Raw genomic sequence first — 58,442 nt, 5'->3', positions numbered from 1 at the left:
GGGTCGGGGGCAGTGACATGGCTCACTGAGTAAAGGAACTCACTGCCAAGCCTGTCATCAGGGACCCACATAAATGTGGAGAGAACTATTGGAAGTTGTCTTCTGATAAGGGCTTATGTGAGTGCACACTCGCATAAGCAGACTTTTAGATGAGGTTCAAGACAGCTCAGCAATCAGAGCATGCGTTGCTCTTAGGCAGAGGACTTGTGTTCAGTCTCCAGTGTCCACATACATGGCAGTGTACAGCTAACTGTATGTAATTCCAGTTGCAGGTGATCTAATGCCTTCTTCTGACCTTGGTGGGATATATATATATATATATATATATATATATATATACACACAAAACACTCATATATATAAAAATTTTAAAATAAACCTTTAAAGCCTAAAAAAAAAAAAAAAAAAGGGAGGGCTGGAGAGATGTCTCAGGGGTTAAAAGCACTGACTGCTCTTCCAGAGGCCCTGAGTTCAATACCCAGCAACCACATTGTGGCTCACAGCCATCTATAATGGGATCCGATGCCCTCTTCTGATGTGTCTGAGGACAGCTACAGTGTACTCACATACATAAATTAAAAAACAAACAAACAAAAAAACTAGCCTGGCAGTGGTGGCGCACACCTTTAATCCCAGTACTTGGGAAGGAGAGGCAGGCAGATTTCTGAGTTCAAGACCAGTCTTGTTTACAGAGTAAGTTCCAGGACAGTCAGGGCTACACAGAGAAACCCTGTCTCAGAAAAACAAACCACCACCAACAACAACAAAAACCATACAACACACACACGATGCATTTTGCTCTTCCAGAGGACCTTAGTTCTGTTCTCAGCAACCACGTCGGGAGACTCACAACTTCCCTCCAGCTCCACAGCTTCTGGTCTCTGTATCTATAGGCACTGCACCCATGTGCACACGCTAATATACAGACACACAGAGACACACATAAAGTTCTTTTTTAAAAAAAAGTATTCATTTCCTAAGACTTATGTATTTGGAGTCTTCACTCTAGCAGGGTCTATGTGGCCTCAAATTCATAGTGATCGTGATTTATTATCTCCCAAAGTCCATGAGAGACTAGAGGTGCCTACTACGCGCTTTTAGAAGTGTTTTAAGTTGGTGAAATCTTCTAGATCTCAGAATTCGCTTAGAGTACACCCCAGCTTGAGTCTGCCACCTCACGCCCCTCTTTATTTGAAGGAGAATTTTTTTCCTTATAATCCAGGTCTCTGCATCTGATATTTTCCTTTCTCTCTTTTAACTTTAGCTAGGAAGTCCTCCCTCCAGTCTACCTCCAACCTTCTAGTCATTTAATTCTTCCTTCTCTTATCTAATCTCTTCCCTTTTTAGTGGATCAGACTTTAGTTTAGACCAGCGGCTCTATAGAGTTTGGGAAAGAAAACGGATCGTTTGAAGATGGATCACCCTAGGTCAGGTAGAATACAGGGACCGGGCACACGTCGGAACTTCAGCTCCCACCATGCATCGAGGCCCAAGACCACGCCCCCACCACGCAGTGCATTGTGGAGCATGAGTCAGGGCCCAGACACACAACCTTTGGGCAGGCGAGACGCGAAGAGAAGAGGTCAGTGGTCAAGACTTCGGCGGCGGCTTTGGAGATGCAGTCGGCTCGGATGACCCCGAGTGTGGGGCGACAGCTGCTGCGGCTGGGGGCCCGAAGGTCCGTATATAGCAAGGGGACACTGGGTCTGGGAACCAGGGCAGAACTGAACCCCGACTCCTTACAGCTCGCGATCTACTACTGTGCTTCAGGGACAACCCCGGCCTATCTCTGCCCAGCGACTTTATGCCAGGGAGGCCACTCAGGTAAGTGACAGTGGATGAGGGAGACGGACGTAGAAATGCGAGTTGCCAGTTCCCACTAGCCTGCGACCGACAGGGGTCTCTCTCTTCGACCCAGTCACCTGGTGGCAGTTCTGTCACTGAAAGTAGGGGAAAGGGCACGCCAGGGTGCCCTAGTGAGAAAGTAATGGAACATGCACCAAACGCACTTCCTAGAGCTAGCGCTTCCTGCACACCTTTTAAGACCCATCTCCAGCCTAACTGCTCTGCCCTTCCCTCCAGGCAGTTCTGGACAAGCCAGAAACCCTCTCCTCTGATGCTTCCACCAGAGAAAAACCAGCCAGGGCAGTAAGTGACTGGAAACTGGACTGACACTTAAAAACCAGGAGTAGAATCACCCCAGGCACCCACCTAAGATCCTTTCCTTCCTTGCCTAGGAATCGAAGTCCTTTGCTGTGGGGATGTTCAAAGGCCAGCTTACCATTGATCAGGTGTTCCCATACCCATCTGGTAAGTAAAGGCTTAGTCAGTCACTGACAGTGTGGGCAGGGGAGCCCTCTCTGCCTGACTAGCCTGCTCTTCTCTCCCATTATACAGTGCTCAGTGAAGAACAGGCACAATTTCTCAAAGAGCTGGTGGGACCAGTGGCCCGGTTCTTTGAGGTAAGGGATGACCAGAGCTCAGCCCCTCCTGGGCTAAGTAAGATGCTAAGGAGCTTAAAGGAGCCTCTGAATATGAGATTCTTCCTATTCCTTGCTCAGGAAGTGAATGACCCTGCCAAGAACGACGCCTTGGAGAAGGTGGAGGACGACACTTTGCAGGGACTCAAGGAACTGGGGGCATTTGGCCTGCAAGTACCCAGCGAGCTGGGTGGTTTGGGCCTCTCTAATACCCAGGTGAGAGGATCCCCCTGGTTAACATTCCACAGTGCTCCAGTTTTGGTAGACTCACCACTAGGGCCAAGCAAGTAGCCAGAGTAGTGTCTACCTGCCTGCCCTTTTTCTCACACATTTTCCCCTGAAACATGATCTGTGTGCAGCCCACTAGGACCGTGGACCTAACTGTGGTTCCCAGGTCTTTGGGGACTGTGTGAGGCAACACAGCAGGCAACCTTCCCATCAAGACCAAGGGCAGCTGGGCACAGTGGCACTCATCTTTAATCCCAGCATGGAGGATGGAGGCAGAGGCGGGCGGATCTCGAGTTCAAGGCCAGCATGGTCTACAGAGGGAGTTTCAGGACAGTCAGGGAAACCCACAAAGTTTCAGGCTAGCTGGAGCTACAAAATGAAACTGCCTCAAAAGGGGGGGGGGGGATTATCTAAGCCCTTTGATGTTCCTGCTCCTGTCTCCTTAGGAAAGACTCCAGGGTTTCATGCTAGAGAAGCAGCCTACCTGGGAGCCCCATGGCCAGCCTCCCTGTGCCCTGTCCAAACCCACTCCACTCCCCATGCTCAGAGTAGAGATGCTCCAAGCCCCAGGCCAGGTCTGCCCTGCTGCCCATTCTTGTTGAGGACAAGTTCAGTGCAGCCAGCTACAATCCCAGATGCCTCCTTTCCCTCCAGTATGCTCGCTTGGCAGAGATTGTGGGCATGCATGACCTTGGTGTTAGCGTTACCCTGGGAGCTCATCAGAGCATCGGTTTCAAAGGCATCTTGCTCTATGGCACAAAGGCCCAGAGAGAAAAATACCTTCCCAGAGTGGCATCTGGTAAGGCAACCTTAAGAGACCCAGGGGTAAGGAGTGTGACACTGCTCACGGTGTTACAAGGAACTGCCTGGGGATGAGGGGGTGCAACTCTGGTGGTCAGGATCCCCAGTGAGCCCGTTCTCTCCCCCACAGGGCAGGCTTTGGCTGCTTTCTGCCTAACAGAGCCCTCGAGTGGATCCGATGTAGCCTCCATCCGAAGCTCAGCCATACCCAGCCCCTGTGGAAAATATTACACTCTCAATGGGAGCAAGATCTGGATCAGGCAATCTTCCGTTTCTCTTCTACCCTTCAGCCCAGTGGCCTGACCCTGCTGCTCTAAACCCTATACTAACCACCTCACTCTTCCACAGTAATGGGGGCCTGGCTGACATTTTCACTGTCTTTGCCAAGACGCCAATTAAAGATGCAGCCACGGGGGCCGTGAAAGAGAAGATCACAGCTTTTGTAGTGGAAAGGAGCTTCGGAGGGGTTACCCAGTGAGTATGGGGCAAAACAGAATCAAGGATGGGGACAGCACTGGGCTCTCAAGAGCAAATAGTCAATACAGGCCACGCTGGGGCTATCTCTGTACAAGAGGCACCCACAGGAGGTGAGCAGTTTTGTTTCCACTGGGGGAACACAGGCTAACAGGCCATAGCTAGATATCCGTAGCCCCTGGGGCACATAGGCAGTGCCCTGTATCCTTTTTATAGTCTGGGGAGTTCTCCCCTGATCATGAGACCCGAAAAGGCCGTTTTCCCCCACAGCAACCTGTTCATACCTCAACTTTCCTGCCCTGCCTTTTCAGTGGGCTCCCTGAAAAGAAGATGGGCATCAAAGCATCTAACACGTCAGAGGTGTACTTTGATGGAGTGAAGGTGCCATCAGAGAATGTGCTAGGAGAGGTGGGAGATGGCTTCAAGGTTGCTGTCAACATCCTCAACAACGGAAGATTCGGGATGGCTGCAACCCTCGCAGGCACCATGAAATCCCTCATTGCCAAGGCGGTGAGTCCCAGCCCAGTCCCTAGCTAGCACATGTCCCTGACTGCCTCAGAGCGCCGACACACACACATGCACACTCGACCATCGGCACAGTTAGGCCTCCAGCCCGTCCAGGTGGAAACTGAAGAACCACAGTGGGGTAACATGCGCCCTCTTGCAGGTTGATCATGCTACTAATCGTACCCAGTTTGGGGACAAAATTCACAACTTTGGGGTGATCCAGGAAAAGCTGGCTCGGATGGCTATTCTGCAGTATGTGACTGAGGTAAGGGCCTCCTGGGCCCCTTCCCTGGAGCCCTATGGCTTTCTTCACAGTTGGGTCAGACTACAACCCCCAGCAGCACCTGGGGCAGTGGGTCTCCAGCTTTACACCAATGCCCTAGGGGATGCGAGGAGGCATAGTCAGTTCTCTTCTGGAGGGTGGTGCTGCTCTGCTAAATGCTGCCCAGATGCACCAAACACGACTTTTAACCCACCCCTTTACAAAGTCGGAAGCCTCGAAGCCCCTGATATACCAGAGGGTCACATATTGGACATATTTGACCTGACCAGGAGGCTAAAGTGAATTCAAGGGTTGGAGGAGTAGATCAGCACTGGTCTTGAAGGTCTGAGCATTAGCCATTCTGTCTGATGCAGCCCTTCCCTGTTGTCTTCCCCATGTCCCGACCATGCTCCCTTAGTCCATGGCTTACATGCTGAGTGCCAACATGGACCAGGGATTCAAAGACTTCCAGATAGAAGCCGCCATCAGCAAAATCTTTTGCTCGGTGAGGACCCAGGTGTGATGGGAGGGCGGAGTCCAGATTAGGACCTCAGCTCAAAAATCCAACTCATCTGGTTCTCTGTCCTCAGGAGGCGGCCTGGAAAGTGGCAGATGAGTGCATCCAAATAATGGGGGGCATGGGCTTCATGAAGGTACAGAGTATTCCTCGGCAGGGGGGGGCATCTGTTCAGAGTGGACAGGCACATCTCAACAGAGGTTTCTGTGTCTTCCTGCGTGCCAGGAACCAGGGGTGGAGCGTGTGCTCCGAGATATTCGAATCTTCCGGATCTTTGAAGGGGCAAATGACATTCTTCGACTGTTTGTGGCTCTGCAAGGCTGTATGGTAAGAGGAAGGAGGATGAGAGAGAGCAGCTGGGGAGGACACTGAGTCCTCACTGTCGCCGTCCCCCTTCTCTCCACAGGACAAAGGAAAGGAACTCACTGGGCTGGGCAATGCCCTGAAGAATCCTTTTGGAAACGTTGGCCTCCTGATGGGAGAAGCAGGCAAACAGCTGAGACGGTACCTCATGGGCCGGGGCCAGGGTCAGAGTCAGGGTCAAACAAGATGGGAGGCCGCAACTGACCAGTCACTCTTCCATCTCCTCTCAGGAGGACAGGAATCGGCAGTGGTTTGAGTCTGTCAGGGATTGTCCACCCAGAGTTAAGTCGCAGTGGTGAACTGGTGAGTGAGCCTTAAAGCAGAGCCTGCGGTGGCTGTGCGCTGCCTTCCTCTCCTGAGCTCTGTCTGTGACTCTTGTCTCTTCAGGCAGTGCAGGCTCTGGATCAATTTGCCACCGTGGTGGAGGCCAAGCTGGTGAAACACAAGAAAGGGATTGTCAGTGAGTGAGCTCTGCAACCCCCTTCCCTCCCTGATTCCCTCCCTCCGACTAACAGCCCCACCCTCATCTACCTGACAGACGAGCAGTTCCTGCTGCAGCGACTGGCGGACGGCGCCATTGACCTCTATGCCATGGTGGTGGTTCTGTCCAGGTAAGGCGGCAGCGAGGGACGCTTGGCAGGCTAGAGCCACAGAGGAGCTGGGCCAACACCAGCACTCAGGATCATTTTAACCTCTGTTTCCTCACAGAGCCTCAAGGTCCCTGAGTGAGGGCTACCCGACGGCACAGCATGAGAAAATGCTCTGTGATAGCTGGTGCATTGAGGTGAGCCTTGGAGCTCCCCAGTACAGGTGGGCCTTGGAGCTCCCCAGTACAGGACGGCCTGACCGTCCCTCCCCTTCCCTCTCCCCAGGCTGCAACTCGGATCCGAGAAAACATGGCCAGTCTGCAGTCCAGCCCTCAGCATCAGGAGCTCTTCCGGAACTTCAGAAGCATCTCCAAGGCCATGGTGGAGAATGGTGGCCTGGTCACCGGTAACCCCCTGGGAATCTGAGACTCCCAATCAGGCCCTGGCAAGGTCATGTGCCTTCTCTGATGCCAAAACCCTTTATGGGGGTGATGGAGTACTTATTGCCTTAACAATAAATTTTCTACCAAGTCACTGTCTGCCGTGAATGTCACTGCTCCCTCCTCTCCACTGCCTGCCTCGCAAAGAAAGGAGCCAGAGGCTTGGGGAGTTGGCCTCTATTTGCTTTATTTGGTGTTTTGTACAAGTGACTAAAATAAATAGAGTAACAAAGGCAGCTACACAGTCCCCAACACACCACCAGCCTCCTTGGACTGCTGTCTGGGGTACCCAGCCCACACCTTCTTCTTCCCAGGGTACCACTGACCACCACCCACCCTCAACATGAGAGCTGACTAGGCACCTGGAGGTGGCGGTCATATTCTGGGGTTAGAAGGGATTCTCCATATAAAAGAGGAACTGTCTATTTAAAAAAATACTCCCCCAAATATAAGAAAGTCTATTTTAACCCCCCAAAAAGCTTATAAAAAATAAAGCTAAAAATAACCAAAGGTCCCCATCTACCCCCGAGGAAGAGGGGGAAGGACCAGGCACTGCTGGTGAGAGTCACAGTGGCAAAAACGTTTTGGTAGGCACCAGCCGCCAGGCTGAGCCCAGGCACTATGAAGGGCACCAGGCTGAAACTTGCCAGGCCAAGGGCACAGACCCAATGTGGCCTCAAGATGGGTCCCTACATAACATCCACAAAAAACTCACTGGGGTTGCCCATGGCCATGTGGAAGCTCTGACGGCTAGCTGTCAGTTCTGGGGGCACGGAGCCCAGGTCTCTGACTGGAGGGGCACCAGGGGGCTGCACTGCTGTGGAGACAGGGGGTGGGGGTGGAGGCATCATAACTACCATCATGGGGTTATAGGGGAGAGCCATGCCAGATGGGGCTCCATAGGGATGGAGCCCGGGAAGAGCTCGGAGATTAGGAGGAGCGCCTGTCGAGCCCCTGGATGGAGGAGGGCCGCCATCACCAGTCCCACCAGGCTCCCCACCCCGCCGAAGGCTGCCTCCCCGGCTGGAGAGTTCTGACTCACTGCCACTGCCGGACTTGGACTCAGGGGCCCGTTCCTCAGGCCTGCCTGTGCGCCCAGCCCCCCCATCGCTTCTTGTCGACCCGCTGCTCCGGCTCCCTGTTGGAGGGCAGAGGTGACGAGGAAAATGAAGCTCAGCCCAGAGTCCTCAGGATCCCAGTCCCTGCTCTTGCCTCTCCTCCCCGAATCCGCTCTACTTGTGCCCACTTTCTCTGGCTGTACTGGTACGTGGGAGTGGGTCACTTACCCTCACTGTGCTGGCTGCTGGCACTGCCTCCACCATAGGTGTACGAAGAAAGCTCGTGGTAGGGTGGAGGCTGGGGGCTGTAGGGGTGTGGCGCTGGATACTGGTAGGAGAAGGTGGGCAGCAGGGGCCAGGGAGTAGCTCCAGGCAGAGGTGCCAGGGTATCCTGGTCTGAAGCCCCACTGGAACCGTCATTGTCATTCAGAGAGAGGTTAACTAGGTCTGGAAAAAAATGGAAGAGAGGTCCCTGCTTTAGGAGGCCAGGATTCCTGAGAACAGAGAAACCTGAGCCATTTCCCCAGAGCTCCCCACGAGACAAAAGCCAGAGACCATGATGGCTTACAACAGGAAACTCTGCTGCTCTGGCAGAGAAACAGCCAGGACTCTCACCAATAGCCCCAAAATGCTTTTGTGAGCCCCGTGCAGCACTCTTTCCCTTGGGGATGCAGCTCAGGTACCTCGCTTACTCAGCAGTACTACTCAGCAGTACCGGGGCACACATCAGCCTGAGCTCCTACAGCCAGACCTGCTGACTTACAACTCTCACAGCCACCACTGAGGTCCCCGAAGACATAATAGCACTGCTCAGAGAAAGTAATCTTGTTGACGGTGTGCCGGATGAGTCCCGCCTTCAACAGCCCACTGGCATACTTGCGGGCCTCCCGGCGCTCAGGAAAACCTTCCACGTGATGGTACAGCCAGTCCACCACATCGGAGCCTGGGATCCAGCACAGCAAACAGGTCAGACTCTCCTCCCAGCTCCTCCCCTCCCCTCCACCTTGTGTTGTGCCCAGCTTTGGCCTCCTCCCCACCTTCCCATGCCACCTTGCTCAGGGCCTGGGAATACCTAGAAAGGCGTTTGGGATGGTGATCTTGAGCCACATGCGGTCCCGGACTTCGAGCCCAGACTCTGGGGCTGCCATGGCCTTGGTGACAGAGGCCATGTCCATGTGGACAGAGAGACCCCGGCCTTCGCAGCCTGATAGGAGAGACCACGGAGAACTTACGAAAGGTCCCTCACACACCCAGGGAGGCGGGAAAGGAGAGAGACTCACCATCAGGCAGAGAGGAGCCAGATGTGATAGTGCTCATAGATGAGGAGCCAGGGTAAGCAGGGAAGGCGCCAGTCAGCGCAGCCGAGTGCGACACCCAGGCGGCTGGGTCGATGGGCTGGATGGGCTCATCTAGGACAAGAGTAACGTGAAACACCAAGATGATTGCTGCTCAAGCCTGGAAAACTAGGCCTGTGTGTTCCAGAATTAGGAGTTCTGTCTACCCCCATCCCTTGGCCCTCCTGAACACATTCCCTACAACTTCCAGCTTTTCTCATCTCTTTTTGGGCTTGTTTGGTTGAGGCAGGGTTTCACCCTGTAGCCCAGGCTGGCCTCATCCATCTAGAGATCCTCCCGCCTTAACCTCCCAAGTGCCCACGCTCCCCAGATCTCCTAACTCCAGACCCCAGCCCCAGCATCACTCACTTCGAGGGAGGGTGAAGTAGGCCTGGGGAGACGGGTCCCAACACTTGGCCACGGTCAGCACGATGGGGCTGTGGGGAAGAGCAGAGCAGCTCAGGGGAGGGACGAGGCCTCAGGAAGCCCGAGGCCTGGTGGGAGGAGACTGAGGACAGAGAGGTGGGAAAGAAAAGAGCTCACGTTGCTGGGCTAGAGAGAGTGAGGGTGAAGGCCTCCACAGTGCGTGTGACTCACAACATGGCTAAGTTCAAAACACTGCTGCGGGGAACAATGGAGAGCAGAGTGAATGTTCCCTTCACTCACAGCAAGCCTCACCCAGGTAACACCAAACCATCTTGTTCCAGGACTCATGCATGAAAAACCATTAAAGGTTTTCTTGACCAAAGAAGCCAAACGGTAATTATCATCAGTGAGGAGAGGGAGTGGCAAGGAGCACACAGTGGGTGGCCTCTTCTCAGGTGCTCACCCACATCTGCTTCATGCTCTAGTGTGGAGTGACATGCCAGGGAGATTTGCAATTTGTGGGTTTTGTTCTCTTTTGAAAGACGTATTTGTTTTTTTTTATGTACGTGAGTACACTGTCAGTCTCTTCAGACACACCAGAAGAGGGCATCAGATCTCATTACAAATGGTTGTGAGCCACCATGTGGCTGCTGGGAATTGAACTCAGGATCTCTGGAAGAGCAAACAGTGTTCTTAACTGCTGAGCCATCTCTACAGCCCTTGTTTTGTTTGGTTTTTGTTTTCTCGCTATGTAGACCCGGATGGACTGAAACTCACTCTGCAGACCAGGCTGCCTCACACTCAGCCCAACTGTGCCTCAAATAACATGTTTAAAGGCATGCACCACCATGCCTGGCCTCACGTCTTTATAAAAATTGCAAAACAAAGGTAAACAGGCTTAAGCCCAAGAGGCCTGGGGCCAGCCGCACTCACCCTGGCTTGTGCACGATGTCTCTCAGCACTCGTACAGCATCGTCGTTGCTCATGTTCTCAAAGTTCATATCATTTACCTGAAGGGAAGGGGTGGTGGGTCATGGGCAGTGTGGGAGGGGCAGAGCATCCGCCCCAGCCAGCAGCCAGGCCGTCAGCGCACCTGCAAAAGCATGTCTCCAGGCTCGATCCGCCCGTCCGCAGCCACCGCGCCCCCTTTCATGATGGAGCCGATGTAGATGCCCCCATCACCACGCTCGTTACTTTGGCCCACAATGGAGATGCCCAGGAAGTTGTACTTCTCTGTGGAGGGGGGCCATATGACTGAGCCCCAGAAACCCCAAGCCCCTCTCTCTCCTTCCCTTCTCCCCGTCAGGACCCTCCATACCCATGTTGAGCGTGACCGTGATGATGTTGAGAGACATTGTGGAATCGGTGACACTGCTGAAGGATGAGGTCTACAGCGGGGAGACATGAAAGGTGTGAACTGCTCCCCGTCAACAGAGAGAGAAGCCACAAGCTTGTGTTTCAACCAGAGCCCACTTCATCCCAAAAGAACCCTCACCCTCTCCATGCGTGGCGGCCGCTGCTTCCTTCGCCTTCGGTGGCGCTTGAGGAGGCGGGAGGCACTGCTCTGCTCAGTGGAGCTGCTGAACCTGATAGCAATTGAGAAGCATAGCATTTGGAGGTGGAAGTGGTCAGGGAGCCACATGAAACAAGAAGACTGGCTGGGGGGGAGGGGGAGGGGAGGAGGGGGGAGGAGGGAGGGAACAGGGAGGGAAGTGTGCAGCCATACCTACTCATGGTGTCATCCTCATCCGAGTCTCCTAGGCTGGTACTCTCCAGCTCACTGGTCATGAGGGTGGAAGAGCTCTCGTAGCCAGCCAGGTGGCGCTCCAGCCTCGAGGGGCCACCAGGCCTGTGGCCACCAGCTGTGTATAAACAAGAGACTCAGGAGCCAGGCCTCCCCTTCTTCATACCCAGCATGCTAAGGCTTGCCTGTCTGCCCAGCTCAGTCTACCCTGCCTCCAGGGTCCATCCCCTCACCGCCATGTTCACTGCTGTCTCTCCTCCTAGGTCGGTCTCGCCTCAGTGATACGACAGATTCGGTCTCTGTCTCAGGCTCTAGATTTTCATGGCTGCTGGATACATTAGGGCTACACAGGTAGAGAGAGTTTCCAACCAAAGTCAGTCGGACAGAGCACCGGAACCTCAGTCCCCCTCTCTCAAGAGGTCTAGACTGAATTCCCTCTTCGCTCCCATCCCCTGGACTCAAGAATATAAAGGACTCACTGGAAGGATGGAGGCCTTGAGTCCCCAATTCCACTGGTCCTTTCTGGTGGCAAAGGGGGTAAGGGTGGAGGCGGAGGAACCAGTTCTGTCCGAGACTCATGGGCTGGGGGAGCCACCTCAGGCTGTGGGGTATCTGACGACACAAGCTAGAAGAGAGCACGTAAGAAAACATGGTTCTGCTGGGGAGCGGTGTACGAGAAGAAACTAAGGAAAAGGACCAGAAAAGAAGGACACAGGGTCCTGGAGACCTGGGTGAAGAGGCCAGAAAAAACAATCCAGTACGGGAGGCTATAGGAAGAGGAGGCCGAGGAGTGCTCACTGTATCCACATTAGAGAAGAGGGAAGCCAGGCCACCCGCGACTGAGCAGGGGGGAGGCTGCAGAGACAGACTGAGGTTGGAAGCAGCTCAGTAATGAGTCCCCTTACCCAGGAGACAACCCTTCCATTGAAGCAAGGTAGGCGGGCATTGTCATCGGAGATCTCTTCCTTCACCACCCTGCGGAGAGAGCAGAGTGATTAGTAAGGTGCCAGGTGTGATGGGGTACACCTTCAACTAACACTTGGGAGGCCGAGGCAAGAGGCACTCAGTGAGCAAGGGTTTCTCTTGCGCGCACACACACACACACCACACACACACACACACCCTAGATGGGCGGTGGTGGTGCATGCCTTTAATGCCAGCACTCTGGAAAGCAGAGGCAGGTGATCTGAGTTTGAGGCCAGCCTAGTTTACAGAGAGAACCAGGACAGCCAGGGCTCCACAGAGAAACCCCATCTGGGGGTGGGGGTGGGACAAACACGGGGATGGGGGAGATTAGTAAAGCTAAACTAGTCACTCCCATTCCAAATCTCATTCCAAGTCTCTCCCCATCTCCATCCTGCCCAAGCATGGTGACTTGCTGCCCTGACTGACACGTCGTCTGCTTTTCCCCTAATGTATATGTACATGTCTGTGTGCATGGCTGTCACATGAGGGTATTTGCAGAGGACAGGAGAATATTATCTCCCCTGGAGCTAGTTACAGGGAGTCAGGAGCCACCAGTGGGTGCTAGTGCTAAGAACAGAACACAGCGGCATCCTCTAAGCCAACTGTCTATAGACTTCTGCCCTTTTTTTTTTCAGCAGCGGTAGCGACGACCAGGCTGGCTTCAAACTCACAGAGAGCTGCCTAACTCTGCCTCTCCATCCTGGTATTAAAGGCATATGTCACCAAACTTGGCTATGCCACTCAGCCAGCATGCATCACCATGCCCAGCTCCTCTGCTTTCACAGTGAAGTAACTTGCTTTTATACACAAATAAATAAATAAAAATTCTAGACTCTCTCATTTACCACTACCCCAACTCATCCTTAGAGGCACAATGCCACTCCAAAGACTTCTTCCCATTTGATCCAAACCTCAAAGTACCACTCCAAAGTCCCTTTGGGACAGTTCCCACAACTGCTCCAAATATCTAATTTAAGAGCCTGGCTGGCCGCCTAACCATCTCTGTCCTACACATCTGTCCCATAAAAGCCTCTGGTCCTCACGGAACCTGCTGCCTTTGAGTTCTCTCTAATTCACAAGCAGAGCCACCCAAATGTGTGGCTTTTCTGGGTAAAAAATCACCCTTACATGCAACAATAACAGTCCACGTGTGGAACGCTCCCATGGAGCGAGGAAGCTGGGCTTCCCAATTCCGGGCCACCTCACCTCACTAAGCAATCTGCTCGGTCTGAAAAATCCCAAAGCCCAGCCTCCCACAGGTTCCTGTAGTGGACTAGACCTGTTCCTTCCTTCTCATACCCACAAGAAATCATTAGTACCTATTAGATTCAACACATGTCCTGGGTGTGTGGCACAAGCCCTCACCTTTGTAAGCAAATCCATGTAGACAAACTATGAGCCATGAGCCATTCTTTCCCACACATAACACCCTCACCCTCAAATCAGAGCTTCTTCGGGGTGGGGATGGGGGCTAAAGAATTGGCTCAGTGGTTCAGAACACTCGTTCTCGCAGAAGACCCAGGTTTAGTTCCCAGAATCCACCTAGTGGCTCACAACTATCCATAGTTCGAGTCCCAAGGGATCTGACTTGTCTCAGCCAAGCTTTCCAGGCACCAAGCAGGCACACTGTGTGCACAGATTTGTCTGTGTGATTAGTTCTAGCCTAACGTACTCTGGGGGCTTGGGGATAGGCCTCACGAATACATTTGCTATCAAGACGGCACACGAGCTACTCAACATTAACCAACTCTTCCCAACAGAACCCCACCGGACATGGCCCAGTCTCCTCCAAAGCAAGCAGTTCTGTATCGTGTAATGTAGTCTATGAACTAGTTAGCTTCCATACTAAATGAAAATTACCAGTCACCAAGAATGTACCATGTGCCATGCACCGAAATTAAGCATTTTACACTATGATTATCACCATGCCACAGATGAAGAAATCAAAGCACAAAAGCTAAATAAATTGCCCAAAATTATAATGCAAAAAGAACAACCTTGATATAAACCCAAGACCAACTCCCTAGGCAGCATCACCTTCTCCACATCGAACAACTGTTAACAAGGGTCCAGCCTGTTCAGGGAGCCGAGGGGGATGTGCTCCCACCACAGGGACTTTCACAGGTAAGAAGTCTCTCCCCAACCCAGGTGGTAGGTCACCTTCCTGTCCCCAGGACCCTGCTATCCCTGCTTGTCAACTCAGGACATCATAGCCTAACACAGTCTGAGCTTGGGGACACAGAAGGCTCAGTCCCAATCTCTACAACAACAAGAAACTGCCTTAAATTATAGTCTCAGTCCAGCACAGGGTCACCCAGCATGTCACAAATCACCCCAGAACTCCATAGCCCCCAGCGTCCCCACACAAGCAGCCCTTTGCACCATACTGATTACAGTACCCCATTCTGCTATGATGTAGCAGTACCACTACCCCATTTGTTCCCACTTGTCCCTGTCTTGTAACTTGTAAAAAGCCCAGGTCTGGGCCAGGCATCCTGACTGCCACACGTTATCTAGTTCCAGCACTATGGATGCAGGTGTAGAGGCAGGGCTGCTACAAGTTCAAGGCAAGCCTGTTCTATATTGTGTTCTAGGTAGCTTCAGTAACAGAAGGAAGTTCTTGGCTCAGCAGCAGACTGACTGGCTCTGGAGAAGACTGGAGTTCAAGTCCCAGCACACACATAGTGGCTGGCAGATGCTAACTCCAGTTCTAGGAGATCCCATGCCATCTACTGGATTCATTGGGCACTGCATGCTTGTGGTACACACTATGCATGCAGAACACCCAAACACATAAAGTAGCTTTTGTTTGTTTTATGACAAGGTTTCTCTGTGCAGCCCTAGCTGTCCTGGCACTGGCTCTGTAGACCAGGCTAGCCTTGAACTCAGAAAACTGCCTGCCTCTGTCTCCCAAGTGCTCAGATTAAAGATGTGCACCACCACTGCCCAACACATAAAATATCTTTAAAAAAAAAAAAAAAGCAAAAAAATCCTCCAACTCTCTTCAGCCCCCAGGGGGTATCGGGGTAGCGGGGAGAGGAGGTTCTGGCCCTAAGAGGAAATAAGAACTCAGAAAAGTTCAGAATGGTACATGCTTTGCCAGGAAAGTCTACTTCAAAACAGCCTAATATATCCCAATAGATCTCGCTGCAATATTACAGACTCTACCATCCCAAAATAATACTATGGAACCTGATTAATAAGCCAGAATAGCCTAATTGTCTCACTATAGCCCGGTCTACATAAAAACACTGCATGCCCAGCATATTGGCTCACACCTGTTTATTTCAGCTCTGGGGGCTAAGGCAGGAACTCCATGGGTTCGAAGCCAGCCTAGGATACAAGGAATAAAGCCCTACCTCCAAACAAAAGAACAAATCAAAACAGGCAAACAAAATTACAGACTATCTCTATCTAACTCGCGTGCAGACGTCTGAGAGCGAGCATCCCAGCTCACCAAAAGATAGATGGCTCTAATCTCCGCACAGCCTAGCATAACCTCAAGCATCACTTCTTTGCCTTTTGGCTAAAATCATGGAGAGAGAATGGCCAAACAAACCAGTGTTCCCCATTCCTCCAACCTAATTTTCTCGCCATCCAGCCCTTTCTTCTATGTGTCCAAATATAACCTTGTCCGTCTTGGGATGGGCTTTCTACCTTAGCACAGTACAATATGCTATGCTCCACTACAGGCCAGAAACAGTCCAAGGTAGACCGGTCTCCCTCAATATCGCCCAATCCACTCTAGCATACCCACCGTCCTTCCCAGTCTAGGCCTCGCGCTTACCCAAAATCCTGATCCATGGACTTGAAAAAGTACTTGGCGCCCGCGGGCCGCTGCAAAACGCTCTTGAAATCGCCGAGCGTGATGCGCTCCGCCGGGACAGGGATCTTCACCAGGTAAGGAGTCTCTTCTTCATCCAGATGGTAAATCACCTTCGTCTCGCCTACACCACCGCCCCCCGCGCTGCTGCCCGCCATGGTCTCGCTCGCGCGCTCCCGGGCTCAGCCGCCCACCCAACAGGACTAAGCGCCCCCGCCGCGCCTGCGCACACCCGCAAACTGACGCGCTAGCGCCAACAGCGCAGGGCCAGTGCGGAAGACGTGCCCAAGGAGGATGGCGGGGACCAGCGGGCTGATCGGGAAGAGCTGTGTGGCGAGACTCAAAACCTAGACCGCACAGTCGAGGGCCACTAGCTCCACGGACGTCGCGAGCAGCACCGAGGTCCCCGCCCACCTCTCCCCATGCCACGTGACCCAAGCCCGCCCACTTTGCGCAGCCGACTGTGCTTCACGTGACTTCCTTGAGTCACGTTACTACAAGCTCCACCTAGACACTCACGTGACCACTGCCTTGAGCAACGGTCTTCAGCCCTAGACGACTCCGCCCCCAAACGTGTACAACCCGCCCCCCCCCCTCCCAAGTACCTTAGCAAGCTTCTACTCTTGGAATGCTGGCAACTGGCCCCCACTTTGCCTTACCCATCTGAGGTTCAAGGCACCTCAATAGCAACTATAAGAGGGGCGGGGATATGGGCTGATGAGTGAGAATTGTAACCTGGGACCCTTAGGGCAGTACTCCTACTAGACTGTACTTGGGATGAGAAAGCCGAAATAGTCTTCAGAGATGTCTGAGGGGCATTAGACAGTGCCCAAGCCAGATTTGGCCCCTAAACTTCCCATCTCCACCTCCCAAATTGTGGAATTACAGCCCTGGACTTACAAGTGGCCTTCAGCCCCAACTCCACCCAAGACTTCCACCAGGTTTCCCAAAGATCCCCTCCCCAAATAGGACAAGGAGGGCTGTAAAACACAAGAGCCCACTCTGCTTTATTTACAACACGCAGGCCGTCTGTCTGAGCAGCCGGCCAACAGTATTAAAAACGAGGCGAGTGCTAATTGACACCTTTTTCTTTCCTTCCTCACTCCACAGGCTTTGGTACTCCACCTCTGAGCAACCTCGCTCAAATGGGGGAGCCCCAAATTAAAAATACATCCGGTGTAAAAGAAAGTAAACGGGAGAGAGAAGAAACATGAGGGGAGTGCTGTATTTACACTACAGTTTTATAGACAACTATCCCATTACATCCCAGTTTGAGCCCTGGACCTGCAAGTGAAAAGGGTACAGGGTTGACTGGACAGAGATTCTGTCTACAGATCCAGCCTCCCCGACCCAACTGTAATGGGGTCAACTTCAAGTCCATGGAGCAGGAAGGACAGAGTAGAAGACACTCATTTCCAAATACGTCTCCCTTGGGAATTGTGGCCCTCAAGTGGGGACAGCCTCCTCACTCCAAGGGAAGGCTGGGGACCCTGAGGCTCAGTTCCCAAGTAATGTCACAAGTTCCAGCCTTAGTGATGTCAGGGTTCTCCAGATTTGGGGAGACCCCCTAACCGCCGGGCCTCTGGCCGAAGTTCCTTGCATTTCTGGCAATAAAAGAAGTCGGGAACGTTGGTCTTCTTAATCTTAGCACAGGAGAGGTGGATCCACGTCCCACAGAGGCTGCACTCAATCATGGGCCGCCCCGCAAAGGGCTTTCTGCAGTAACACGTGATCAGATCCCAGGAGTCGTCACCTGGAAAAGACAAATCTCTTTAGTGTTCTGCTTCAAGGCGTCAACTCCTAAGAGCCCCCAAAGCTATCACCTCTGCTCCCCACCCCGGGCAGCCCAACTTCTCACCTGATTCTACCATGATGTCCTCATCCATGACCCGCATCTCGCCTTCACTGGAGCTAGCATCTCCATCTTGGCTTGTTTCTGTGCTGCCCACATCTTTGCCTTCACTGTCAGTAGGGGGAGCACCTTCAGAGTGCACTGTAACAGGGGGCCTGGGGGCCTCAGGGGGTGTTGGGAGCACAGGGGCTGGGACTCCACCCCCCACTGTCATCTCTTCCTCATCATCTTCCTCTTCTTCCTCTTCCTCCTCCTCTTCAGAGTCTGTATCACTGGGAGGAGCCCTAGGAGGGCCAGGAGGTGGGAGTCTATCTCCCCGATCTGCCTTTTTCAACTTCCGCTTCTTGCTCTTCTTGATTCGAGACCGCTTTTCCCCATCCCCAGGAGCTGGTCGAGGTCTCCGAAGCACCCCAAAGCCAGCCCCACCTCCTGGTCCCAACTTTCTATTCTTTCGGTCCTTCTTTCGAGGCTGGGAGAGGTCCCCCTGGGACAGCGGCACTGGGGCGAGAGCAGCGGGGGGCCGGGAAGTATGCGTCAATGATGTGGGAGAGAGTGGAGATGCCACTTTGGGCCCATCCAGATCAAAAAGAGAGTCCTTGAGCTTCATCTTCTCAAGCAGAGTAGCACTGTCAGGAGCCTGCAGACGAGAAAAAGTGGACCTTGGGGGTCCTGGCTGGGTAGGACCTGATTGAACTGCCCTTCTCTTTGATGACTTTGCTTTCTTAACAAAAGTCTGGATAGTTCGAAGGTCCGACGGGGCCGAGTCCCAGCCATCACTGTCTGCTGCACTCTCACCTCGCAATGGAGAGCTAGAGCCAGAGGCTGGCCAATCGCTTTCCTTAAAAGGAGGAAGAGACTAGGGTCAGCCGGAGTCTAGTGACAGCTCAGCCCTGCCACATGTCCAGCATAAAAACCAGGAACTAGACGTATCCCTACCCCAAATCTGATGTGTACTCTATAACCTACCTTCCTCACAGTCCTCAGGGGACCTTTAGAACACAGAAGCCACAGCTGTTACTTCCAGCACTGTTTTCAGTATCTCGTTTGCTAGGACACTCATCTCCCTACAGCTTACCTGGAAACACTTTTCTGTTAACAGCCACTCAAAACCATTAAAAAGTCTTGAGCAACACTCCAAATTTTTGTTTCTGCCGTTCATTGCCGTTATTCCATCCCTCCAAACCAGCTCTCCCACCATAGCCCTAAGGGCTTCCGGTTTTCTTAGTCTTGCATATTACAGTAGGCTCTTCCTATAAAGTAATTCACTCTGCCTCACCTCAGCTACTTTTCTGTTCCTTACCTCTTTGCTAGGGGGGATGTAACCAGCATAGGCCAAGACAAAACTGCAGAATTTGTTAAAATCCTCAATGGTTCTCCGCCTTTTCTCCGGTGGCTAAATGGAAAGACAAAACACGATCGTATGGAAGCCAGGCACGAATGTTAAAGGAGCCCTTCCCCAAAACACAGCCCCCTAAATTGTCACTCAGTGTTCTGGTATGGGACAGCTCACCTGAGTCTCTGGTTTAAGAGTCGGAGGCGGATCTGTGAAATCAATAAAAGCTGAGTCAAGGCACTAGAAAAGAGTCCGTGTAAAATCCTACCTCTAAACCTCGGAGTTCCCGACCTAATCCCATCCACCGTGAGGTCGCCTAGCCCAGCCAGCCACAGCCCCCAGCTGTGCCGGACCCGCCCCTGCTCCCCCTTCCGCCCCAAGGGGCGGAGCCTGGGCGCGGCGCCCTCCCCGGCCTCGCTATAGCGCTCCCCTTCCCCCACCCCGAGGCCCGGCGCCCCGCCCCCTCCCAGCCTCTCCAGTCAACTCGGCTCTCTTGGCGCCCCACCCCGCCATACCGCTCCCGGGGCGAGACCAGGCCACCGCCCGCCCCCGTCCTTCACACGCGCCCGGAGCCCAGAGTTCCCAGCCGGCCGCGCTCCACTGCCCTGGGCCCTCCGAGACCGCACAAGCCGCCTGCCCGCCCCCAGGGTCCAGGATGACCACGCTGAACTGCTCCCCGCCCTCCGGGCCCCTTCGACTCGAACACGAGGCCGGGCGCGCCCCTCACCCCCACCCCAAACACACACAGGCTCACACTCCCCAACGCTACTTCGCGTCCGGGACGGGCGAAGAGCTGCAGCCCGGAGCCAGACCCCCACCCCACCCCGCGGCCGCGCTCCCCACAATTTCGCTGTCCCTCCGCCCCCATCCGGGGCTTTAGCCCCTCCCTCCCCGTCTCGAGCTCTTCGGGCTCCCCGCCGGGCCCCCGGGCCCAGTTCCGAGCTTCTCCGGCCGCCCCCCTCCCGCCCCCGGACTCAGCGAGTCCCTTAGGCTACGGACCCATAAACTCTAGCCCCCGGTCACCCTCCAGCCGCTCCACAGAAGGCCCCCTGACGACGCCGCTACCCCCAATACACACTCCACAACTCGGAAGCTCTTGCCCCGGCCGACCAACCCCCCACCCGCGCAAGTTGCCGGTCTTAACCCCCACACACACACACCTCGCCCCGCCGCCCCTACAAGTACCGGGCTCGCCTCGCTTCCCAGTTCTCCGGCCCCACAGCTGCCCCTCGGTATCGGGCTCTCTACCGGAGACAATACCCAGACCCTCTCCCCACTCCACAACTACCTGCCCACCCCTCTAACAATCACCAAGCTAGCTCTGGCGGCAACTACGAGGTGCTCAAGCGCCACCGCCACCAACTCCCCCACCTCGGCCAACTACCGGGCCCCTCACTCAATCCTCTTCGTGCTCCCTCAACTCTACGGAGGGCAAGCAGCTTCCCCCAGCCTCTCTGTCTCAGAGCTCCAAGCAGTCCGAGGCCTTTTCAGCCCTTAGTTCCCGAAGCTGGGTCTCGGGCGCTCAGACCCCGCACCGCCACTCTCCACGCTGTACCTGATGTCTAACTATCCCGACCCAGTCTCCCGCTCCTCTTTCTCCAAGCTATCTCAACTCATCGCCCTTCCACCTCAAGAGCCAGGGCCCCGACCCCCTTTCCCGCACTCCTCCGTTGGGTGCCGGGGCTCGACCTCCAACTTTGCCCATTGAATCCTCACCCCGCTCCCTGTCCTCTGTGCCTATGGAGTGCTTACCTTCGGGACTGGGCTCCGCCATGGCTTCCAGCATCGCCCCCTCCCCTCCACCCGGTCCGGCGACCCCCTCCTCGAAGCCGGGATTCCCGGTGCTGCCTTGAGTGCTCCGTGTTTCTACCGCCTCGCTCCACCGAAGTGTCCGCTTGGCGCGGTTGAGACTCCACTCCGCTACCGCCACCTCCCTCCACCACTGCCTCCCGCACTCCCGGACCGGGCCCCCTCCCCCCGCACCGCCGGCCGCCTGCTCCCTCCTCCTCCTCCTCCTCTCTCCTCCCTCCCTTCTGCCCCTCCCCGCCGGCACTATCGCGCAGTGCACCAAGGGATTTGTAGTCTGTGCAGGGGCAGCGGAAAGGGGTATGCAAGATCCTCCGGAACTTCAGTTCCCAGGAAGCCACGGATTGGCGCAGGCGCAATAAACAACTTCCCCCCACCACCAGGGGAGTGGCGGGGAGATACGCAACGGGGAGCGGGAAGAAGAGCGGAAGAGTGCACATTGACTCCCGGGAAGTGTAGGCTGGGCGGGACCAAGAAAGTAGACGAAGAAGGGATTATAACTCTCGGCCACCATACTGCCTCACTTTGTACCTTCTTTTTACCCCCTCAGGGTACCGCCCCACTTCCGGCCAAAAGAAGAAATGGATGCTGGGAGATGAAGTTCTCCTAGTAATAATGGCACCTTCTAGTATTTGCCCTCTCTCAAATTCTACTTTACAGACTCCCATACCCTGGCACAACCTCTGCCAGTGGCAGCAGTAATAGACAGTCCTTTTACCACCTCCCAAACATGAACATATCTTCTTTAATGTAAAGTAACATCTGGATATTCTTACTTAAAAATGGTACTTTCAAACTTTCTCCATACCTCCCCACACTAGCAACCACCACCTCTCTGTTTACATCACACCCCAATACACACATAAATAAAATGGAACTTTCATGAGATAATGTTCACATTATTCCACTCACTAAAAAACAGGAAATTACCAACATCAACAACGCGTTTCTATTTCACTGATCTATACCTCAATCCTTCCCCTTTCCCACTACTGAAGTTCACGATACTTGAAACAAAAAACCAGGAGGTGGAATGACACAGGGCAAATTCAATTCAGCTCGGTGGTTTCCTTTTTATTGATGTGCCTCCTACCTCCCCCATCCAATGTCAATCCCTTCCACCTACCCCCCAAAAAGAAGATAGTGAAAGGAAGGGATTATTGGGGTTCTGAGCCCGATGGGCAGTTAGAAAGGGAATAGAAACCAAAACAATCATCGGATGTGACAGAGATCGACAATCAAGAAGTCTAAATCAGAGTGGGAATGGAGGGTAAACAAGGGGAGAAAGAGATGTATGGAGGCTGTATCTACCATTACCCCTCCTGCTGAGAGGGACTGGAGAGACAGCCTCAAACATTAAGTGCAGGTCCTGAAGAAAGGAGGTGGTGTTTGAGCCTGAAGGAGGAACTGGATGTCAAGGAAGGAGCGCCACCTCTCTTCGTAGAATGGAACCCCCCACCTCAGGTACAGCAGCTTCACAGACCATAGACGCTTTCATCACTGTAGGCAATGTATAGAAAGAAGTCTTCTTCATGGTGTTCCTGAAGTAAATGCAAAAGGGGGGGGGGAGGTTAAGGGAACTCGTTACTCAACCATTCACCACCAATACCTCAATTCCTCAAGAACCACTTTAAGCATTGCCTGGTAATTTCAGATGCAGGAAAGGGCCGAAAGGTAAAGGCTACCAAGGCAACTTAAGAACCGGACTCAAAATAGATTTGAAGATACAGATCATCTGTAAGCAACAGTAGGCACTAAACGTGGTCCCTAGTACAGAAGGAATAAAAGAAAAGCAATCATTCCTATTTTATCTCTCTCCTATAGGAAAGGCTGACTTGGACTGGGTGGTAGTGGTGCACACCTTCAATCCCAATGCTCTGGAGGCAGAGGCAGGCAGAACTCTGTGAGTTAGAAACCAGCCTGGTCTACAGAGTGAGCTCCAGAACAGCCAGGGCTACACAGAAAGACTATGTCTCAAAAAACAAAACAAAACAAAACAAAACAAAACAAACAAAAACAAAAACAAAAACAAGCTGGGCTTGGAAGCGCAAGCCTTTAATCCCAGCACTTGGGAGGCAGAGGCAGGTGGATTTCTGAGTTCGAGGCCAGCCTGGTCTACAAAGTGAGTTCCAGGACAGCCAGGGCTTTACAGAGAAACCCTGTCTCTGAAAAAAAAAAAAAAAAAAAGAAAGAAAGAAAGAAAGAAAGAAAGAAAGAAAGAAAGAAAGAAAGAAAGAAAGAAAGAAAAAGGCTGACCTCACTGCCCGGTGTGGTGGCACACGCCTTTAATCCCAGCACTCGGGAGGCAGAGGCAGACGGATTTCTGAGTTCAAGGCCAGCCTGGTCTACAAAGTGAGTTCTAGGACAGCCAGGGCTATACAAAGAAACCCTGTCTCAAAAAAACAAAAAACAAACAAAAAAAAAAGAGGCTGACCTCAAACTCACTATACTATGTAGTCAACAACTTCCAACTTGATACTGCTGCCTCGGCCTCTACCTTCCTCTGCTTCCACAGTGCTGGGACTGAAGCTGTGCATGATCATGCCCCACGTTCAGTGGTTTTGAGGGTTTTTAATTTGGGGATTTTTATTTTTGATTGTTTTATTTTTATTTTTATTTATTTATTTATTATTTTTTTTTTTGAGACAGGGTCTCACTACTAAGTATCTCTGACTAATCAGGATAGACTCAAACTCAAAAGAGACCCACCAGCCTCTGACTCCTGGATGATCGGATTAAAACTGTGTGCAGAAACAGCTGTGCTTTGGATTTAAAGGATCAAAGGTATGTGTCACCATTCAGGATGAGGACTTATAACAACTCTAACACCAGCACTCAAGAGGCATAAGCAGGAAGCTCTCTGAGTCTGAGGTCAGCCTGGTCTGTGTGTCAAGTTTAGGGCAGTGGTGGCGCACACCTTTTGTTAAGCCCAGCCCTAGGGAGGCAGAAACAAGTGGGTCTCTGGGAGTTTAGAGGCCAACCTGGTCTACAGAGGGGATTCCAGGACAGCCAGGATTATACAGAGAAGCCCTGTCTCCTAAAGAAAACGAACAGAAAGTAACAACAACAACCACCACTCCTCAAACGCAATCTATTCTTTGACATCTGGGACTCTTGGAGAGACTCACTTAGGTAGTAAGTCCCAGTCAGAACAACTCCACCAGTTCATACTCCTCCCTATTCTCAGCGCTAGTAAGATCCCACGGCAGGGCTGTACTGACATTTTAAAGTTAGCCAGCAGCGACCGCTGGCCTTTACTTTCCTCTCCAAACACTACCGTTCCTTCCAAGGTACTGTACCTGGTACAGCTGACCCATCGTGGCACTGGTGGGTGGAATGACATTGTTGACAAAGAAAAACAAGGCATCTTCAGCACGGAGATGAATTCGCTTCCGGATCAAGAAGTAGAATTGACCAACTGCCAAAAACAGGAGATGCAAGCAAGTCACAGAGGTCGTAGGCGCCTCCAGAGAACAGCTGCCAGGTGAAGCCTCCTCCCACAGAGTTGGCAGGCCCACCCACAGAAAGAAACGTGCACCACAGGTCAAGCCCTCACCTGTAAGATCAGAAGGCACCAGGTATTTCTTTTTGTCCAGGTCTCCTATCCGAGCTTTGGGGGCTTTTTCCACTATCACCTGATAAAAGGTAAGAATGAGAAAAATGAATATATATATATATATATATACATACATACACATATATATGCTGCTATATCGATGAAGAACTCAACATACAATATTCCCTTTTACTGAAACCTACTGGAATCTCATTTCTCTAGTTATCCTTATATACGTGGTGCACACAGCATTAGGTCCAAAGCTCCTGGCCTCACTCTTACCTAAATATTGAGAACTGATCCTAGAACGGCGCATCACAATAACTATTTTCACCAGAGAATACAGGATGACTTGTTTGGGTCAAAAATCTACATTAAATCTAGCTAGTTGGGAGGATGGCCATGGAAACTCTGGGTTGTCAAGCTCACTAAGGCCTCTATTCTGAGAAATACCCTGATCTCTCTCTCCCGTCCACATCTTAGTCCCCAGCTCTACTTCAGGTGAGAGACCTCTGGTACCAGAGACAACAGAGTTCTAACCCCACGACAGACAGAGCCTGACTTCAGCTTTCCCAGACTCAAGCATAGCCTGTGGCGACAGCGTCAGCGACGCTAGCCTGGGCCCTGGCTACTGTCCTTACCGGGACCCGGTCTGGGTATTTCTTTCGGATTTTCTCGCCCTCAGAGCGGCGCTTCTCGAACGGATGCTCCTCTTTGTACACGAACTTCATTCTCCCGAGAACCGGGCTGGACCGAGCTGGGCTGAGGGAACCCAGGGGGGGGGCCGGGACAGGGGGCGGCGGCGGAGGCGGCTTCGACGAACAGACTTGGCGGAGCGATCCACGAATTTGCGCCACTTCCCTATTCATCAACCCCGCCCCCGACCATCGGACCGGCCCCGCCTGCTAACATACGCCACTAGCTCAGCTTGCTAGCGCAACCCGTAGCCTGGTCCTCTTACGCCTTCAGCGTAACTGCTTTGGAATCAACTTGTGGGTTACACATATGACATCGCAGATAAGGTTGCTGTTGTTTCGAGTGAACTGAAAAACCCTTTCCCACAGTACAAAGTTGAGGACGAAACTGGTACCCAGTGGCAGTCATGAGATTTAGTTCTGCAGTTCTCGGAAATTACGTTGGGGAAAGGCAGACAATTACAAGTCTAGGATTTCATGAGACGTGTTTCTACGCTGAAGGTGGCCGTTGACACCAAAACAAAGTAGTACCCAAGCTGTGGATATGGACACCATAAGACAGAAAGGAAAGAGGTTTGCAGACACCCAGGGAATGCTCAAGGCTCAGGCTTATGTGAACCAAGAGAAACTGCAAAAGCCCCAAAGATAAGGACTACACCAGAGCGGAGGAACACATTTCTGAGTGTAGATAAAATCATGTGACCTCAGAAAAGGGCGGAGAATCACGTGGCGGGTGGCGAAAAGTAGTCCCGGCTCTGGAGAGGAGGTGCCAGGAAAGAGGGTTCCGCCCCAGGTTACTGCTGGAGTGCCAACACCTCGTAGGCAGCGCCCTCTTAGCCTGTCCACGTCAACTTCCCAGACAAGCCCAGCCTTTCTCCAGCTGTATGCCCTTCCAGGGTTCTAGAGTTTTCCCTCTTTAGCCTTCTATATCCTACTTTAAAGTTGTTGGTCCACTGTCCATCAGGGACTCCATCCAGTCAGTGGGGCCTTTCCTGCCGAACACTGAACATAAACTACTTTATCCCTGTGCTAAATCCCACTTCCCCCCAACTCCAAACAGCATCTTCTCCCTCTGCTTCAAGGACAGAGCAGATGTCAACAAAGTTCCCTCCATTTCCAAAAACATCAGAGAAGGGTCTAGGGCAGCTTTGGTTTCAAAGTTATAATGCATGGTTTAAAAGAGGAAAGAAGAAAGGAGCCGATTACAGGTATGGGGGATTGGGGAAAGAAAAAAAATGAGGAAAAGTAAGGGGGGGACAAGTCTGAGGAGGATCCAGTGGCCCGAAACCCCAGTCCCCACCCACAGCCCAGCCCTTGGAGCAGGAGTGAAGAATTAGATCAGTTTTGTATAAGAGTTTTTAAAAAAATCAAATCACAACAAAGTTGAATTGGCTTCTTTTGAGCCTCTGGGATATGTCTGTCACTCTGGCCAGTCCTGCCTCTTCACCAGACTGTTTCGGCTCCTCTAGGCCTTCGCCTGTCCCAGTCTGGCATTTCCACGGAGTGTGAACCCAGAGTGAGGCTGCTTCACGGTCTGGCCCATGTGTCCATCCAGACTCCATAAGTGGAGTGTAGGGCTCCCAGGGCAGAGGGGTGGGAGGGGCAGACTCTGCCCAGGCAGTCCTCACATTGGACAGGGCAACAGACGGTGTCCCAAGAACTCTCCCTCCCTTTCCCCTCCACCCCAACTCAGGTGGAGGGGGAGCAGCTGTCACCAGAGCCTATGTTGGTGAAGGTTTCGGCTCAGCACCGATCGGACATCAGCAGTGAACCTGAAATGACAGTAACTGGTGTTGGTGAAATACCTTATAGTTGACACCCTCACAACACTAGCACAACGGAGTCTCACTGGACAGAACAGAACTTGATACCACTTTCACACAGTGACAGAGGTTGAATCTGATAGAAGCCAAAAGGCCACAAACAATGACAACTGGAGTAAGAAGACCTGGCCCAAACACTTAGACTCTGAATGACTTTTTTTCAGTTCTTAACCCGCTCCCCACCCCACCCCCGCCCTCTTTTTCTTGGCAACCCAAGCATTGCCAGTTTTGATAGTGTACTCCTGTAATCACAGCACTTGAGAGGTAAAAGCAAGTTCCAAGCCAGCATGGACTATATAAAAGAATGTGTTTAAAAAAAAAAAAAGAGCTACCGCCTACAGGCCACACACTTCCCTTACCTGAGGGCATCCAGCATTGGGAGAAGGTTGAGAAGGGCTGTGTCACTGGGGTCACTGAACCAGGATTTGATGGGGATGGCATTGTCTAGGGTAGGTAAAATTACAAGTGAGAAAAGGCAAAGAATGCAGAAGAGCAGGTGAGCCTTTCCTGAATATTATTACTTAAAACTCCCCACCACAGTCATCAACCACCTAAAACCCTTTTTTCCCCAAATGCCAAAGCCAAACAGATTTGACACCAGCTTGAGGTAGGCTTCTAATAAAACTGCCCCATGCTCACCTGAAGTGAGCTTCATAGGGAAGTCCTAGTCATATAAAATGGACACGTAAGAGTGGATACCGCACTTAAAACAGAGAAACAACTTACATCTAGATCTGTAGTACAGCAGGGAACCCAAACTCTGCACTCGGAACCAACTCTCCTGCTCCTAGCTCCTTGCAGTCAACCTCTCAATAACGCTTGCCTAGGTTAGTGTGAGGTCACTAACACTATCTGTGTCACCCTCAGAACCACTATGACAGAGGTCAGGCCAGTCTGGGTTATATAAGAAGACCCTGTCTCGGAAATAAAACCCAAACTAAAATGTCTTAGAAGCATGTCCTGGTCCTGACAGAACTTTCTCATACCTGGGTGGCTCCTGTAAGCCCCGGGGGAGTTGTCCAGGATCACGATGCTGGACAGGTCGCTGTGGACCACGGAGAGGTCTTTGATGTAGCTGCCCAACTCCAAAGTGCAGTGCTGGAAACAGAGGACTATGGAGCACACCCGCCCCCTCGTCCCCACTCCTACCTCCCATCCTGGTACTCTGCCTCTGAAACCTGACTCTGGCTCCTTACCTGTCTGTAGTATCTCCTCTTAAGAATGCTTCTGCTGTTGTCCAGTTTATCTGCCACAGCAGAGCCATAAATTTCCATGCTTGCTGTGAACACCACAAGCTCATACCACTGGCTTACCTGAAGTAGAGTAGAGAGGAATACAGTGTCATAGAAACTAATCAACATTTAGACAGAATGGTTCTTTTTCAGCCTAACCCTTTCAGCCTCCAAGTAACACCGAATGTCGGTGAAAACACAAAACACTTGAGCTCCCTACCAAACTCCCACGCTCAGTGTCTGGGGAAGGCCCTTGAGACTCAGAGATACAAACGTAAAGGCCAGGATGCCTGTGAAAGAATGGGACTGCATCACTAACCCCAGCTACTGAAAGCCATCCCCTTGCCTGTCCTCCCCACAGCCTCTCCTTATTCAACTGTCCCTACCCACTGTCCTAGTCTGCTTTCCTCTTGTTATTAACACTGACCAAAACCAACTTGAGGAAGAAAGGGTTTATTTCATCTTATAACCCCCAGGTCACATTCCATCACAGAGGGAAGTCAGGAAGTCAAAGCAGAAAGTCAAGGCAGGAACCTTGGAGGTAGGAAGTAGTATAGACCACAGGAATGCCGCTTACTGGCTTGCTTTCTTACACAACTCAGGACAACCCACCTAGGGACAGCACTGCCCTTCGTGGACTAAGCACTATCAAGTCACCCACCTCTGCAACAAGGACACAGCATATTCTAGGTTCTCAGGCTCACGAATGCACAACTATTTTAACGTAAACTGAGTACGTTCTTTTACTACATATTCGCCTTATCAATTCTGCTCCTATTCTACTATCTATTATCCAATTCTACTACAAACTGACAGCAGAAAAATGGAATCTTGCTTTGACAGACCGGACCATGTTGATTTGAGAGAGGACTGTGGAAGCATTTGGAGCTTTCGAGCTCAAGAAACCACTGAATGCTTATTGCTTAGAGGGCTGTTCTGGGAGAGCTTAGAAGACAACACTGAGAACTATGAAGACAATGGTGGCTTGGCTTGTAAAGTTTCAGAGGGAAACCAAGACTACCAGAACAGTTACTGTAATGTTTTAAATTAAGACTTTGTGGGACACAGCACCCACATCAGGCAATAACTAATTGCCTGCACCTCCAGGTCTATGTGATCCATCATCAGGCTGCTATGGCCATCAGGTAAGCACATGGTACAAAGACATACGTGCAGGCACTCTCACACATAATAAAATTTAAAAAACAAAATAACAAAAACAACAACTTTTTTTTTTTAAAGGTTTTTCGAGACAGGGTTCCTCTGTATAGTCCTGGAACTCACTCTGTAGACCTGGCTGGCCTTGAACTCAGAAACCTGCCTGCCTCTGCCTCCCAAGTGCTGGGATTAAAGACCTGGGCTACCTGCCCAGCCAAAAACAACTCTTGAATAAAAAGAAATCTATGGACCAAAGCCAAGCATGATGGAGCAAACCTTTAATCTCAGCACTAGAGAGGCAGAGGCAGGTGGATTTCTGTTGAGTTGGAGGCCAGCCTGGTCTACATGGTGAGTTTCAGGGCAGCCAGAGCTACACAGAGGCCTTCAGCTGAAACCTGTGCTTTAATAGGACAATGGGTACTGGACAGCTAGAGCTGAAGAATCGCTTGATTAAGAAAGAGGCCAGCAAACAGAGAAAAAAAAAGGCCGGGCGTGGTGTCGCACGCCTTTAATCCCAGTACTTGGGAAGCAGGCGAATTTCTGAGTTTCAGGTCAGCCTGGTCTACGAAGTGAGTTCCAGGACAGCCAGGGCTATACAGAGAAACCCTGTCTCGAAAAAAAAAAGAAAAAAAGGAAAAAGAAAGAGGCCAGCATCACTGAGGTGAAATCTTCTAGAAACTATTTCCTCAGGGTTGGCACACAGAAGTTATGGTCTAGAGGGAGTTGAGACTAAATCTAAAGGTGGCAGCCAAACTTGGTATGCGTTTCAAAGTCCCACATGGTACTACTTGTTTTAGAGGTATGAAGGCTCCAGAATTAAAGGGGTCGTGGGGAAAAAATTGAAGCTTGGCACTATGAAATGGCCAGTAGAGGCCAGTGATGAAGGTACAATCTCAATTACAGTGGGAATCCCAGGACTGAAGGATCATGAAAAAAGCTAAGGCTTGTTACCGGGACAAAGTCAGTTCCTGAAAAGCAGTTAGGAGGCAACTGGCAAACACGCCACCTCAGTTGCAGTAGAAATCTTAGCATATTGTATAAGTCAGGATCATGGGAGGACAGTGGAAGACGCTGGCAGATGTGGAGCACAGCTGGCCTGTGCCTATGAGACAAGCTGTTTGTGCTACCAGTGCCAGAGCTGGAGAGGTGATGCTGCCCACGCTCTTTGGAGCCCTGAGACCATAGGTGAGCCCCGAATGTCAGACACTGAGCTGCAGGGCTTGGTGCAGCACCAGATGTTGGTTCTGCTATGATTTGATTGTAACTACCCTGGTTCTTCCCTCTTGGAATAAGAAAGTAACTTGATTTTGCAACAAGACTCTGAATATTTTAGAGGCTTTAAACATTTCCCCCCGGGGCTGGTGAGATGGCTCAGTGGGTAAGAGCACCCGACTGCTCTTCCGAAGGTCTGGAGTTCAAATCCCAGCAACCACATGGTGGCTCACAACCATCTGTAAGAAGATCTGACTCCCTCTTCTGGAGTGTCTGAAGACAGCTACAGTGTACTTACATATAATAAATAAATAAATCTTTAAAAAAAAAAAAAACAAAAAAAAAACATTTCCCCCCTCCCCCCAAGACAGAGTTTCTCTGTGTAGTCCTGGCTGTCCTGGATTTTACTCTGTGCACTAGGCTGGCCTCGAACTCAGAGATTCAGAGATCTGCCTCCCAAGTTCTGCCTCCCAGAATGAAGGCATGCAGCACCACCCACCTCCCGCCTCCCAGCTTGAAGTTTTTGAAGACTGTGGGACTTTTAAAGTTTTACTTTATATTATTAAGTGAATATAAAACTTAGGAAATAAAGGTATAGTTTTTAAGATTTATTTATTTGTATATAGGTATACCTCCCTGCATACACTTATGACTTTTGTTTACGTGGCTATGGTTATGCACGTGTGAGTACATGTTCCCATGGAAACCACAGGCATGAGAGCCTTGGAGCTACAGTTACAAGCAGTCGGGGGCTACCTCATGCAGGTGCTGATGTACAGCATCAGGTCCTCTGAAGGAGCAACAAGTACTACGCACCACTGAACCATCCCTTCCGCCCAAGATTATGGTTTTTAAAGTGACGTGTTAATTTCTCAAGTGACAAAGGATGGATTGTGATGCTTCGTTTTAATGTTAATTTGCCACAAGTTAGAACCACCAAATGGGGAGCTCAACAGAACTGTCCTCACTGTCCTAACTGAGGTGGGAAGTGTCCAGCATTGGTAGACACTTCTGGCAGAACCCAGGGAGGAAGGCATGACAGAAGGACTGTCTGTCTGTCTGTGGTGCTGCACCGTGCTGCTGCAGCTGCTTCCTTCACTGACATCACACACACCCAGCCTTTCCAGGCACCTATCATTAACTAAGGACCAGCAGTGCTTCAGGAACCTTCCGGGTTTCCAGCACCAGCTTCATGGACTAAGGAACTTCCACACTGTCAGCCTCTCCAGCAGGAGGCAAACACTGTGGGGCTGCTCTCACCACTGAGCCACCCAGCTCGAGAACTGTGCACCTACCAAGCTTCCGGTTTCTCAGGTATGACACACCTTGTTACTATTTTAATATAAGCTGAAACATATTTATTGATATATTTATATCCAATTGGCTCTGTTCATTTAGAGAACCCCAACTACCACACCAGCTTCTCACCCTCTCCTCTGGATCCCCCCTAAGCATCCACAAGTCTACACCGTCCTTTCACCAGGGAGTCGGAGCCGCCGTTAGCTCATGCACACTCACCACTTCTAAGAAGAAATCCACATGGGGCCTCTTATGTACAAAAAACCGGACTGGGTGTTTGTCTATTACCACCTGCAGAGGAACAGCAAAGAGGTAAGGGGACTCCTAAGCACTGCCACACTGGCCCTGCCCCGTGCCCACTCCCTACTTTTCTCCTTCTGGCTGACCCTGGTGCCAGGTCTTGCCAAGCCCTAACCCTAAACCTGGGAAGAGAGAGTTTATGTGTGGACACAGTGAGCACTGCCACAAACGTTCCATACTCTGCACACACCTTGAGGATGAAGTCGGGAGGTGTCCCAGGTCTCACTGTAGGCCTCAGCACCCCATCGTGGTGAGAGTGAATCAGGGTTTCGTCCAGATCCAGCACCAGGATCTTCCTCTTCACCTGGGCTGAACCACAATGGGAAGGAATGACACCGACCGACTGACCTCCAGCCCGAAGCCCTGCTTCACCTTCTTGTAGTCTTCCTGGCTGACATACTCACCTAGGCGATTCCGGGACAAAGGAGATAAGGGCAGGATATCATATCGAACAGTCTGATACTGAATTACCTAAGAATAATGAGAGACGAGAATTAGAATCCCTTCAAAGGAAATCCTCCTAATTATAATAATGGCAAATCCTGAATATTTACCATATGCTGGGCACTGGACATGATTAGAACCTCATATATAATCGTAACAGTGACAAGGGTGAAGTTCAGTAGTAGGACACTTATCTAACAGACAGTTAGGATCAATCTTGGTTCAGTTCCCAGCACCATGAAAACTAAACAACTCGTTAGGAACACTGTCACTACCCTTGTTTAAAGAACAAGGAAAGAGGTAACAAGGATTAAGCACCCCCATGCCTGGGACAGCACAGCTCAACTTATCCCCTTCATTAGAATGAAACCTCCATGAGAACGTGAGCTCCTCTCAGCCATGCCTAACTTTCCAGTGCCTCAAACACTGTACCAAGGATAATGACTTAACAGCAGAGTATTTCTTGGTGTGATATTATCCTGCTGAACTGAACAAGAAATAGACACACATACACAGCGCCACCAACCCTTCACCTCAAGGGCTCTTCATTGGTGACTCTTGTCATCTCTCATTGGGAACCAAGAACCTCAGACTCTTAGTGGGCAGAGAATAGCAATCAGGAAAGGAAGTCCTTGGATCACCGAGAGGAACAGTAGATGAGGGAATCCAGGGGTGTCAGGTCAGCTAAGTTCCTCTGGCTAGGGGCCACTGGGACTATTTTAACCAGCCACCTGTCTGCTTCTGTTTCTACTAGCCAAGTCACAAGTTGTAGTGAATCTCTGAAGAGCCTCTTTATCTTGGTGCCCAGGGAAATGTAGAAAGCATTAAAAAGTTCTACTTGCTAAGCTAACAGGCTAGCGAAAAGCCAGAGTGAGGTGAGGACTGTTGCAGAACGGTGGGGAGGGGACAGGGACAGCACCACCTTGAGCTTTCCAGCTCGCCTTCTCCAAGACTTCTCCAGAAGCCATTTCCTAATCCCTAGAGCTTCTACGCAAAGCCTGGCAATTCCCTCCTCTGCTCTTTTCTTCTAACATACAAATGCTCTTCAGTCCATCCTTAGGTCCTAAGCCACACAGTCCCTGCCTGAAAACCAAAAGGCCCACTCTTCTCTAATCCCAAGGCATCTGCCCTTCCTTTCTCCCTGAGCCTGTGAGGAGGGCTGAAACAGCTCGGGTGTCCTGCCCTGCTATCTCGGGTTGCACATGCTGGGCATGGAGGGAATGCTCCAAGTTTCTGCCAGAGAGGGCGTGGGGAAGAAACCAGCCTGGAAGGGAGGGGAGGACAAAAGGCTGTGGGGTCGGGGGATTTCTTACAGAAGAACGCAGTTTAGGAAGTCTTTCCATAGTTGGGCTGGACACTAGTCCCCACACTCAAAAATAAATAAATAGATAGATAAATAAATAAAGGAGCTGTGAAAAGAGGGAGGGTTCTCAGAGCAAGGTCAGAAAGAGGATGAGAGGTCAGAGCATAAAGAAAACCTCAGGAGTTAGGCCCACACCTGGCCAGCCTCACACACCCTATGGATCCTATTTTATCTCAGGAGACTAGGACTGCTTATAGCCACCATCCAAAATAATCCTCACCCTAAAGCAGGAAGTGGAAGAAATAAACAGACTGCTAGAGAAGGAACTGAAGTCCAAGCCACCTCAGTCACCTCTTCTACCAGAACCACCAAGGTCCTTCTGGGAATTCTGACCTGGGCTGCCAAAGCCTGCATGCTACTCAGTCATTTCCCCCCAGAATCTGACTTCAGGAGATTTACTCCAGAGGGCATGTTCATTAAGAAGTGATGGTAAGCCAGGCGTGATGGCGCACGCCTTTGATACCAGCACTGGGGAGGCAGAGGCAGGTGGATTTCTGAGTTCGAGGCCAGCCTGGTCTACAAAGTGAGTTCCAGGACAGCCAGGGCTGGGGGCAGGGGCGGCGGGGAGGAATGGTAGCTGAAACAATGTTTACCTTGGAGAAAAGCTTGAGGGAGAGAACCCAGAGATACCTGGGTTCATCCAAACAGTCTCTACACTCCAAGTATCCCTTCATAATCGCTAGAGTCGCCTGGAGAAACATGCCCACCTTCAGATGCAAGCTCTCCAGCTAACAGCCAGCTTGTCTAATGAGACACCCAACTTTAATGTGCATCTGACAACTAAAGATGCCTATTGGAAAAGCATCGTTTTCTGTCCCAGGGTCTTAATAATAAGCCCATACACACAAGCTAGAGAATTCCAGAGCCTTTTTGGAGGAGCTCCTTCACACCCAAGGCTTTTCCTCAAGTTCCAATTCCTGCTCCATATGCCCTTCTACCCACCCACACCACTGACAAAGGAGTCTGACTTTCAACAGGAGGGTCTTTCCAAAGCCCATATCAATAGTTCTGGCTACCAGCAAACAGGTGTTCCCGGCCTCTTCTTTCTTTAGCAACAACTCTAGCTTTCGTAAGGAGAGCACCATTCTAGCCCCCGAGAACTGCCAAATCCTATCCCATTTAGGCAGATTAAGAAAGAAAGCAAACCCAGTAAAAATCATGGTTCTTTTATTAAGGGCTGAACCTTGCTTAAAGGTGTCCTACTTCTCCAGCGGGTAAAGCTCTGGCCAAGGCTCCCTTCCTAGGCCCAAAGCAGAGGCCCAGCACTATCCAAAATTCCGCGAGCACCGCGGACAGAGGACCCCACCACTGGCAGCACCCAAGCAAACTCACCGTGCGGATCTGCCTCCGCAAAAGGTAAATAAAGAAGCTCCAGAGCTTGGCGGCGAAGGCCACGAACGTGCGCAGCCCCAGCAGACACTGCGTCCGCATCATCCCGATGACCCCGGCACCGCCGGCCCCGGGGCCCCCGCGGCCCAGCTCCGCCAGCCCCCCGGGGGCAGCCCCCCGCCGCAGGGAGGGGGAACGGGGGCCCCGAGCGGCAGGAGAGGCTGCAGAGATGAGCACGGAGTGGGTGGCTTAGAAAGCCACCCCCAGCGAAGGGAAAGCCCAGCGGAACCGGGAACTGGGGGACTGGCGTGGGCAGCCCGCGGGGGCCCACATGAGCGGGAAGTGGCACCGACGACTTCGCGTGGGCTGCAGGCCGAAACAGGTCGGGCTAGGACAGGGTCCTCTGAGACCAGGAGGGAAGGGGATGGAGAATTGGGGGAGGGGGCAGTGGGGGAGGGGGCTAGGGAAAAGGGAGGGAGGGAGATGGGAGGGGAAGGGGGAAGCGAAGGGTGGCCTTCTGCGCAGGCGCGCTAGGGGTCTGCCCCGGGAAGGGGGCGGGCGGGGGCGGCGGCGGCGCGCGGTGGGCCGCGGCGATTCTCGGGGGCCCCCTGGGCGCAGGAGCTGGGGAGGAGGGGGAGGGGGAGCCGAAGGGCACGGATCGCTGGGCCGGAGTGGCCTCCCCCTCCCCGAGGTCAGGATCGCTTAGCCGCTGAGGAGCGGGGCTGCAGCCTCTGCAGCTAGGCTTCCCACTCTGACAGGCGCCATTTTACCGCCCAAAGGGCTCCCTCCTCTCTTCCCTCCTCCTCTTCCCCTCTGACATTACTTCCGGTAGTGACGTGTATTCACTTCCCCGGGATTGCTGTTTCCCTCAATTCATTCTGAGGAGGGAGGGGAAAGTTAAGGAAAGCTCTCTGCTCTGACCCCGGGGTGCAGCGTTACGCACGCGCACTAGGTTACTGCGGGGCGGGACCTGGAGAGAAGCCAGGCGCCGTGTGGGCGGGGCCGAGTGACATCATTTATTCCCAGGTTCGAACCTTCTTCGGGATTGGAGCTCGTGAGACCTCTGTCCTTGTCCCCATCCCACTGATAACTGTTCCAACGGCCCTTCTGGCTCCAGTCATGGTGCAAGAGTAGATTAAGGATGTTGTCTCTAGGACTGTGTACAGAGACTCTGGAGCGGCCCCTCCGTGTAAGCCCCCTGAGAATACGGAGCATAAAAAAACCAGGCTCCTCTTTCCGGACTTTGCGGTCCTTTAAGGTTGGAAGCAATCGTAAGTGCCCCGCCTCCTCGGTGGTGACGACATCAGAAGGCGTCCTGAGGCGTCAGAGATGCTGGACTCGTTGTTGGCCATCGGTGGTTTGGTGCTTTTGCGAGGTGAGGGATCAAGGCATGCGGTGGTAGCCTTGGGCTTGGCTGAAGGAGCGGGAGCCTGGAGGACCCGCTGGGGATGGATACCCAGCTAGGGGTGGAAGTCGTGGTCGGAGCCCTGAGGGCTCAGTAGGTCTCACCCATCCTTGGCTCTCCCCAGATTCCGTGGAGTGGGAAGGGCGTAGTCTCCTGAAGGCTCTTATCAAGAAATCTGCACTTCGGTGAGTTAGCCCACAGTTTCTCCTCTCCTTCCCGGAAAGGGAGCCGGTACCCCCACTCTTCAATATATTTCCTTCATCTCTGCCTTAGTGGGGAGCAGGTCCACGTTCTGGGCTGTGAAGTGAGCGAAGAAGAGTTTCGCGAAGGTTTCGACTCTGATGTCAACAGCCGGTGAGTATACATTAAAACAGGTTTCATTCGGACTACAGCTGCTAAGGACGTCTCTTCAACAGACAGCACAGAATCTCATACTGTGGAGAAACTGGTATCGTAGGGTTTGGAACAGTAAAAATTAAAAGACTAGCGAGATGGGTTTTTTTTAGAGACTTTAGCACCAGCTTGCCGGCTTGACTGAAGGGACATGAATGAGGCTGTTGCTCACTCAACAAAAGAGAGCAGTAAACGCTTAGATAGTTTGCTGTATATACATAAGCATTCTGGCTTTAATGTTTGCACGTTAATGCATAGTCAACCAAGAAACACTTGAGTTTCTTCTAAAGTTGATGTCATCATCTTTTATATAAGTGTCCTTGGAGTTGGTTTGTTCTAGGCCTTATTATAAGGCTCAAGACTATAGATGCTAGAATTGAACTGAAAACACAAGGCAGGATAAAGGAACATACTAATTCCAAAGAGTAGTAGGCTAAATTAACCTTTGGATAGAACTTTTTTGCCCATTTTATTTTATTTTTCTCAGAAAAGGACATTTTGTTTTTTGGTTGTTGTTTTTTTTTTTTTTTAATTGATCTCATTATGGGGCGGATCTCATTATGTGGTGTAGGCTGCGTTACAACTCACTGTGTAGTCCACAGTAACCTCTTAACTCCCAGCCTCATATCCTGCCTCATCCTCCCCTATGCTGTGACTATGTTACATGCCACATGTCCAATTTATAAGATTTCTTCAATTTAAAAAAATGGCATAAGATCACTGTAATAGCACACACTTTTTTGGGCTTTATGAGACAGGGTTTCTCTGTATAGCCCTGGCTGTCCTAGAACTCTGTAGACCAGGCTGGCCTCTGCCTCCCTACTGCTGGGATTAAAGACGTGCGCCATCACGGCTGGCAATAGCACACACTTTTAATCCCTGCATTCAAGGGAGATACAGGCATATCTCTCGAATCTGAAGCCAGCCTGGTCTACAGAGAAGAGTTCCACACCAGTTAGGGCTACATAGTGAGAGTGTCTCTAAATAAATAATAAACATAGAGCAAATACATCTTATTCTTTAAAAGGCACAAATAACCACAGTTATCTAAATAATTGTTTCCTTGAGATGTTTCCACAATTATCTGCTAGAAAGACAAAATTACTTTAAAAGCTTTGTTTTGCTTCTTTGCTTTTATCTTTTGTGTGTGAGTGTTTTGCCTATATTTGTGGGCCGGGGTATGTCTTGGTGTTTGCAGAAATCAGAAGAGTGCTCTGCCAGAGGTCCTGAGTTCAATTCCCAGCACCCACATGGTGGCTCACAACCATCTGTAATGGGACCTGATGCCCTCTTCTGGTGTGTCTGAAGATAGCTACAGTGTACTTATACACACAAACACATATGTATACATACGTATGGTTTTCTTTTTAAGATTTATAGATTTTATGTATATGGGTGCTTTATCTGCATATACACCTGTGTGTCAGAAGAGGCCATCAAATCTCATTATAGATGGTTGTGAGCCACCATGTGGTTGCTGGGAATTGAACTCAAGACCTCTGGAAGAGTAGCCAGTGCTCTTACCCAATGAGCCATCTCTCCAGTCCCAAAATAAACAGTTTTTTAAAATGACTAACATGTCTAAAGTGCTGAAGTGAGTGGAGTCTAATTCAAGAATTGAAGTAAAGAGACTCGTGTGGTTTGAAGACAGGATACCAAGCCTTCATCTTATTTGCATTATGTGTAGAATCCAGTGAAGAATTCGTGTGTTTAGCAAAATTGATCTTTAGATCTTTTTTTTTCCATTTTTTATTAGGTATTTAGCTCATTTACATTTCCAATGCTATACCAAAAGTCCCCCATACCCACCCACCCACTCCCCCTTTTTGGCCCTGGCGATCTTTAGATCTCTTAACTGAGCAGTGGTGGCCAGTGCTTTTGGTTTGGTTTGGTTTCGTATGTTTTTTCAAGACAGGGTTTCTCTGTGTAGTCTTCAGTGTATTGTAGTCCTCTGTAGGTCAGACTGGACTCAAACTCCCAGAGATCCACCGCCTTGGTTCCTGAGTGCTGGGATTAAAGACATGTGTCACCACACCTACCAGACTCTAGGGTCAATTGTCACTACCCAGATGGTCGTGGTAGCATATGTAAAGAGACTCGTGTGGTTTGAAGACAGGATACCAGCACTTGAGAGGCAGAGACAGGCAGATCTCTTATGAATTCAAGGCCAGCCTGGTCTACGTAGTGAATTCCAAGCCAGCCAAGGAAACCTAGTGAGATCCCGTCTCAGAAAATAAAATAATAGGGGCTGGAAAGATGGCTCAGTGATAAAGAGCACTGACGGCTCTTCCAGAGGACCTGGGTTCAATTCTCAGCACTCACATGCTCACTATCTGTAACTCTAGATCAAGGACATCTGATACCTTCACACAGACATGAATACACTCAAAACCACTAATGCATGTTCAATTTTTAAAAAATTAAAAGAAAAATACTACTAAAAATGAATCCCAGGGTCTAGAGAGATGGCTCAGTTAAGAGTGCCTGCTGTCCTTGCAGAGGCCCTCAGTGTGGTTGTCTGTCAGCACCTACACCGGGCACCTGTATTTCCAGCTCAGAGGTGTCTAATGTCCTCTTCTGGCTTCCTTGGGCATCTATACTCACTGTACACACATAATCACAGACTCACATATATACACATAATTAGAATGAGATAAAATCCTGTTAGAAAAATCATAAACTTGCCGGGTGGTGGTGGCGCACGCCTTTAATCCAAGCACTTGGGAGGCAGAGGCAGGCGGATTTCTGAGTTCGAGGCCAGCCTGGTCTACAAAGTGAGTTCCAGGACAGCCAGGGCTATACAGAGAAACCCTGTCTCGAAAAACCAAAAAAAATCATAAACTTCTTTTAGGGACCAGAGGCGCGGCTCAGTTGGTGGTGGGTGCCTCCTTAGCCTGCTCAGGCCTGAGTCTGCACTGTATAAACCTGGATTCTGTGATTGCAGCACTTAGGAAGTTTAGATTGGTGGGTCAAAAATTCAAGATCATCTGACCACGTAACAATTTTGACCGTATCCCCTAAAACTACTACTAATAGTAACTGGAAGAAGAGGTAGATCTTTAGAAACATCAGATTACCTGAAGCTGGAGTTCCAGGCAGCTGGGAGCTGAGGCAGTGCGGAGTGGTGACAACATGTGCAAACCAAAACAAAGACCCTCGAATAAAAAGATAGGCAGTGTATCTGCTGACCTATGAGCTGGCAGGATAAGCAGACTGCCCTTGAGTTGTTCCGAATGGTGCTTAATTTAGTCCTAGAGTCCAGACTTGCACTCACTACAGGATACTGATGGGCTTGTCCTAAAGGCAAAGGAAGCAACAAAGTAATGAATGACGGAGCATGAGAGGTCAGAGAGATAAAGAGGTGCCTGACTGAGATAGGACTTATGGAGCACAATAGAAGTTCAGATGTTAGGCCAAGGACGGCTGGGAGAGAGTTAGTCACACCATGCCTTTTAGAAACACTAGTCCATTGATTAGCTTGTCAAGAATGTAACAGAACAAGGCAGCCTGGATGTGGAGACTAGTTGGGAAGGTTACTGCAATATCCACATTCACTCACTAGGTGTACCTATACTGAGGATCAAAAACCAGGAGCTGTGCTAGGACACAGGGGATGAACAGTGAATGAGGCAAACTTGTTTCCTGCCCTTAGTAAATCTTAGAAATCAATGGTAAGAAATGACAGAAGCCCTGTGCATGGGAGAATCTCTACAGGAGAGGGCTTTTGTTGTTGTTCTTTCTTGGGTTTTAGTTTTTGAGACAGGGTTCCAGTATTTATCCCTGGCTGGCCTCGAACTTACTATATATGCCAGACAGATCTTGAGCTCTCAGAGATATGTCTGACTCTGCCTCCTGACTGCTGGGATTACATGCTTGCCTGCCTAGTTTAGCAAAAGTTGGGTTGGGTTGGGTTGGGTTGGGTTGGGTTGGGTTGGGTTGGGGGCTTGGGGAGGGTGGTGTTGTATTTCAAGACAGGGTTTCTCTATGTATGTAACCCTGGATGGCACTCTGTCTGTAGGTCAGGCTGGCCTTGAACTTAGAGATCCTCCTGCCTCTGCCTCCCAAGTTCCACCACAGCTTGGCAAGATTTATTTTTTAATGATGTGTTCATCTATATGGATACATGCACATGAGTGTAGGCACCTGTGGAATTGAGAAAAGGGCATCAGATCATCTGAACGTGGAATCATAGGCAGTTAAGAACCTACTAGGAACTGAGTTCCAGTCCTACCCAAGAACAGCGTCCACTCTGATTACTAAGCCAGCTCTCTTAACAGCCAGAAAGGAAGTTTAGAACAGATGTCAAAAGACCTTTGAAGGGTAAAAATTCCCAGTTAGGTAATCGTAGCAAGATCTAAAGCCAAGTTTGGAACTTAGATTATGAGACACCAAAGTCTGTGCTGTCAGCCACTAAATCCTTCCAGTAATTAGCTTTCATTAATATTTAAGGGGTTGGTGAAAATTGAGAAAGAGTCCAAAAATTAGGAAGAAGTTTGAGGTTGTAATGTGTCTTCTATTTTCTCTTTGTAGCCTGGTTTACCATGACCTCTTCAGAGACCCTCTTAACTGGTCAAAGCCTGGAGAAGCTGTCCCTGAAGGTCCTCTAAAAGCCTTGAGGTCCATGTGCAAAAGGACAGACCATGGCTCAGTCACCATTGCCCTTGACTCTCTCAGCTGGCTGCTGTGTCACATTCCCTGTGTTACACTCTGTCAAGCCCTACATGCTCTGAGCCAGCAAAATGGAGACCCAGGTGCGGTTCCCCCTTTGTTCTGTACCCTAATACAGCTCTTCCTGCCAAAGGATGCCACCCCTTTCCACTCACTAAGGGGTATGGGGATCTCCAGTCTGACATTCTGTCGTTTCCTTTTGGGGAGAATTGGGGGTGGAGTGTTGGAGTTGGAGACTTGTTTTTAACTTATGTGTGTATCTAACTGGGCATGGACAGACACACTTTGAACCCCAGCAACTGGGAGGCAGAGACAGTTGGATGGATCTCTGAGTTCAAGAACAACCTAGTCTACAGAACTAGTTTGAGGACAGCCAGGGGTTACCCAAAGAAACTCTATCAAAAAAACATCGCCAGGCAGTGGTGGCGCACACCTTTAATCCCAGCACTCAGGAGGCAGAGGCAGGCAGATTTCTTAGTTCCAGGCCAGCCTGGTCTACAGAGTGAGTTCCAGGACAGCCAGGGCTACACAGAGAAACCCTGACTCAAAAAACCAAAACCAAAAAAAAAACCAAAACAACAGCAACAAACAAAGCCCTGTGTGTTTGTGGGTGTGCATACCCATATCTGATGTATGTGAATGTATGTGTACAGGTTCACATATCTCTGCAAAGGGAGGCCAGAAGAGAGAATTGGGTGCCTTCTCTGTCATTGTTGGTTTATTCCTTTGATGCAGAGTCTATCCCTGAACCTGGACTCGAGTGTTCTTAGCTAGGCTGGAAGCCAGCAAGCCTCAGCTCCTCATTTGACCCCCTTGGAGCTGGGTTACTGTATGGACCCGGATACTGGGTGCTGAATCCAGATCTGGTCCTTAAGATTGTGAAACAAGAACCCTTAAATGCTCAGCCATCTCTCCAGCCCTAGTGGGCTGTTTTGTTTGTTTTATTGTTCTTGGTTTCTTATACAGGGTCTGTGCTCCGGGGTTGCCTGGAACTAGAGCACCACATTCAGGCTGAGAGAGGGGTGAGGATTTTGTTTGGTTTACAGTTTTTTCCTGCACATGTGTCTATGCACCAAGCACTTGTCTAGTGACTGAAGAGACCAAAAAAGGGCATTGGGTCTCGTGTAGCTGAAATTACAGATGGTTGTGAGTATCCCACATGGGTGCTGGGCATGGAACCTGGATCCCCTAGACAAGCAGCCAGGGCTGCTAGTCGCTGCACCATCTCTCTAGTCTTTGGTTTTTGTTGTTTGTTAACTTCTCTTTATGTGCCAGTTGTTCTGTGTATTGTTCTGTCTTTAGTTCTCCACTTTCTTAATACAAGGTCTCATAGCCCTTAGGATCAAAAAGTCAAAGCTGGCCTTAAGTGGGTTTATAGCCAGGGATGACTGTAAACAACTTTGTGTTTGTTGTTTTTTTATGAAAACTTCATGTTGGACACCTTTATGCATTATGTGTCCCATTTACACTAAGTCTCCAGTATACTAGGCAGGTTCTTTTTGTATCATTTTAGTAATTTTTAAATTAGCATATAACTAGACCATTTTCCCCTTCCCTTCTCTCCCTCCAGCCCTTCCCATGTACTTCCTCCTTCCAATTCACTGCTGAATCTGCCAGTACAGCCTGCTCAGTTTGTGTGACATCGCTTATGTGTATGATTGCGGGGCTGACCCCTTGGTATTATACAGCAAATTGGGGGGGCTTTCTCCTTGGGAAGAATAATTCTCTTGCTCTTACTGTCCCATAGTTGCTTGGTGTTCTTTGTCTAGGGCTCAAGCCCTATGAGATTTCCCCTCCCATGTTAGCGTGTCTGCTGGGCTCTCCCTTGCTCAGGTCTTGTGTATGAAGCCATGTTGGTGAGGCTTAATGGTGTGGCTGCACTGATGTTTCTAAGAGATGAATCTGAGGGAACTTCCTTTTCCTCTGGTTCTTAGTCATCCTGCCCCCTTCCCGAGCTGACCCTTCAGCTGGGGCTGCAGAAGCTCTGCTGTCAGTGTCCGCTGGGGCTGGGCACCAGTCATTTGTTCTCTGCATTTTGGTCAGTTATGGTTTTCTGTAATGATCTCAGCCCAGCTAGATCAGGGTGAAGAATGTTCAGGGTCTGGCTGGGTAGAAAGGCTGGGTCCACCTTGAGCTTCCTATGCCCTGCTTTTGCCTCCTCATGCTGACTACAGACCTGTGCCGCCATGAATAGTTTACAGAGTGCTAAGGCTAAAAGCCAAGGATTCCTGTGTGCCAGACAGGTGTGCTCCATAACTGAGCTACATCTCCAGCCCCTCATTCAAAATACAGTGCAATGTCGGGTACTTTTTTCTTTTCTTCTTTCCCCGAGACAGGGTTTCTCTGTGTAGCCCTGGCTGTCCTGGAACTTACCCTGTAGACCAGGCTGGCCTCAAACTCAGAAATCCACCTGCCTCTATCTCCCAAGTGCTGGGATTAAAGGCGTACACCACCATGCCTGGCATTCGGGTATGGTTTTAAATAATGAAAAAGCAAAGACTGACCATATGAAAGGTCATAAAAGATAGAAGTAAGTGACTGGAAGTGAATTTCCACATTCACAAAGGTCTAGATTTGTTCTCTAGTATCATACAAACTGGATGAGGTGGTGATGCACACCTGTAATCCAGAACTGAAGAGGCGGGCGTCTGACTCATCATCAACTAAATAACAACTTAAAGGGTAGCCTGGGCTTCGTGACGTGCCCTCCAAGAAAATAAATAAGTAAAAGTGAAAGGTAACAACCATAAGACGGTCTGACGGGATAGAAGATAAGAGGGATTTTTTAAATCCATGCATTGATACCTTAAGGAAGGAACGTAGCTTGAATAGCAAGGGATCAGCCAGACAAAATGTGGCCCAGTAGGAGCCTGGGAGGACTCTAGATACAGGAAGATGGGGGGAGGTGGCTGTGATTGTGAAGGCCTGTTGTCCCTGTACTAGGGAAGCAGATCAGTTCTAGGTCATCTTTAGCTTTGTTGTGAGTTCAAAGCCATCCTGGACAACATAAGACCCAGTTTCAAAAAAAAAGAAGAGTATGATAGCTTTAGGATAAGCCAGTTGAAGTTGTTGTGTAGTTCGGTCTAAAATGCTAGCCTATATAAAAATTCAACTGTTGATGGCTGGAGAGATGACAGTGGTTAAGAGCCCTTGCTGCTCTTCCAACAGACTGAAATTTGGCTCCCAACACCTACAACCACCTGCTTCTCCAGCTGTAGGGGATCAAATACCAACACCCTCTAATGCCTCTGGATACCCACACACATCACCAAATAAAACCTGTTTGTTTGTTTGTTTGTTTAAACCTGGCTGTGGTGGCACACACCTTTAATCCTAGCAGAGAGAGGCAGGCTGATCTCTTAAGTTCAGAACCAACCTGGTCAAGATCCAGACCATCTAGTGAGACCTTATCTCAAATTAAACATTTTTTTTAATTACAAGAGAAAATGTGCCCAATTGGGCCACCCAACAGGCTGGCTCGGTGGGTAAAGATGCTTACCACCAAATCTAATGACCTTTATTCAACGCTTGGACCCCACATGGTAGAAGGAGGAACAGTTTACAAAAAGTTAGTTTCTAGCCTGTCGTGGTGGTGCACGCCTTTAATCCCAGCACTTGGGAGGCAGGGGCAGGTGGATTTCTGAGTTCGAGGCCAGCCTGGTCTACAGAGTGAGTTCCAGGATAGCCAAAACTACACAGAGAAACCCTGTCTTGAAAAACAAACAAATAAAAGTTAGCTTCTGATCTCTACAAGCAAGCCATAGCACACGCACACCATGGGACATACACATAAACGTCCATAAAGTAAATGTAAGAAGAAACGTGTGGGGGCTGGTGAGATGGCTCAGTGGGTAAGAGCACCCGACTGCTCTTCCGAAGGTCCAAAGTTCAAATCCCAGCAACCACATGGTGGCTCACAACCACCCGTAATGAGATCTGATGCCCTCTTCTGGAGTGTCTGAAGACAGCTACAGTGTACTTACATATAATAAATAAATAAATCTTTAAAAAAAAAAAAAAAAGAAAAATCAAAAAAAAAAAAATTTAAAAAAAAAAAAAAAAAAAAGAAGAAACGTGTGCCAAAGTGTTGAGTACAGTGTGCAGGTAATGCATCCCTAGAGGGGGGAAGAGGCCACACCCACAGCATACAGCAGCTCTGTCATTAATATGCAAAGTTTGTGGGCACATGATAAATTGTGCATGTCGAAGTCAGTGGTCCCCTGCTCATACCAACATTGGATAATTAAAGTGTGCACTAGCAGAAGCACAATGTGGGGTGGGGAGATGGTAAGATTGGCCAAGGTAAGTCCTTTCTTCGTTCACTGTTTGCTCCTCAGGCCTGATGTCTTTCATCTGTATTTCTTGTCCCCGCCCCTGCAGGTGATAACTCCCTAGTAGAGCAGGTGCGTGTCCTGGGCCTCCTACATGAAGAGCTTCATGGCCCAGGCTCCATGGGAGCACTGAACACCCTTGCTCACACAGAGGTGACTCTGAGTGGTAAAGTGGACCAGACCTCAGCCTCCATCCTCTGTCGAAGGCCCCAACAACGTGCAACTTACCAGGTCAGGAGAGACAAAGGAGAAGACTGGAGATTAGGATCTGAAAGGCCAGAGTCTTAGTCAGGGTTTCTATTGCTGCTATGAAACACCACGACCAAAAGCAACTTAAGGAGGAAAGGGTTTATTTGGCTTACACATCCATCCACATTTTAGTCCATCATTGAAGGACGTCAGGACAGGAACTGAAACATGAAACAGGGCAAGGAGCCTGGGGCTGGGGCTTCCCCACCTTCCCACTCTGTTAATCACTAATCAAGGAAATGAGCCACAGCTGCTTCTTAGGGAGGCCTTTCCGAAATTTAGGTTCCAGATGACTTACGTCAAACTGATATCAAACTGGCCAGGGCAGGCAGCATAATGGGATGAGCAATAAAAACTGATGTTCTCTTGGGAAGTAGAGGCAGGAGGATCAGGAATTAAAGGTTACCTGTCGCCTGGGCTGTGTGACAAACGAGGTCCTACCTCGGAAGGCAATAATGGAGAGGTGACCTAATTACTTCCGTGTTGATTTTGTTTTGTTTGAGGTAGGGTCTCGCTGTGTAGCTTTTTCAGCCTGGAACTTGATTTTATTTAGATTAAGGCTAGCTTTGAACACACAGATCTGCCTCCCAAGTGCTGGGGTTAAAGAGGTGTGCTACCACAGCTAAGCTGGGTTCCCTTTTGTGGTGCTTGAAGTCATTGTTTCATCCTTGTTATTCAGACTGGGGAACAAACCCAGATATGTTAAAATTTAAATCACCTAAGTAATAAAGCATAAGAACCAGGATTTGAACTCAGGGTTGCTCAACTCAAGGGCCCATAAGCCAGCCAAACATGCTGGTGCACACCTTTGATACCATTACTTGAGAGGACAGCCAGGGCTAAATAGAGAAACTCATTGTCTTAAAAAAAAAAAAAAAAAGAGTCCATTAATGTAACCAATTAAGGATCATGCCTTACAGCAAATGAACAAGGGGATTTTTTTTTCTTCCCTAGACTTGGTGGTTCTCCGTTCTTCCTGACTTCAGCCTGACTCTCCATGAAGGGCTTCCCCTCCGTTCTGAGCTACACCCGGATCATCACACAACCCAGGTGTCAAAATTGGCAAGGGTGTGAGCCTAGAGTCTGGCAGAAGGAAAAATAGAAACTAGAGATATTAGCTGGGCAGTGGTGGCACACACCTTTAATCCCAGCACTCGGGAGGTAGAGGCAAACGGATTTCTGAGTTCGAGGCCAACCTGGTCTACAAAGTGAGTTCCAGGATATCCAGGGCTATATAGAGAAACCCTGTCTCGACCCCCCCCCCCAAAAAAAAAAGAAAAGTAGAGGTGTTGGGGGTCTGGGGCTTGAAAAGTAGAACTGAGTGATCATAACACTTGTACCTACAGGTGGATCCCACTGCTCATTTGACCTTTAACCTTCACTTATCCAAGAAAGAAAGAGAAGCCAGAGACAGCCTCACTCTGCCTTTCCAGTTCAGCTCTGAAAAGTAAGGTTGGGCTTGGATCTTAGCATCTGTGTCACAGAAACGTGGGGTGATGACAGGTTATTGATTAACCTCAAGATTTTATAGGGGCTGAAGTCCACCTCCGGAGACAAGTCTAGGGAGTGGTTCCATACCCACCTATACCAAATGCCCACAATGATAGAGGCCCTTTCAGTATTTCTCTCCAGTAAAGCCACGGGCCCTGAGTAGCCATGGGCCAAGAGAGCCAGACCAGATGGGGGAGGTGGGCAGCAGGGACCAAACCACAGTGTATATGAGCAAGGGCTTGTTCTCAGGAGCTCGGGGATGCTTCCTGCTCTGTGTGTGAGAGGGTGTGAAACAAGACTTAAGAATGTTTGCCTCCTAGCTAAGGGCCTGGCTCTCTTAGAGCAGTACAAGATAGTTCCTGTTCCAGGACCTAGTGATCCCCACAGATCACTCTCAAAACTTTAGGAAAAGGAACAAAGACCTAGGCTTGGTTACCTATGCTAATATCACCTACAAGGAACTACCCAGATTTGACTTAGCACCCACCCTCATCATTTCTTCCTTCCTCAGACAGAAAGCTCTGCTGCATCCGGTACCCAGCCGGACCACTGGCCACATCTTCTATGAGCCAGATGCTTTTGATGATGTGGACCCAGAAGACCCAGATGATGACCTAGATATTTGACAGACAAATGGCAGAGGAAGGCTGTGGGCTCAGAACCACCCTGCTGTTGGCAGACTCTACCTTGTCCCTTGTCCTTTGTTACTTTGTCTGCAGAAGCTGTGTCGTGAGCCAAGGAGCAGCATCAAGCTAGGATGAGTGTGATGAGGGCATAGTGTGTGCCCATTTCTAATAAAATATATATGTGTGTGTGTGTCAATCAAAACCTCTGGTAATGCTTAAACAAGAGCAGATGTTGGGGATGATGAGATAGCAACAGGAAAAGGTACTTGCCACATTCCCAATGACCTTAATTCAGTCCCTGAACTCACTGCCCTACACATACCCACCTATATACCACTAGGCCACACAATAATAATCAGTGGGGAAAAGTTTGGAGGAGAGTGGGTAAGAACCTTGAGACTAGAGCTGAGGCAATAGGCCCAAGGAGGTAGGGACCCCAGGCCTGGAGACACCACTGGTACCACATGCTGCTGTAAGTTGCTTTAGTTCCAAGTCCTGTGCAAGGATCTGGGTCTGGAGAAAAAGCGGCCTGGAAAGACCTAATTTCCAAAACTTAATTTTATTTCTGTACAAAAGCACACCCCATGTCTTCCTCTCCCAGTAACCCCCCAACTGCCCTCCCCCCAAGCAAACTATACATGATGTTTGGAGGTGGAGTGGCCAGGAGGCCTTTGCCTCCCACCCTGCCCGCAGGCTGGGCTCCCCAGCTCACACGTATTCCTTGGAGGAATTGGACTTGGGGTAAGAGCGGGGTGCTCGGTACGCAGCTTTGCTTTCACTGCCTGGACAGGAGCAAGAGAGCAGGGCACCTCCCAGAAGGACCAGAGCAGACCCTGCCCAGCCGATAAAGATGGCAGGTCCAAACTCGTACCTGTAGGGAGAAAAGATTGGAGTCAAAACGGACCTGATGTCTCCCAAGTCCACATAATCTTTTTGTTTGTTCTTTCAAGACAGGGTTTCTCTGTGTAGCCTTGGCTGTCCTGGAACTCACTTTGTAGACCAGGCTGGCCTCGAACTCAGAGATCCGCCTGCCTCTGTCTCCCAAGTACTGGGATTAAAGGCGTGTGCTACCACGCCCAGCATAATCTGGTTCTTACTGGTTCTTTAGACTGGAGACTTACTTAACGTTCATGGGCGTCAAGGGGTTATAAAAGTCTGTGACAATCTGATGACCAATCCAGGAACATGCTACCAAGGCAGCAAGACCTAGAAAGAGAAAGAAGATTCTGGTATTGGGTGTCCAGACCAAGATCTTGACTATGCTCTTCTGGGTGAAAGACTGAGCCCCTTGGTCCCACCCTGGACCCTTGAGGCTCACCTGCCACAATGAAAACAATGCCTCCAGTCATAGCTATTCGGGCCTTCTTCGCTTTGTCATCTCCCCCACAGCGTGTGCACTTCATGCCCATCGTGGCGACAAACATGGCTAAGAAGCCCAACACCAGGGACACCACCATTAAGGCTCGAGTGGCCTGCAGGGCTCCTGCAGGGGAGGAAGGCGGCGGTCATTGCTGGAAATGGCAGGTAGCCTTAGGATGGCGCCAGCCTTAGTGCTGCAGACCGCGCCCACTAACCCCTGGACCGTGGTCCGCCTGTCTGGTTCCGCCGGCAGCCTGGGGCCCCCTAGTCCAAGGCAGGCCTTGTGCAGACGGTTCCCGCCCCCATCCCGCCACCAAGTCCTTTCCGCTCCCCGCCCCGCCCTGCGCTCCAGAACCCGCCCGGGGCGCCAAGGTTTCGATGAAACCGTTCCAGGTAGGGGGGAAGGGAGAAAGGGGGCGAAAGAGAAGTGCAGGTGGCGGCTAAGGCCCTCGCTCCAGCCACACCAGCCGGCGCGTGTCCTAGCTTTGGCCCCGCTATCGAGGCCACCGAGTTTGTGGCTTCAGCTAATCGGCCGATAAGATTAGAGGCCACAAGTACGGTCCCACGTCTAACGAGGGCACGATTCCGCGGCCCTGAGAACCTCCGTCCCTCTTCTCCTTTTGTCCAGAGAAAGAAGCAGGGGAAGAGAGAGACCACTGACTGCCAGGGGTTGGGGGGTGCTTCGCCCAGGAAACCCCCCCAAAAAAAATCTGGGCAGAGGGGCGTGGACCCACGTGGGACACCCAGATCAGATCCCAGGCACGCTCTCTCTCTGTCCCACCGACTGAGCCCAAGGCGTCCACTTCCTCCTCCCTGGCAACCCCGGGCGCCGGGCAGTGCGGCCTGGGCCCTGCCCCACACCCAACCCGGCCACCTTGACCCTGGGCACGTCCGCCCCGTCGGTCCCACGGCCTTACCCGGCAGGGCGAGCACCGAGTCGTACATTTTGCAGCTCATCATGCCGGTGCTCTGCGTGACGCACTCCATCCAGAGCCCCTTGTACATGGCCTGGGCTGTGATGATGTTGTCGCCCGCATAGGAGCTCATCTGCCACTGAGGGATGGCAGTGCTCGCTATCAGGCCCACCCAGCCAAGCATGGCCATTGAAAAGCCCAGCAGTTGCAGGCCCGAGTTGGCCATTTCCTTGTCTCAGAAAAGACGGGACGCGCCGGGAGGGCGACCCTACAGTAAAGCAAAAAAACAAAAAAACAAAAATCCGGGGAGCAGCAACACAAGAAAATTTGGATAGAGATTTAAGTCACCCAAAGGAGAAAAAGATTTTTTTTTGGACCGGGTAACTACAAATCTTGTTAACCGAGGTAAACACAAATCGTCCCCTCCGGTGAAGCGACACTCTCACAGCAGAGGGAACCGGCTTCGCCCGAAGGACTGGTTCCAGACAAAAGCGGTCCCCGAAGGCCGGGCGGTTCCTACCGGCGTGCTCCGAGACTACCCAAAGAAGTGGAGGGGCCGTTAGGGCGTGGCCCCCAGAAAGTATGCGGGCCCTTGGGCCCCAGGCTGCGGTGCGCGGCACAGGGAGCTGGCGGTGCGGCGGCAGGTGCGGGCGAGCAGGTGCGGCGCACCTGAGTATATATATGCAGGACGTCGGGGACGCGCCCCCGCAGGCACCCGGAGCGCTGCAACTTGGGCGGGACCAGAGGGGCAGTCGAGTGACCTGACGTCACTGAAGGGACACTCACCTGAACCGGAAGTCTTGGCCCCTACCCCCTCCTCGTCCAGGTGAAGAGGAAGAAACCTGAGCTCCAGGGTCACGCCCCTTCATTTGCCTGGCTCTAACCGTTGATGGGAAATAGGCGACGGCTTCTCAGAAGTCCCTGGGGTCGGAGTCTGCCCTGCAGACTCCAAGTGGCCCCTTCCTCTCCTTTCCATACAGGTGCGCCTGGGTCGCTGCGGAGCCAGTACCCTCAGACGCCCCTGGAAAGGCTCCTCGCCATCCTTCCCCTGCAGGTTTCGGCGCGTGCCACTTGTCCAGCCCGACTTTCGTCTCCACTCTCAGCTCTTTTTTTCTTTAGTCTCCTACCAAGGCCTGTCTCATCATCAGGGGCCCTAACCCATTACGGTAAAATCACCCGTGCTGCATGCACCCTTCTAGGAATTTCTACTCTCAGACAGTCTAGCAACCTACCGCTTCACCGCTCAAGCCCTCCACAAGACACGGCTCTCCGACAGTCCTCCCACAGGCCTGGTCCCAGGACCAGGTAGGTACAGGACTTAGCACCTGAGCCTGTCAGTGTCTCCTCCAACATAGAGGCTCCTTCTACCCGAAGGAGTTTTCCGAGGGTGGGGAGAAGGGTAAGACCTAGGTCAGAGAGTCTGACACGACACGCCCAACATTCCCCTCCCCAGGTTGTCATTTCTGGTTTACCTTCATTTTCCTCACTTCCTTCTCCATCCACACACTTTCTCTTTCCTTCATTCTGAGCTTCCGGGGACCTGTTTGTGTGCCCTTTCGGTGCCCTCCGACCCACTCTAGCATCTTAATTCATCCCTTAGAAAGTCTAGCTTAAGGCTGGGGAGATGGCTCAGGGGTTAAGAGCACTGACTGCTCTTCCAAAGGTCCTGAGTTCAAGTCCCAGTAAACACATGGTGGCTCACAACCATCCATAATGAGATCTTGACACCCTCTTCTGGTGTGTCTGAAGACAGCTACAGTGTATTTAAATATAATAATAAAATCTTAAAAAAAAAAATAGAAAGCCTAGCTCAGCCTCCACTCCTTCCAGCTTTCCCAGAACTTTGACCATCCTTCCTCCCAGCTTGGCTTCTAAGGTTCTCATTTATCTTTCCCCTTTTCCTGCCTTCTGCATTTTTATTCACCCCCCCCAACACACACACACACACACACACACACACACACACACACACACACACTTCCAGACTAAGGTTGCTCCCTCCAGACCCTTGGAGCCCAGTAGCCCAGTGTGTCCATCACTGCCCCCCTGAACTCTTTCTAGTTCTTTCTTCCAGTCTACCTCTCCTACAACCTCCTTCCACCTCTCAGACCTTCACAGGTCTTTCTTCCTTTTGCTAGTTTTTTGGTTTTTTATTTACGTTTATGTGCACTGGTGTTTTCCCTGCATGTATTATGTTTCTGTGAAGCTTGTGACAGATGTGTGTGTGGGTCCTAGGATTTGAACCCAGGTCCTCTGGAAGAGCAGTGCTCTTAACCACTGAGCCCATTCTCCAGACCCTCTCTCTTGCTAGTTTTTTAAAGTCAACACCTTCTCCTTTCCCTTACACATTTCTATGTAAATCCTCCATTTATCCAGTAAACATATTTAATGCCCTTCTTGTTCAGCCAATTAACCTGCTTTTGTATAAAATGCAGAACTTTGTGAACTTTGTTATTTGTGTCTATTTTTTACCTTTTGGGTTATTTTCTGAGATGGTTTGTTTCTGTTTTTTGTTCGTTGGTTGAAAGGTTGGTGAGTTGGTACTTTTGAGACAGGATCTCACTCTGCAGCTCCATCTAGTTAAAGTTCACTATATAGACTAGGCTGGCCTGGACTTCACAAGTGGGCCACCTGGCTCTACTTCCCAATGCTGGGATCATAGATGTGGGCTACTATACACAACTGGGATTTGTTTTGTTTTCTTTTGTTTTTAAGGTGGTTTTCTTGTTGGATGTGGTTGGTGCATGCTTTTGGTAGATGGAGGCAGAAAAATAGACAGTTTAAAGCCAGCCTTCCAGAAGGGGAGTGCCTTCCAGCTCTGAAAGTCCAACATTTGTTTGTATATTTGGCAGTCACCATCACCGCCATATGCCTAGCTATTACCTAGTTATTACCTGGAGACTACAACTGCCTCCAAACCAATCTCCCTGCTCCCACCCTTTCCTAAGTTCACTCCCCAGAGGTACTCTCTTTACCTCTACTTAAATCTTACCATTCTTTTTAAAAAGTCACTGTGTGGGGGGCTTGGGAGACAGCTCAGCAGTTAAAAGCACTGTCTATTCTTGCAGGGGACCAGTGTTCTGTCCTCAACATCCACATAGTGACTCAACCTTCTGTAACTCCAGTTCTAGGTGGTCTGATGCCTCTTGTATTATTATTATTATTAATGTTTTATTTATTTCATTTTTTTTGAGACAAAGTCTCTTTGTAGCCATGGCTGTTCTGAAACTTGCTATGTAGACCAGACTACCTTGAACTCACAGGGCTCCTCCTGCTTCTGCCAATTGACTACTGTGATTAAAGGAGCTGGAGTGTGCCAGGCAGTGGTGGCGCACGCCCTTCATCCCAGCACTAGGGAGGCAGAGGCAGTTAGATCTCTGACTTAAAGGCCAGCCTGGTCCTCAGAGTGAGTTCCAGGACGGCGGCCAGGGCTACACAGAGAAACCCTTGGGTGTGAGGAGGAGCGGCTGGAGCAGGAGGAGCATCTCATCATGCCCAGGTCCAATACTGCTTCTGACTAATCTGGCTCTTGCATGCACTCAGACACAGATACACACATGCACACGCACACACACACATGCATACACACACATGCACACACACTCACACACATGCACACACACTCACACATGCATACACACAAACATGCACACACACACACATGCACACATACTCATACATGCAAACACACACATGCACACACGCACATGCATACACACACATGCATACACACACATGCACACACACACACACGCACACACACACACATGCATACACACACATAAAAGTAAATAAGTAAATAAATAAATATTAAGTGTAAGATAAAAATCATTCAGTGGCCCTTTTTTCTTCTCCTCTGTTGCTGTGGATTGAACTCAAGAGCCTCACACAAGTACTGGTGCCACCGAGCTACACCTAAGTGTCACTCTGGACTACTGACTGACATGCCTGCCTTGTCCCTCAACTGTCCCCAAAACCCACAGTACATGTTCCACCACACCAAAGCACCTTCCTTTCTGTCCTCTATGCTTAGGTGCTCTAATCCATTCACCCCACCCACCTCCCTCTACCCAGCCGAGAAATGCATCCTTTGTGACTCTTTGAGGAAGTCCGTCCTGGCTGCCCCACCCACGCTGAGTCAGGTCATCTCACGGCTCTCGTGGTTACCTGTACTTTCCTCTCCTGGCTCTTCTCAAAGGCTGAAATGTTCTTTGTGTAACTTATGGACTGAGTATCAATTTCCCTGCTGCTCTGTAAAGTGCAGAGGTGCCTAGATTTTGAATTCTGGAAAAAAGAAATGCTGTCCATGTGCTGGCCCACAAGGGTTTCCTGAATACCTAGAAATGTCCTGGGATTAATTAACCCTAGGGATACGCCTCGGGACAAGACAGGTAAGGACACGGTGCTCATCTGGGGCAGCTTCTGGAAGGAGGAAGAAGGGCAATAAAGACATAAAACACTGGTTGTTTTGAAGGTAATGAAGCAGGGTAATGCAAAAGGCTGGGTCCAATCTCAAGTGAAATCAGGGCGACTTTCTGAGCAAGGGACTGTTAAATAATGAGTCAGTCATGAGAGAGCCATGCTATAAGCAAAAGAGGAGCGAGAGCAAAGGCCCTTTGCTGACTTGCCCCTTGGAACTTAGTCATTGATTCCAAGCAGGATTACATTTGTTTTGTTTTGTTTTGTTTTGTTTTGTTTTGTTTTGTTTTGTTTTGTTTTGTTTTGTTTTTGAGACAAGGTCTTGTTTCATGGGCAAGGGTGGCCTGGACTTCATGACCCTCCTTACTTTGTTTCCCCAAGTGCTGGAATTACAGGCATGGAGCACCGTGCCTGGCTTTTTTGGTAGAGGTTTTGAGACAGGATCTGCCTCACTGTGGAGAGTAAGACAGTCCTGGCTTCCTCTTGCCTCTTGTCTTTCTGGTGCTGGGATTACAGACTCAACCACCAGGCAAAAAGGAGCAATGTCAGCAATGCTGACACTTGGAGCTAGAAAGTCTTTGCTGCTGTGGGTCGTACAGTGTATTTAACACTATCCTGAGATCTACTGATGTTAGTAGAGATTACATGTCACCAGCCCCTCTGCCACACCTCAGTATGACACAAAGCTAGGAGTGGTGGCTCAGGCCATTAGACTTTAATCTTGGGAGGCAGAGGCACTAGCTATGGTACAGTCCAACTATCTATCTATCCATTTGAGTCCTGTTTTGTTGTTGTTGCTGTTGTTATTACATATTTTCATTTTATGTGTTTGGGTATTTGTCCTTGTATGTGTGTCTGTGTACATCATGCATGCAGTGCCCTGAGAGGCCAGAAGAGGGCGTCATATCCCTGGGACTGGGATTACTGACAGTTGTGAGTGCTAGGCTTCTAATTCAGATCCTCCAAAGGGGCGAGGACGCTCTTAACCCCTGAGTCGCTTCTCCAGACCCCTCCTCCTGCTTTTCGGAAAACCTCCAATGGTGAGACAGTCCAGCTACCCAACTATTTGAATTCCTGGGTTCTTGCTTTCCCCTCTTTACTAGAGACAGACAGACAGACACCCACAGTGGTGCTAACTGGTAACAAACACTAAGGCAGTGGTTCTTTTTTTTTTTTTTTTTTTTGGTTTTACGAGACAGGGTTTCTCTGTGTAGCCCTGGCTGCCCTGGAACTCACTTTGTAGACCAGGCTGGTCTCGAACTCAGATCCGCCTGCCTCTGCCTCCCGAGTGCTAGGATTAAAGGCAGGCGCCACCACGCCCGGCAAGGTAGTGGTTCTTAACCGGTATCAATTTTAAATGTCTTCCCCAGGACATTTGGCAATGTATGGAGACTTTGTTTGTTCAGAGTTTTTTGGTTGTTGTTGTTTGTTTGTTTGTTGCGAGACAGGTTTTCTCTATGTATCCCTGACTGTCCTGGAACTCACTCTGTAAAACAGGCCTCAGACTCTGCCTGCCTCTACCTATAAGTGCTGGGGTTAAAGGTGTGTGTCACAAGCAGCAGTATGTATGTATGTATGTATGTATGTATGTGTGTGTATTATGTATGTATGTATTTAGACTATGTAGTCCTGGATGGTCTGGAATTTACAGTGTAGACCAGGCTGGCCTTGACCCCACAGGTCTCTTTCTTGGCTACATCCCCAGCTTCTCTATTGGTTTTTCTACGATTTTTACTTTGTTGGTTTTGTTTCTTGACCTTCTCTCTGTCCCTAAAACATCCTATGCATGCGTGGTCCCATTGAAGTGCCTCTCTGTTCTCTTGGGTATTCTAATCCATTTTTTTCCCACTTACTTCCCGGTATCCAGCTAACAAACTCAGTGGCTTAGGGTCGCCAGTAAGCATCCTTGTGGACTTTTTTCTCTCTCTAGTACATTTGAAATAAATCATTCAATGCAAGAACACAAGAACTCAGAGCTGCTGGAGAGGTGGCTCCGTGGTTAGGAGCTCACAGAGACTCACAGAGACTGACCTGGCATAAGTCTGCACTGGGTCCTCTGCCTGTGTGCTGTGGTTGTTTAGCTTGCAGGTTTCCTGGGACTCCCAGTACTGGGACTAAGGGTGTCTCTGACCCTTTTGCCTTCTCTTAGGGCCATTTTCCCCTTGCTAGGTTGCCTCACCAGCCACACTTAATGTAAGTGTTTGTGCCGAGTATTACTGCATCTTGTTATGACAAGCTTGGTTGATACTCCTGGGAGGTCTGCTCATAGCTGAAGGAAAACAGTGGATCTGGGGGCAGAAGGGAGGTGGGGGAGGGGAACTGGGAGGAGTAGAGGGAGAGGAGGCTACTGTCAGGAGGTATTGTATGAAAGAAGAATAAATAAAAAGAAGGAGGATAAAAAAGAAACTCTAGGCCGAGCTGTGGTGGCGCACGCCTTTAATCCCAGCACTCGGGAGGCAGAGGCAGGCAGATTTCTGAGTTCGAGGCCAGCCTGGTCTACAGAGTGAGTTCCAGGACAGCAAGAGCTACACAGAGAAACCCTGTCTTGAAAAAAAAAAAGAGAGAGAGAGAGAGAAAGAAAAAAAGAAAAAAGAAACTCTAAAGGCAATGGGGCACATGCCTTCAATCCCAGTACTGAGTCAGGCAGATCTCTGTGAGTTCCAGGCCATCCTTGAACCAACAGATATATTTAGCAAGGTTGCTATACAAGATTAGCCTACCAAAACCAAAAGCTAAATCAACAGTTTTTTACTGAACAGCTTTTGGGTTCTTATTTATTTTACAAGTATTAGTGTATTGTCCATATGCCCGTGTGTCTGTATGTCTGCCCCATGTGTTTGTCTCATACCCAAAGAGGTATCAGAAGAGGGCATCAGGTCCTCTGGAGCCGAATTACCCATATTTGTGAGCCACCAAGTGGGTGCTAGGAACCAAACCCAGGTCCTCTGCAAGGACAGCAAATGCTCTTAACTGATGAGCAGTCTCTCCAACACTGTGGTTTTTGAAGCAAAAACCAAAGTGCCAGGGATGATGTACGATAACTCTACCAACTGTACTCCAGCCCCTTAGAGTGTGTGTGTGTGTGTGTGTGTGTGTGTGTGTGGTTAATTTGTGGGATTTGTTCACTTGACTGGGTGATAATTGATTGGGTGTTTTTCTCCAGCTTGACATAACTAGAGTTACCTGGGAAGAGTGAATCTTAACTAAAGCATTGCCTCCATCAGATTGTCTATAG

General features: G+C 50.3%; 7 protein-coding genes, 1 long non-coding RNA gene and 1 other non-coding gene across 21 annotated transcripts; 3 read left to right on the top strand and 6 right to left on the bottom strand.

Moving 5' to 3' along the window:
* Positions 1–1,512: 1,512 nt before the first annotated feature.
* On the top strand, positions 1,513–6,758 carry Acadvl (acyl-Coenzyme A dehydrogenase, very long chain). Its single transcript, NM_017366.3, has 20 exons — positions 1,513–1,678; positions 1,746–1,824; positions 2,083–2,148; positions 2,238–2,310; positions 2,398–2,462; positions 2,562–2,696; positions 3,363–3,507; positions 3,640–3,769; positions 3,858–3,983; positions 4,295–4,493; positions 4,651–4,755; positions 5,171–5,257; positions 5,343–5,405; positions 5,495–5,596; positions 5,676–5,773; positions 5,863–5,935; positions 6,020–6,092; positions 6,171–6,243; positions 6,341–6,416; positions 6,505–6,758. Exons 1-20 carry the CDS (start codon positions 1,617–1,619, stop codon positions 6,643–6,645), a joined length of 1,971 nt encoding a protein of 656 aa, NP_059062.1. The 5' UTR covers positions 1,513–1,616; the 3' UTR covers positions 6,646–6,758.
* Mir324 (microRNA 324) lies at positions 4,810–4,898 on the bottom strand. The gene has a single exon (NR_029758.1). It is a non-coding gene; the product is annotated as a microRNA 324 (primary transcript).
* A 73-nt stretch (positions 6,759–6,831) lies between the features above and the next one.
* Dvl2 (dishevelled segment polarity protein 2) lies at positions 6,832–16,349 on the bottom strand. Its single transcript, NM_007888.4, has 15 exons — positions 15,915–16,349; positions 12,067–12,136; positions 11,641–11,786; positions 11,395–11,504; positions 11,144–11,279; positions 10,913–11,003; positions 10,736–10,805; positions 10,511–10,650; positions 10,351–10,427; positions 9,421–9,488; positions 8,998–9,126; positions 8,790–8,921; positions 8,481–8,660; positions 7,946–8,164; positions 6,832–7,797 (listed from the first exon to the last, which is right to left on the bottom strand). Exons 1-15 carry the CDS (start codon positions 16,106–16,108, stop codon positions 7,349–7,351), a joined length of 2,211 nt encoding a protein of 736 aa, NP_031914.3. The 5' UTR covers positions 16,109–16,349; the 3' UTR covers positions 6,832–7,348.
* Positions 16,350–16,929: 580 nt separating this feature from the next.
* Positions 16,930–21,175, bottom strand: Phf23 (PHD finger protein 23). Of its 9 annotated transcripts, none has more exons than NM_030064.4 (5): positions 20,888–21,175; positions 19,313–19,344; positions 19,103–19,195; positions 17,809–18,640; positions 16,930–17,703 (listed from the first exon to the last, which is right to left on the bottom strand). In NM_030064.4, exons 1-5 carry the CDS (start codon positions 20,919–20,921, stop codon positions 17,489–17,491), a joined length of 1,206 nt encoding a protein of 401 aa, NP_084340.2. In that variant the 5' UTR covers positions 20,922–21,175; the 3' UTR covers positions 16,930–17,488. The 9 variants fall into 9 exon arrangements, with proteins under 9 accessions (NP_084340.2, NP_001278054.1, NP_001278055.1 ...); NM_001291125.1 differs by having other exon boundaries at positions 17,809–18,439; NM_001291126.1 differs by lacking the exon at positions 20,888–21,175 and adding an exon at positions 19,882–20,000.
* An 816-nt stretch (positions 21,176–21,991) lies between these two features.
* On the bottom strand, positions 21,992–25,571 carry Gabarap (gamma-aminobutyric acid receptor associated protein). Its single transcript, NM_019749.4, has 4 exons — positions 25,139–25,571; positions 24,498–24,576; positions 24,241–24,359; positions 21,992–22,482 (listed from the first exon to the last, which is right to left on the bottom strand). The coding sequence occupies exons 1-4, from the start codon at positions 25,226–25,228 to the stop codon at positions 22,417–22,419; spliced, it is 354 nt and encodes a 117-aa protein (NP_062723.1). The 5' UTR covers positions 25,229–25,571; the 3' UTR covers positions 21,992–22,416.
* Positions 25,572–26,339: 768 nt separating this feature from the next.
* Ctdnep1 (CTD nuclear envelope phosphatase 1) lies at positions 26,340–35,773 on the bottom strand. Its single transcript, NM_026017.2, has 8 exons — positions 35,356–35,773; positions 32,621–32,687; positions 32,407–32,525; positions 32,136–32,207; positions 28,212–28,328; positions 28,002–28,113; positions 27,375–27,459; positions 26,340–26,964 (listed from the first exon to the last, which is right to left on the bottom strand). The coding sequence occupies exons 1-8, from the start codon at positions 35,455–35,457 to the stop codon at positions 26,904–26,906; spliced, it is 735 nt and encodes a 244-aa protein (NP_080293.1). The 5' UTR covers positions 35,458–35,773; the 3' UTR covers positions 26,340–26,903.
* On the top strand, positions 28,328–32,410 carry Gm51904. The gene is made up of 3 exons (XR_003949710.1): positions 28,328–29,392; positions 31,244–31,931; positions 32,016–32,410. It is a non-coding gene; the product is annotated as a predicted gene, 51904 (long non-coding RNA).
* Positions 35,494–48,717, top strand: Elp5 (elongator acetyltransferase complex subunit 5). 4 transcript variants are annotated; one of them, XM_006533752.4, is made up of 9 exons: positions 35,494–35,734; positions 36,611–36,727; positions 36,882–36,942; positions 37,031–37,111; positions 41,681–41,901; positions 46,199–46,380; positions 47,353–47,448; positions 47,745–47,845; positions 48,401–48,717. In XM_006533752.4, the coding sequence occupies exons 2-9, from the start codon at positions 36,682–36,684 to the stop codon at positions 48,513–48,515; spliced, it is 903 nt and encodes a 300-aa protein (XP_006533815.1). In that variant the 5' UTR covers positions 35,494–35,734; positions 36,611–36,681; the 3' UTR covers positions 48,516–48,717. The 4 variants fall into 4 exon arrangements, with proteins under 4 accessions (XP_006533815.1, XP_030102019.1, NP_061210.2 ...); NM_018740.2 differs by having other exon boundaries at positions 35,706–35,734; positions 36,379–36,727; XM_030246159.1 differs by lacking the exon at positions 41,681–41,901 and having other exon boundaries at positions 35,648–35,734; positions 36,379–36,727.
* A 337-nt stretch (positions 48,718–49,054) lies between these two features.
* Cldn7 (claudin 7) lies at positions 49,055–52,162 on the bottom strand. 2 transcript variants are annotated; one of them, NM_001193619.1, is made up of 5 exons: positions 52,021–52,162; positions 50,792–51,056; positions 49,834–49,998; positions 49,637–49,721; positions 49,055–49,386 (listed from the first exon to the last, which is right to left on the bottom strand). In NM_001193619.1, exons 2-5 carry the CDS (start codon positions 51,012–51,014, stop codon positions 49,224–49,226), a joined length of 636 nt encoding a protein of 211 aa, NP_001180548.1. In that variant the 5' UTR covers positions 51,015–51,056; positions 52,021–52,162; the 3' UTR covers positions 49,055–49,223. The 2 variants fall into 2 exon arrangements, with proteins under 2 accessions (NP_001180548.1, NP_058583.1); NM_016887.6 differs by lacking the exon at positions 52,021–52,162 and having other exon boundaries at positions 50,792–51,520.
* Between the last annotated feature and the right edge of the window lie 6,280 nt (positions 52,163–58,442).

This window comes from Mus musculus, chromosome 11 (assembly GCF_000001635.26).
Source record: "Mus musculus strain C57BL/6J chromosome 11, GRCm38.p6 C57BL/6J".
In the NCBI taxonomy this organism is placed as follows: domain Eukaryota; kingdom Metazoa; phylum Chordata; class Mammalia; order Rodentia; family Muridae; genus Mus; species Mus musculus.
This window is presented reverse-complemented; position numbering and strand designations above follow the sequence as displayed.

Bases quoted from the DNA above. Each gene is read 5' to 3' on its own strand.
- Acadvl (NM_017366.3), top strand. From the start codon at position 1,617: ATGCAGTCGGCTCGGATGACCCCGAGTGTGGGGCGACAGCTGCTGCGG. The intron at 5,597-5,675 runs GTAAGAGGAAGG...TTCTCTCCACAG, and splicing joins TGGCTCTGCAAGGCTGTATG to GACAAAGGAAAGGAACTCAC. The intron at 5,936-6,019 runs GTGAGTGAGCCT...TTGTCTCTTCAG, and splicing joins TAAGTCGCAGTGGTGAACTG to GCAGTGCAGGCTCTGGATCA.
- Dvl2 (NM_007888.4), bottom strand. From the start codon at position 16,108: ATGGCGGGCAGCAGCGCGGGGGGCGGTGGTGTAGGCGAGACGAAGGTG. The intron at 11,787-12,066 runs GTAAGGGGACTC...GCTCTCTTCTAG, and splicing joins ATGGAAGGGTTGTCTCCTGG to CTTGTGTCGTCAGATACCCC. The intron at 8,165-8,480 runs GTAAGTCAGCAG...ATTTTTTTCCAG, and splicing joins CAGTGGTGGCTGTGAGAGTT to ACCTAGTTAACCTCTCTCTG.
- Phf23 (XM_006534501.2), bottom strand. From the start codon at position 20,003: ATGGGGGCGGAGGGACAGCGAAATTGTGGGGAGCGCGGCCGCGGGGTG. The intron at 19,196-19,312 runs GTGAGCTGTCCC...CTTTCCATTTAG, and splicing joins CTCTTAAACCAGAGACTCAG to CCACCGGAGAAAAGGCGGAG. The intron at 18,641-19,102 runs GTAAGGAACAGA...CCTCCTTTTAAG, and splicing joins ACATCCCCCCTAGCAAAGAG to GAAAGCGATTGGCCAGCCTC.
- Gabarap (NM_019749.4), bottom strand. From the start codon at position 25,228: ATGAAGTTCGTGTACAAAGAGGAGCATCCGTTCGAGAAGCGCCGCTCT. The intron at 24,577-25,138 runs GTAAGGACAGTA...ACCTTTTATCAG, and splicing joins AATACCCAGACCGGGTCCCG to GTGATAGTGGAAAAAGCCCC. The intron at 24,360-24,497 runs GTGAGGGCTTGA...TGTTTTTGGCAG, and splicing joins GGTGCCTTCTGATCTTACAG to TTGGTCAATTCTACTTCTTG.
- Ctdnep1 (NM_026017.2), bottom strand. From the start codon at position 35,457: ATGATGCGGACGCAGTGTCTGCTGGGGCTGCGCACGTTCGTGGCCTTC. The intron at 32,688-35,355 runs GTGAGTTTGCTT...CATTATTCTTAG, and splicing joins TGCGGAGGCAGATCCGCACG to GTAATTCAGTATCAGACTGT. The intron at 28,114-28,211 runs GTAAGGAGCCAG...CTCTGTTTCCAG, and splicing joins AGAGGAGATACTACAGACAG to CACTGCACTTTGGAGTTGGG.
- Elp5 (XM_006533752.4), top strand. From the start codon at position 36,682: ATGCTGGACTCGTTGTTGGCCATCGGTGGTTTGGTGCTTTTGCGAG. The intron at 37,112-41,680 runs GTGAGTATACAT...TTCTCTTTGTAG, and splicing joins GACTCTGATGTCAACAGCCG to CCTGGTTTACCATGACCTCT. The intron at 47,449-47,744 runs GTGTCAAAATTG...TTGTACCTACAG, and splicing joins CGGATCATCACACAACCCAG to GTGGATCCCACTGCTCATTT.
- Cldn7 (NM_001193619.1), bottom strand. From the start codon at position 51,014: ATGGCCAACTCGGGCCTGCAACTGCTGGGCTTTTCAATGGCCATGCTT. The intron at 49,999-50,791 runs GTAAGGCCGTGG...CCTCCCCTGCAG, and splicing joins CTCGGTGCTCGCCCTGCCGG to GAGCCCTGCAGGCCACTCGA. The intron at 49,387-49,636 runs GTAAGTCTCCAG...TTCTCCCTACAG, and splicing joins TTGACGCCCATGAACGTTAA to GTACGAGTTTGGACCTGCCA.